The following is a 72,089-nucleotide window of genomic DNA, read 5'->3' as shown; positions in this document are numbered from 1 at the left end:
CTCTTTACAGATGATGACTGACCCGCTGTGAACTTTAACAATTTCCAGCTGCTATTCAAGCTCAGCCCCTCTGTCCTCCAGGCTACATTCTTGACCACCTACCACACAGCAAATGCTGACTGATCTGTTGTGTACTTCGAGCATTTTCAATATTTATTTCAGGTCTCCAGTATTTGCTGTTTCCCCTTTAAGTATGTCCTCTCCACTGTTCCTTCCACCCTTACCTCCAACAAGAATGAGGAAATTGTGGCCTTTGCATGAAGGCTGAGACCATCCCTTCATTTGCCTCTGCTATCCTCCAATACTTGTCTACCAAAACTAATCTTAATCAGGCTCCCTGCTGCCCTAAGCCCGATCCTGAATCTTTCCTTCCTATCTACTCTTATGTCCTCTCCGAGCTAATCTTGTCAAATAGATCCACCTCCTTTTCCCTTGACTCCAAAACTACCAAACTGCTGACCATCCAACTTCCCTCCCTGGACGCCACGCTAGCTGACATTGAAAGTTGTTCTTTTTCTCTTCAGATACTGCCATTGTCCCTTTCAAATCTGCTGTTACATCTCAATGTCCCACCCTTGATCCTCTGATCTTACAAATTACATTCCTATCTCCAAACTTCCTTTTCACTCCAAAGTCCTTAAACATGTCACCTCACAAATCTTTGCTCATCTTTCCAACAATTCCATGTTTGAATTTCTCCCATCAGGTATCCCCCCCCCCATCACAATGCTGAAAAACGCTGAAACAACACTAACGAAAATGGCAAATAACATTCTCTTTGTCTCTGGTGCAGTTTTGCTCCTCTTTCTCAATATCAATGCATTGTTTGACAAGGTCAATTGTAGTAGGAGTCTGGTACATAAAGGGTTAACATGAGACTGAGTACAGTGCTGCCACACAGTGATGTAAGAAGACACCTGACCCAGAGCCAGAGTCAGTCTGGAGATGGACACAGTTAGGTTAAGACTTAGAATCGGGTCAGCTCCCTACCTGTTCCTTCCAATGTAAATATATACATGGTTATGAGTTGTTAATAAAGACTTGCTGTTAACATACTCCAGACTGGAAGCCTACTTCATGGTGCCTGAGGCAGGATTCTTCATGGTGGCAGTCTCGAGATTAAAACTCGCATCCTCACAAGAATGCTGAGAAACTAAGAAAAAGGCCACCTTCAACAGATTCTGCACTGAACCTAACTGCAAATTGAAGCTACAGATGCTGAGAAAATTCACCAGAAAGAAATAGCTCCAGAGACACAAGAGCCTGCAAGCAGACAAGAAAGGTAGAAGTTTTACTCAAGCAGAAGACTCCATTGAATCCTCCTTGGAAGTCCAGCTCCAGCAAGCAGTGCTCGCTGCCTGCAAGAGTGAGATAATTCTTTTTAAATTGCAGGACAGTCAGTGCTGAGAAACCCCTTTTAAGTCATTTGGTTAGAAATATAATTTGAAAGCAACTCATTGCTAAACTCAATTCCAGACTCCAAGTCTCAGTGCATGGCAACAAGTCCAGCAAGAAGAAAAAAGAATCATCACTAATAATTCATTTCATCGCTGCCGTGTAGTTTTGCAAACAGCAAGCCTGCAGTTCTTTACCAAGAGCTCCAACTCGTAATGTGATACTGCCGAATTAATTATGTCGGCAGCCAGCCGACTTCTGCTACCATTGCAGTCCCTTCTTCTTCAGGCAGAAGCAAGCTGCCACCATTTTGAAAAGCCCACCAAAAACCAGCGAGCATGGGTAGATCCTTTGTTTAGCACAAACCAGCGATGCCATCTTGGAAGCCTATAATCTCTCAAATCTGTACCCACACTTTTTTCACTCTTCAAAAATGGATTGCAATTTCACACTTTCAACTCCACTAGGATTCACCTGACCAGTCAAACAATTGGAGTCTTTGGAGGAGGAGATTTTTAAGAAACAGCATTGCTCCAGACTTCAGAAAATACTCTGCCAAGCTGCAAGATAGAGGATGTCTTACCCTAGACATGGCAAAACAGCTACTTAGACTATCCGAACTAAGTGAACAACACAGGATCATCCTAATGGGAGAGAACACTTGGTGGGCAGAAACCAACCCTCAGCCCACCATATTGGTCACAAAAATGCAGGGACCACCCAAGTCAGGGAAAGCAACCTGTGAATTGCCCAGCAGGGCGACCTTGCCAGCGCTGCAGTGCAAAGCGCCCTCACAGAAAAAATCAATATCCTGCGAGTACTGCCAATGTTTCCACTGCAACAGACAGGGACACTTTAGTAAACTGTGCAAGGAAAAACTCCTGCACCACACAGACATCCCAAAGGTAATCCACGAAGTCGACACAGAAAGCCCAGAAGGCACACAGTCATTCTTTTTGGGTGAGATCAAAGAGAGCAGCACTTCCATTTGGAATGCTGATATCCTGATAAATGGTCATACAACAAATTATAAGTTAGATTCAGGTGCCGACTTCACAGTCCTGTCAGACAAGGAACCATGGCTGAAAGACCTCCAACTACAAACGATGGACACTTCACTCCATGTAGCCAGAGGACTCTGCCTTCCAGTAAAGGGCACCCTGCAGGTCACTCTGCAGTTCAAGGGCAAAACGATCCAAGCAACCCTCTTTGTGGTCCAAAATCAGGACTACTCTCTGTTAAGCTGCAACACCTGCATTGAGCTTAATCTCTTGAAATGGATTGTTTCCAAGTTCAGGCGACATTTCCTGAAGCTCTTCAAGGTACTGGACCACCTTAAAAATGCCTACCAGGTCATGCACAGGAATGATGCCAAGCCAGTGTGCCTCATCACTCTGCAAAAGGTCCCCCACCCCCTCATGGAGCTGATACAGCGGCAGCTGGACAGCATGTTAAACATGGGATTCATTTTCCCAGTCAAGCAACCTACCACATATTGCTCGGGGATGGCCCCGATCCAGAAAATGAATAGGTCTCTCCACCTCTGCATGGACCTCACAAATCTTAACAAGGCCGTGGCCAAGGAGTGTTTTGATCCCCAACTGAGGCTAACACTGGACAAGCCTGATCCCAGGGTGGAACCCAGCTTGATAGATCCTAACTTTTATTTTTGTTTGTTTAGATACATGGAGAGGGGTTACTGAACAGCGTCACCGGAGTCAACTAATGAACTTTTAACAAAAGCGTAAAACATTTATTAAACAAGAAAAGATGAACTATATTACAATACTCCTTCACCCATAACTATATCTTTTACAGATATATACAGATTTGTAAGGATAACACAAATTACAAAGCTATCTTATACTGTAATGTTCACAGTAAGTACACAGTCCATGTAAACTAATAAGCACCCTGTGGTCAGACACACCACACTCTGAAACCAAGGGGCAAATGCCACCTCAACCAGATGCTATAGACCTCTCCTCAACTCCCCCCAGATGCTTGTCACACCATGAACCAACGGTCTCACTGCACTCCATCTTTCCAAGAACTCGCCTTCGGATCTTCTCCCAAACTGACGCTTTCTCTCAGATGCCTTCCACAAGGGTTCACCTCCAGGGTTTCAAACTCTCCCTCCAATGTTCCTCTTCCCTGGGTCACCGCATGCATTCAAGCTGTCTTCCACACACTCTCTCTCACCGACTTAGCTGTGAACAGTACACCACTGCTTCACATGCCCATAGCAAAGAGTTACAGACCTTCAGCCACCTCTTTGGACCTTCTTGCCTCTTGCAAGCTGTTCGCACTTTAAATCTGCTTTCTGCAGCTTGGAGCTTTAAGCTTTTCTCTGCCCCTCACTCTTAACTTCACTTAACAGGATCTTTTCCAGGTTCCTGTCCTTCCTTTGACTACAAGGTCTGTTTGGGACTTTCCCCTGTTTCTGTCTCACTCCATTGGCCTTGGGACCTTTTGGCTCTTTTGGGAAACCTGCTCTCATTCTGCAGTTCCCTCTCCAAGTATCCAGTCTCTCTGGAGTCCAGGCTTCAAACTGAACTCAAAACTGGTGTTTCTTTAGTTTTTCTGAGAGTGTCTGTGGGAGGGACCTGCCTACCTGGACACCTGTTGTGAGGCAACAGCCCAGTTTCTTTACTCCTGTTTGTTTAACTTAGCTGCAACAGTCCTAACCCTCTCATTAGAAAAGCAGGCATCTTTTAAAGTGAAACTAAAACTCAATTCGACCTTTCTTAACACACATATACAGAAATATAAATCAAACTTAAACATTAAAGCGAAAACTCATTCCTAACACCTAGAAATATGAATATAACTTACTTAAACTATATCTATTTCCGAATAGGAGGTCCACCCTGTGTCCTCAGGGGATGAGAGTCTGGTCAAGCTTTCAAGCAGCACAGCATTTTCCAAGCTAGACATGAACAGTGGTTTCTGGTAGCTCTTCCTCGATGAGGATTTGTGGCTCCTAACTACATTTATTACCCTCTTTGGCAGATTTTGCTTCAACTGTCTGCCCTTTGGGAATACATCAGTGCCAGAGATATTCCCTGATGTCAGACATCCTACAGGGGGTCATCTGCCACATGGGATAATGCCCTGGTGCATGGGGTCATGCTGGAAGAGCATGATGAAAGGCTCATAGCAGTTCAGAAGCGAACACAAGACACAATGACAAATGTGAGTTCACCAAAACCTCCATCTACTTCCAGGGCCGCTTCATCAGCCACAAAGGTATCACAGCAGACCCACACAAATCCAAGGTGATCACAGATTTCCCTACCCTTTCATCAGTCCAGCGCCTCCTAGGAATGATCAACCAGCTGGCAAAGTTTTTACCTCACTTGGCACAGGTCACAGAACCATTAAGAAACCTGCTCAAAAAAGACCAAGCGTGGTATTGAGACTCCCAGGAGGAGCAGGCATTTGCTTGCATCAAGGACATGTTACTCTCCATCAACATTCTGGCCCACTGTGACCCAGCCCTGCCCACCGCCATAGTGGCCGATGCTTCATCCACAGATCTCGGGGCAGTTCTCTTTCAGGAGCAATTGGATGGCACAAGATGACCCTTCTACTATGCTTCTAGAGGACTATCAGACATGGAAACCAGGTATGCCGTCATCGAGAAGGAAGCTCTGGAAGTCACATGGCCCTGTGAGAAGTTTTCCAACTACAACAAAATTACAATCGAGACAGAGTATAAACCACTGGTCTCCTGGTTACGTGAAAAGGAGCTTGTCAAGATGCCTCCTCAGATTCAGAGGTTTCACCTATGCCTCATTTGATTGACGTAAGAAACCGTCTATGTGTAGGGAAAGAATCAGACGACACGGATGCACTTCCCAGGGCCACGGTGGGACTTCCGACCAAACATGACGTTGCTTCATCGTTGTGCTAGAGGCCTACTCTCAGACCAGTACCAGACACCTACCAGCAAACATGGCTAGCTCCAACAGCTCCTCCAACAGCAGCTCCACGATGAGGAGTCTGCTCACATCTGAACCTAAGAGGTATTTCTGCCAAAATGTGGTTCTAGCAACAGAGCCACTTCACAGTCATTGACAGCCTCTTGGTCTATGATGTCTATGATGAGTCATTCCGGCCTCTCAGTTGTTGGAAGTCCTCCAGGAGATACACCCGGGTCACCTGGGAATCACGAAGTGTAGGGCAGGGGTCTAATCTGCCATTGGTGGCCATGCATCTCCAAAGCAATAAAAGAGATCATCGCAAGTTGCCAGGTTTGCGCGCTGCACTGCCAAGACCAGAGGGATCCACTCATTCCAACGCAGTTCCCCAACAGGCCATAAGAAAGGTTGGCCGTCGGCCTATTTGTCTATAATGACAGATCCTTTCTAATTGTCGTGGACTATTTCTCCAGAAAGGCAGAGATAAAGCAACTTCATACAAACACCATGAAGGTGGCCATTAAAGCACTGAGATGTTTGCAAGCCATGACATTCCGCATGAGCTCATATTGGATAACGGCCCACAGTTCTCTAACGCATACTTCACACCCTTTGCAGCTACAGCTGGCTTCTGCCGCTGTACCAGCTCACCAAGATACCAAAGTAAAATGGCGAGGTGAACAAGTAATCCGTATGGTGATGGCCCTCCTGAATAAAATGAGGATTTCCGTGCTGCACTGCTCACTTACAGGTTCACCTCCTTAGAGTGCAGCCTGCCCCATTGGAGCTCCTGATGGGCAGGAAACTTTGCACACAACTCCCAATCCTGCTAAAGAAACTCCTGCCACAATTGGTAGCCAAAGACTACCAGGCTGTACAAGCCAAACAGCAGTCCCACAGACAGAAGCAAGCTTCTGCCTACAACAGAGAGCACTGCACCAGATATTTGCCGCAGCTACAGCAGGGTGACAAGGTCTGGATCCCAGACCTCAGGACAGTCCTCTGCCAGAACGAGAATCAAACCTGCTCCTACCAGTTTGGTATACCAGAGGGCACAGTCAGATGCAACAGGAGGCGTCTCCACCTTTTCCCTAAACAGGCTCCACCCATTGCATGATGAAGGACTTTTTTTTCGTTCATGGGATGTGGGCGTCGCTGGCTAGGCCTGCATTCATTGCCCATTTCTAATTGCCCTTGAGAAGATTGCCTTTGCTACTGAAGAAGATACCCAAACACCAATGCAACCTCCAAGCTGAGAACAAGTAACACCAGAGCCTAGCGCTCTCCCAACAGAATGGCAAATGAGACGTGGAAGGGTTATAAAGCCTTTAGACCACCTAAACCTCTAACTTCAAGGACTTGGAGGGGGTAATGGGGTAACGAGAAGGTTGGTAATGTTAATAATGTAATGTAATAGCAATAATGTTAGAATAGCATTAAGGTTGTAACAATAAGGTTAATGCACAAGACTTACGGCAATATAAGACTTGGAAGTAAACTAAAGTAACTCTGTATCCATGGGATAAAGACTTTTGGGGGGGGCAGGTGTAGTAGAAGGGCCTGGTACATAAAAGGTTAATGTGGGACTAAGCACAGTACCACCCACACAGTGATGGAAGAAGATACATTACCCAGAGTCAGGATCAGTCTGGAGATGGACACAGTTGGGTTAAGACCTTCTACTATAATAAGTACATAGCTATGAGTTGTTAATAAAGACTTGCTGTTAATATTCTCCAGACTGGAAGCGTACTTCATGGTGTCCAAAACAGGATTTTACAACAAGAAGACCACATTGCTTCAACATATCCCCGTTGTCCATCTTAGTGGGACTCCCCTTATTGATTCCACTCTTATCTAATCATATCCTGAATAGCTGCTCTTTCTGCCCTCACATCACTATCTACAAGGATCTATAATTGTTCCCACCCTCATTTACAGGCTGCCCTCGGCAACATCTTCAGTATGCTGATGATTCCCAGCTCTACCTCATCTCTTTCAACTGTGCTGCCTCTGTGCCATCAAATTGTTGTTCCAATATCCAGTCTTGCTTGTCACGATTTCTTCCAGTTAGACACTGGGAGGATTAAAGCCGTTGTCTTTGACAAATAATGTATTCTTGCCACTACTTCTAACCCCTTCCTCCAGGACCACTCGCTGAAGCTGAACCAGACAGTTTGCATTCTTAGCATCCTATTCAACCCAAAGCTTATTTTATGACTCTGTACCTGCTACATCACAAAGACCACCTGTTTTTTTTTAAACTTGTTCACAGAATGTGGGTGTCACTGGCTGGGCCAGCATTTATTTCCCATCCATATTTTTTTTTTTAAATATACTTTATTCATAAAATATTTGGAAGAACATTCCAAACCATTTCAAAATCACCATCACATAAGTACAAACAGATTTAACTTTTACACATGTATCACAAGGTGCATCAATACAATCAATGAATATTCCAATCATTTCAAAATCGTCAATGCAGACAATCAGAAAATGGTATTGGAGTTATCAACTTACATCATGTTGCACTCTGAGGTGCTTCAAAACAATTATAATACAATTAGTATTCATTGCATACATTCATTTTGAGCTGTACAGCCTGAGGGGCTCTCAACAGTTCCCAGCCCCTCGGTGCACTGTGGCAGAAAGGTCTTAGACAGAGACCTTTCCCCATAAATCACCCTTGAGAAGGTGATGTAAGCTGCCTTCATGAACTGCTGCAGTCCAGGTGGTGTAGGTACACCCACAGTGTCATTCCTTTTGGACGTTGTAGCATTTGATATAACTGAGTGACTTGCTAGATCCTTTCAGAGGGCATTAAAGAGTCAACCACACTGCTGTGGGTCTGGTGTCACATGTAGACCAGATCGAGTCAGGAGGGCAGATTTCTTTCCCTAAAGAACATCAGTGAATGAGATGGGTTTTTACAGCAATTGACAATGGTTTATGGTGACTCTTACTGAGACCAGCTTTTCAATTCAGAATTATTAATTGAATTTAAATTCCATCAGCTGACGTGGTGGGATTTGAACCCATGTCCCCACGGCATTAATCTGGGCCTCGGAATTATTAGTCAGTGACTTAGGCCACCACCTCCTCCACCTCTGTAACAATACTCGCCTGCATGCTTGCTTCAACTCATCTACTGAAACTTTCAATCATGCCTTTGTCATTTCCAGAATGGCTAGCTTCCCATCTTCCACGCTGTTAAATTCAGTTCATGCAAAACGTTTTCTTTATTCTTTCATGGGATGTGATCTTAGCTGGCAAGACCAGCATTTGTGACTCATCCATAATTGTCCTTGAGATGGCGATGGTGAGCTACCTTCTTGAACCGCTGGAGTTCATCTTGTGTAGGTGCACGTACTGTGTTGTTAGGAAGGGAGTTTCAGGATTTTGACCTAATGGCAGTGAAGGAATGGTGATATAGTTCCAAGTCAGGATGGTGTGTGGCTTGGAAGGAACTTGCAAGTGGTGGTGCTCCCTGTGTCTGCTGCCCTGGTCCTTCTGGATGTTAGAGATCACAGGATTGTCAGGTCTGATGAAGGAGCATTGGCGAGCGGCTGCAGTGTGTCTTGTAGATGGTACACACTGCTGCCACTGTGCATCAGTGGTGGAGGGAGTGAATGTTTAAGATGGTGGATGGGATGCTGGTCAAGTGGGCTGCTTTATCCAGAATGGGGTTGAGCTTCTTGAGTGTTGTTGGAGCTGCATTCATCCAGGCAAATGGAGATTATTCCATCACACTCCTAACTCATGCTTTGTAAACGGTGGATAAGCTTTGGGAAGTCAGGTGGTGAGTTGCTCGCTGCAGAATTCTCAGCCTCTGACATGCTTTTGTAGCCACAGTATTTATATGACTAGTCCCATTAAACTTCTGGCCATGGTCCCATGCATCTACTGCTCTTGTCCTTCTAGACGGTAGAGGTCATGGGTTTGGAATGTGCTGTCAAAGCCTTGGCGAGTTGCTGCAGTGCATCTTGTATATGGTACACACTGCTGCCACTTTGTGTCCATGGTGGAGGGCATTAATGTTTAAGGTGGTGGATGGGGTGCCGATCAAGTGGGCTGCCTTGTCCTGGGTGGTGTTGAGCTTCTTCAGTGTTGTTGGAGGCGCACTCATCCAAGAGGAGATTATTCCAATACACTCATGACTCATGCTTTATAGATGATGGACAAATTTTGAGGAAATCAGGAGATGAGTTGGTCACCGCAGGATAACCAGCCTCTAACCCGCTCTTGTAGCCACAGTATTTTATATTATATGGCTTGTCCAGTTAAATTTCTGGTGAATGGTAATCCCCAGGAAGTTGATGGGGGGGTATTTAGTGATGATAAGGCCATTGAATGCAAAGGGGAGATGGTTAGTTTCTCTCTTTTTGGAGATGGTCATTGGTCGGCACTTGTGTGGCAAAAATGGTACTTGCCACTTTATCAGCACCTGCCTGAATATTGTCCAGGTCTTGTTATGTATGGACATGGATTGCTCCATTATCTCTGGATTCCAAATGGTGCTGAACATTGTGCAATCATCAGTGAACATCCCCACTTCTGACCTTATATTGGAGAGAAGGTAATTGATGAAGTAGCTGAAGGTGGTTGAGACTAGAACTGTACTATACGTATAAGAGACATATATTATCCCACATCAAGTCCCACTCCCCAAATCTGAAATAGATTTTGGGTCCCCCAACACCTCCAATTTAAAATTCTCATCCTTACTTTTTAAATCCCTTCATGGGCTTGTCCCTCCATAGCCCTGCAATCCCCCAGAACTCTGTATTATTCCAACTCTGAACTCTTGTGCATTCCCTCTCCCTTTGCTCAACCTTGCATTCCTTCAGCCTTCCAGACTCCAAAACTTGGAATTCCATCCATAAATGTTTCTGCCCCTTGAGCTTCCTTCCTAAGATAAAAACATTATACAAATGTAAATTGACATTATCAGTCTCCCATGGGACATTGAGGCATCACATTCAAGTCTGTAGTATTCAGGATGAGTAGGTTAATAGATACTGGGATAACTGGGGAAGGGATATGGAATTTGGAAAGAGGATGGGAAGGGGTTAGGGAAAGGGGAAAAGAGAAGGGCTGGAGAAGAGGGTGGAGAAGAGTGAGAAGAGGTTCCCAGCACTGGACAAGAATCTGTTCCTTCATAGCGGAGCGGAGCAGAGCGGGGCGGGACAGGGCGGGAGCGTGGAAGGGTTTTGGTGGATGGAAGATTAATAGGGAGATGAAAAGAGCAAAGGAAGAAAACAGGGGAAGTGAGTGTTAAAGAGGAGGTATCACTGGATGGAAACTTTTTGGGTGACACTGGACCAGGGTCAATTTACCTTTCACTAAGAGCAAGAAGCATCACTGGGTCAGGGCCCAATTCCATATGAAGAGATTAAATTCTCCACCAATTGGGAAGCAAATTTTTATCCCAACATTTGCTAATTAAAATATGTATTTTGCAGCCCTTCACACAGAATCAACACAACAAGGGGACAAGTAAAGGCCTGAATTTGTTCTGAGCTGTGGTGGTAACACAAGATTCAGCTGAATGGGTGAGGCAGAGGACCCAAACACTCCTTTCAAGTGAAGCAGCATTTCACTTGCATTTCCCCCAACTTAGTCTACTGCATTCGTTGCTCCCAATGTGGTCTCCTCTACATTGGAGAGACCAAACGTAAACTGGGCGACCGCTTTGCAGAACACCTGTGGTCTGTCCGCAAGAATGACCCAAAGCTCCCTGTCGCTTGCCATTTTAACACTCCACCCTGCTCTCTTGCCCACATGTCTGTCCTTGGCTCGCTGCATTGTTCCAGTGAAGCCCAACGCAAACTAGAGGAACAACACCTCATCTTCCGACTAGGCGCTTTACAGCCTTCTGGACTGAATATTTAATTCAACAACTTTAGGTCTTGAACTCTCTCCTGAATCCCCACCCCCTTTCTGTTTCTTCCCCCTTCCTTTTGTTTTTTCCAATAAATTATATAGATTTTTCTTTTCCCACCTATTTCCATTATTTTTAAATATTTTTAAATCTTTTATGCTCCCCCCACTCCCACTAGAGCTATACCTTGAGTGCCCTACCATCCATTCTTAATTAACACATTCGTTTAGATAATATCACTAACTTCAACACCTATGTGTTCTTTTGTTCTGTTGTCTGTGACATCTTTTGATGATCTGCTTCTATCACTGCTTGTTTGTTCCTACAACCACACCACCCCCCTCCACTTCTTTCCCCCCCCAACCCCCGCCCCACACCTTAAACCAGCTTATATTTCACCCCTTCCTTGGATTCACCTAGTTCTGTTGAAGGGTCATGAGGACTCGAAACGTCAACTCTTTTCTTCTCCGCCGATGCTGCCAGACCAGCTGAGTTTTTCCAGGTAATTCTGTTTTTGTTGAGGCAGAGGACTTGTTTTCAATGGTGTAAGGGGAGGGCCGGGTTTGTGTTCAGTAGTCAGAATAATGTTTTGGATTGGGGAAGAGCAGATTTTAGTAAAATAAGGCAGGATCTGGCCAAGGTAGACTGGGAGCAGCTACTTGTGGGGAAATCTACAGAGGACCAGTCGGGGGGGGGCATTCAAAAGGGAAATGGGAAGGGTACAGGCTCAAAATGTTCCCTCTAGGGTGACAGGAAGGAGTAACAAGCCCAGAGAACCATGGATGACCAGAGATATTCAGGATATGATGAGAAGGAAAAGAGAGGCTTTTAGCAGGTACAAGGGAAGCAAATCAGCGGAGGCATTAGTGGAGTACAGAAAGTGTAGGGTGGAGCTTAAGAAAGCAATTAGGAGAACAAAGAGGGGATATGAGAAAGCTCTGGCTGGTAAAAGTAGGGAAAATCCCAAGATATTCTATAGCTATATCAATGGGAAGAGGATAACCAGGGAAAGAGTAGGGCCCATAAGGGACCAAGGGGGCAATCTACGGGTGGAGCCAGAGGACATCAGTAGAGTTTTGAATGAATACTTCACATCCATCTTCACCTAAGAGAATGAGGATGAAGGTATCGAACTCGGGGAGAGAGACTGCGAGGTTATTAAGCAAATTGATAAAGGGAGTGACAAGGTATTGGAGGTGTTGGCAGGCTTAAAAGTGGACAAATCTCCAGGTCCTAATGATTTGTGTCCCAGACTGCTGAGGGAGACAAGGGAGGAGATCACAGGGGCTCTGATCCAAATTTTTAATTCCTCGCTGGCCATAGGGGAGGTGCCAGAGGACTGAAGAACAGCTAATGTGGTTCTGCTATTTAAGAAGGGTTGTAGAGATAAGCCAGGGAACTACAGGCCAGTGAGTCTCATGTCAGTGGTAGGCAAACTATTAGAGAAAATTCTGAAGGAGAGAATCTATCTCCACTTGGAGAGGCAAGGTTTGATGAGGGATAGTCAGCATAGCTTTGTCAGAGGGAGGTCATGCCTAACAAATTTGATTGAATTTTTTGAGGAGGTGACTAGATGTGTCGATGAGGGTAGTGCAGTTGATGTAGTTTATATGGATTTCAGCAAAGCCTTTGACAAGGTCCCACCTGGGAGACTTATAAAGAAGGCAAATGCACATGGGATACAGGGTAATTGGATTCAAAATTGGCTTAGTTGTAGGAGACAGCGGGTGATGACAGAAGTATGCTTTAGTGACTGGAAGCCAGTGGTGTACCACAAGGATCTGTGCTCGATCCCCTATTATTTGTCATTTACATAAACGACATAGATGACTATGTGGGGGGTAGGATTAGTAAGTTTGCGGATGACACAAAGATTGGCTGGGTGGTTAACAATGAGATTGAGTGTCTTGGGCAACAGGAAGATATAGATGGGATGGTGAAACGGACAGATAAGTAGCAGATGGAATTTAACCCTGAAAACTGTGAGGTGATACACTTTGGAAGGAGTAATTTGACAAGGAAGGATTCAATGAATGGCATGACACTAGGAAGTTCTGAGGAACAAAGGGACCTTGGTGTGTGTGTCTATAGATCTCTGAAGGCGGAAGGGCATGTTACTGGGGTGGTGAAAAAGTCATATGGGACACTTGCCTTTATCAATCGAGGCATAGATTACAAAAGTAGGGAGGTCATGTTGGAGTTGTATAGAACCTTAGTGAGGCCACAGCAGGAGTACTGTGTGCTGTTCTGGTCACCACATTATAGGAAGGATGTGATTGCACTGGAGGGGGTGCAGAGGAGATTCACCAGGATGTTGCCTGGGATGAAACATTTAAGTTATGAAGGAAGGTTGGATAGACTTGGGTTGTTTTCGTTGGAGCAGAGAAGATTGAGGAGCGACCTGATTAAGGTGTACAAGATTATGAGGGGCATGGACAGAGTGGATAGGGAGCAGCTGTTCCCCTTAGTTGAAGGGTCAGTCATGAGGGGACATAAGTTCAAGGTGAGGGGCAGGAGGTTTAGGGGGGATGTGAGGAAAAACTTTTTTACCCAGAGGGTGGTGACGGTCTGGAATGTGCTGCCTGGGAGGGTGGTGGAGGCGGGTTGCCTCACATCCATTAAAATGTACCTGAATGAGCACTTGGTATGTCATAACATTCAAGGCTATGGGCCAAATGCTGATAAATGGGATTAGGTAGGTAGGTCAGGTGTTTCTCATGTGTCGGTTCAGACTCAATGGACCGAAGGGCCTCTTCTGCATTGTGTGATTCTGTGAATAATGCCTATTTTGGTCACAGTGGTGTGAAGAGGATAAAGATGCCCTCAGTGGAGGGAGTAAGGTTGAATTTTTCATTGGTCAGGGGAGGGCTAGGTCACCTGTTCCTCAGTAGGGTGAGATGATCTTTCGCTCTGGGTCAATTATTCCAATGGTCTCCTAGCTGGCTTCCTCTCCATAAACTTCAACTCATCTAAAACTACGCTGCACATAACCTATCCCACATCAAGTCCTGCTCACTAACCCTGTCCTTTCTGATCGATTTTAGCTCCCAGTGTTCAATGCCTCAACTTTAAAATGCTCATCCATACATCTAAATCCCTTCAGGCTTCACCGCTCCCTTTATTTTCCAACCCAACAACTCTCCCTATTCCTCTCGCTCTGGACTTGTGCATCCCCTGTACATCACTGTGCCTTTCCTCTGAAATTGTTTTCCAAATCTCTCTGTCTCTCTTTTAAGACTATACTTAAAAAACCCAACTCTGAGTGATATTTTAGACACTCCTAATTTTTTCTTCGATATTCCATGGAATGTTTTCCTATGTTGGAGATGGTATAGAAATGCATTCTCTCCGTGAGTCACCATCTTAAAGTGGTGGAGAGGCTTGTGCAGGGTGATCCCTTGATCAATGCAGTCAGGAGCTCCCTGTTCCTGGGAGGGCCACCTTTAGTGATCTAAAAAGTCCTCAATGGCAGAACAAGAAAAGGAGGACTATGGCCTAGATTTTCGCTCCCTGGTCGGGTGCGCAGGGATGGGGCAATTCCCATCTCTACAAACCCGATTTCTAAAAATGTCAGCCCGAACTTCAGATTTTCATAGAAACATAGAAAATAGGAGCAGGAGTAGGCCATTTGGCCCTTTGAGTCTGCTCTGCCATTCATCATGATCATGGCTGATCATCCAACTCAATAGCCTGATCCTACTTTCTCCCCATATCCTTTGATCCCTTTCACCCCAAGAGCTATATCTAACTCCTTCTTGAAAACATACAATGTTTTGGCCTCAACTACTTTCTGTGGTAGCGAATTCCACAGGCTCACCACTCAGGGTGAAGAAATTTCTCCTCATCTCAGTCCTAAATGGTTTACCCCATAGCCTCACTCTGTGACCCCTGGTTCTGGACTCCCCCCACCAGTAGGAACATCCTTCCTGCATCTACCCTGTCTAGTGCTTTTGAAATTTTATAGGTTTCTATGAGATCCCCCCCCTCATTCTTCTGAACTCCAGCGAGCATAATTCTAACCGACTCAATCTATCCTCATATGTCAGTCCTGCCATCCCAGGAATCAGTCTGGTAAACCACTCCCTCTGCACTCCCTCTATAGCAAGAACATCCTCCCTCAGACAAGGAGACCAAAACTGCACACAATATTCCAGGTGTGGTCTCACCAAGGCCCTGTATAATTGCAGCAAGACATCCCTGCTCCTGTACTCAAATCCTCTGGCTATGAAGGCCATCATACCATTTGCCTTCTTTACCGCCGGCTGCACCTGCATGCTTAACTTCAACTACTGGTGTACGAGGACACCCAGATCTCATTGCACATTTCCCTCTCTCAATTTAAAGCCATTCAGATAATAATCTGCCTTCCTGTTTTTGCTACCAAAGTGGAAACCTCACATTTATCCACGTTATACTGCATCTGCCACGCCTTTGCCCACTTACTCAGCTTGTCCGAATCATACTGAAGCATCTTTGCATCCTCCTCACAGCTCACTTGCCCACCCAGCTTTGTGTCATCTGCAAATTTGGAGATATTTCATTTAGTTCCCTCATCTAAATCATTAATATATATTGTGAATAGCTGGGGTCCCAGCACCGATCCCTGCGGTACCCTATTAGTCACTCCCTGCCATTCAGAAAAAGACCCGTTTATTCTTTTTGTTTCTCTTTGTTTCCTGTCTGCCAACCAGTTTTCTATCCATCTCAATAAACTACCCCCAATCCCAAGCGCTTTAATTTTACACGCTAATCTCTTATGTGGGACTTTGTCAAAAGCCTTCTGAAAGTCCAAATAAACCACATCCACTGACTCCCCACTCATCAACACGACTAGTTACATCCTAGAAAAATTCCAGTAGATTTGTCAAGCATGATTTTCCTTTCGTAAATCCATGCTGACTCTGTCCGATTCTGCCACTGTTTTCCAAGTGCTCAGCTATTAAATCTTTTATAATGGACTCTAGAATTTTCCCCACTACCAACGTCAGGCTGACTGGTCTATAATTCCCTGTTTTCTCTTTACCTCCCTTTTTAAATTATGGGGTTACATTAGCTACCCTCCAATCTGTAGGAACTGTTCCAGAGTCTATCAAATCTTAGAAGATGACCACCTATGCAACCACTATTTCTAGGGCCATTTCCTTAAGTACTCTGGGGATGTAGATTATCAGGCCCTGGGGATTTATCGGCCTTCAGTCCCATCAATTTCCCAACACCATTTCTCTACTAATACTGATGTCTTTCAGTTCCTCCCTTAAGTTCCCAAAATTTCTGGTATGTTATTTGTCTCTTCCTTTGTGAAGACAGAACCAAAGTATGTATTTAGTTGGTCAGCCATTTCTTTGTTCCCCATTATAAATTCCCCTGTTTCTGACCGTAAGGGACCTATATTTATCTTCACATACCTATAGAAACTTTTACAGTCAGTTTTTATGTTCCCTGCAAGCTTACTCTCGTACTCTATTTTCCCCTTCTAAATCAATCCCTTGGTCCTCCTTTGCTGAATTCTAAACTGCTCCCAATCCTTAGGTCTGTTGTTTTTTCTGGCCAATTTGTATGCCTCTTCCTTGGATCTAATACTATCCCTAATTTCCCTTGTAAGCCATGGTTTGGCCATCTTTCCTGTTTTACTTTTGCACCAGACAGGAATAAACAATTGTTGCAGTTCACCCATGCGCTCTTTGAACGTTTGCCATTGCCTATCCACCGTCATCCCTTTAAGTAACATTTCCTAATCCATCATAGCCAACTCGCGCCTCATATCATCGTAGTTTCCTTTATTAAGATTCAGGACCCTAGTCTTAGAATCAACTACGTCACTCTCCATCTTGATGAAGAATTCTATCATATTATGATCGCTCATCCCCAAGGGAACTCGCACAACTAAACTGCCAATTATTCCTTTCTCATTACACAATACCTTGTCCAGGATGGCCTGTTCTCTAGTTGTCCTCAACGTATTGGTCCAGAAAACCATCCTGTATACACTCCAGGAATTCCTCCTCTATGGTATTGTTACTAATTTAATTTGCCCAATCTATATGCAGATTACAGTCACCCACAATTACAGATGTTCCTTTATTACATGCATCTCTAATTTCCTGTTTAATGCCATTCCCAACATCACCACTGCAGTTTGGGGGTTTATATACAATTCCCACTAACATTTTTTGCACTTTAGTGTTTCTCAGCTCTATCTATACAGATTCCATATTGTCAGAGCTAATATCTTTCCTCACTATTGCATTAATTTCCTCCTTAACCAGCAAAGCAACTCCACTGCCTTTTCCTTTCTGTCTGTCCTTCCTAAATACTGAATACCCCTGGATATTTGGTTCCCATCCCTGGTCACCCTGCAGCCATGTCTCCGTAATCCCGACTATATCATACCTGTGTATGTCTATTTGCGCAATTAATTCATCCACTTTATTGCGAATGCTCTTCGCATTAAGGCACAAAGCCTTAAGGCTTGTCTTTTTAACATTACTTGTCCCGTTCCCACTATTTTGGTTCAGAGGCATGGGCTAGAAGAGGAGTTGGAGTGGGTTACCCTGGAAGTAGTGAGGAGCCGGAGGTAAGTCTGGCACAGATCTTAGATCCCAGTAAACTGTAAAATATGAGTAAGAGCCTTGCATTTCTTTGAGCACACTTGTTTGTTTTGAGATGCTTTATTTTAGCAAAAACTATGTCCATATGTTCACTTTGACGTTTAGCATCAACTGCACAATGTATTATTATTAACTCAGCATCGTCTTCTGTCATGAAGACTGATAGTTTGTTATTCCCTGCATCTGTTTTATCACCCTTTCTGGAGATGGGTAACATGTTGTCCTATTTCCAATGCTAGTTTTCCGCTTTTGAGATCCAGTCTGTCTATTATACTGGTGTGTGATGATTCGGTTACTGAGTCTTGTTTACTCATCTTTGAAAGTTAATTTCTGGTGCACAATGTTCCACAACAAACACACCTCCCTCTTAATTATAATTCTTTATGCTGCACCTCTTTTAAATTTACTTCTCTCAGTTGTTCCCATTTCAATTATTCCTCTCCTCTGTTTACCTGGTCTCTGCTACCACGAGGAGAGTTCTGCAGGCTGCGTCTCTCCCTTGGCGAAGTGCTGCATCGTTTTTCATACTTTATTAAACTTTATCTTCAAGCACATACAGCCTCTGATGCAGTCTTTTGCCCACTTTTAATCTGTTTTGACTTTTGACTCTTTAGTGTTAGTGCACATCGATGCTGCTAGATTGCCTTGGAAGATCTGAAAAATTCCCTCAAGAATCAAACACGTCAGCCGCCATAAGTCAATCTTATATTTTACCATGTTACATGTGACCTGGGAGTCTTCGATTGAATTGCTTGAAATGGGGAAGTGTTCAATTTCACAGTGCTGGCATGTTTCATTCTGATATACACAAAAGATCTATTGAAAAAATTAGTGTAAGTGAGTACGTCTCAACACTTCTTTTATCCATTATGGACATCAGAGGACTAAGGACCAACTGAGCCAAACTGAAACTGATACTTTAAGATATGACTGAGACTACAGGCTATGATTTGTTGTAGCCTGTGCCATTCTTTACTGAAATGAAACCAGAAATTCCAGAAACACACAGTGGCCTGGAATCTCTGCATTGGACAATCTGAGTGCAAATTATACCCAAAGTTGCACGAGTTTTGAGAAGCGTTTTTTAATTTCTCAAGTTTCTGCTCAAACTCATTTTTATTTTGAGGGTGGCAATTTGTGGTAACTTGATGCAGTTTGATTGGCACAGCTGAAACAAGCTGATATCAAAAAATATAAGTATTTTAATCACAGTGTCTAGTCCATCCCCCGTAAGTGACCTGGCTTTAAATAGTGTAATTGAAAATTACTATAAAAACACAGAACCACTTGATATTTTGTGTTGGTTTCACTGATTCCCAACAATTTGGGCACCGAGAAAACCAGCTTGACCAAGCAGAATCTCTAGGCAAGGAAGTATATTGGAAGGGATTGATGTAGACAGTTCGATTGATGTGCCTATGGATTTTCCAAAGGCATTTGACGAAGTACTATATAGCAGGCTTGAAATCAAAATGACAGCCCATGGGATTAAAGGGACAATGGCAGTGTGTATACGAAATTTGCTCAGGGATAGAAATTACAGAGGATGCTCCCCAGGGTAGGGATTGGAATCACTGCTCTTTTTGGTATATATTAATGACCTGGGACTTGGGTATAGAGGGCATAAGTTTTCAGATGACACAAAACTCAGAAATGTAATAAACAATAAGGAGGTGGATAACAGATGTCAGAGGGCATAGACTGGTGACATGTGCTGACACATGGTGGATGCAACGGAACACATAAGTGCAAAAAGCGAGTTTTATTTTAATATGAAGAATGAGGAGAGTCAATGTAAACAAAATATTACAAATTTAAAAGGGATACAGGAACACAAAGACCTGGGGTATATGTACACAAATCTTTGATGGTGGCAAGACAAGTTGAGAAGGTTGTTAAAAAAAACTTAGGGGATTCGTGGCTTTATTAATAGAAAAATAGAGTACAAAAACAAGAAAGTTATGATCAAACCTTTATAAAACACTGGTTAAACCTCAGCTGGAGTTTCATGTTCAATTCTGGGCTCCACACTTTAAGGAGGATGAAAAAGCCTTACTGTGTTGGTGTATACAGTTCACTCAGTTGTCGAATTGCTGTGGCAACATGCATGTTGCAGTGTGGAGCTATAGATAATGATGGTAGAAGCTCCAACATTCATTCCATCACATGGCTGGCCAGGAATTTCTCCCACTCTTACCACCTGCCATTGGATGTGTTGGAAGGATTTGCAGACTGATACTCAACCTGTTTGGCTTGGCTATCAAATCCTGGGGCGGGGCTCGATTCAAAGCTTCTGGCTCAGAGACAGGGAAACTACACATTGTGCCACAAGATCGCCAAGGCCTTAGAGAGGGTGCAAAAAGGGATTTACTAGAATGGTACCAGGGATGAGGGATTTTAGGTATGTGAATAGATTAGAGAAGCTAATGTTCTTCTTCGAAGTTTAACAGCAGATTTGACAGAAGTGTTTAAAATCATAAATGGCATTGTCCAGTGGTAGAAGTGTTGGTAATCAGGGAATACAGATTTAAGGTAACGCACAAAAGAACCAGTGGTAACAATCGGATTTTTTTTTTACACCGCCAGATGCTGTGATCTGGAATACCTTGCCCGAAAGGATGTTTGAAGCAGATTCAATAGTGACTTTCCAAAAGGTGCTGGTAAATATTTGAAGGTAAAACAGTTAGGGGGCTATGGGGACAGAGGCAGCGAGTGGGGCTTATTGAATAGAACTCTCAAAGAGTTGACAGAGGAACAATGTGCTAAATGGCCTCCTTCTCTGCAATATCATTCTGTGATTGTTAGTCAGTCAGTATCCATTACATGAACCAGCAGCTTGGTTGCAGATTTCTACAAAGGATGTTAACCGCAGGGGAGAGAGGGCAAATTGGTCACAGGTGGCAATATTTAATTTAATTTGATAAATTTCCTTCATTTCTTCACATTAAAAATTTAGTTTCCTACCTCAATTAGTTGTGTCCCTCTATAAAGGTTTTATATTTGATGACATTGGGGCAGCCATTTACAGTAATTGAAGCAAAGGCATCCATATAGAGAAAAGGGAAGTTGACATTTCAGGCATAACCATTCATTCGAATAGAGGTCGAATTATTAAACCCTGCCTAAATCTATTGGCTTTACATCTTAAACATTTTCTTTGTCTTTTCCATTCAAAGATAATGACTGACCAGTTTTTTTTCAGATTTCCAGGATTTTGGTTTGTTTTTGTTTAAAGATTTGCTCTTTCAACCATTTGTTTATATTTTAATTATTTGTAGTTTCTTTTTTTTATTTTACTCAGCCACTGATTAGAGGTGGAATTGGTAAAGATTCCCAACACTATAAGCAGTAACACTGACCTTTACTGTCTCTTTGCAAGTTGGAGCTGAGCTTGTTGTCCCGACAACGGCGTCGGTGCATCAGTGAAATGGTTCTCTTCCGGATCGGACGGGCAGTGGGTTTCCGGTCTCGACCCGAGGAGGGGGAGAGGGACTTTTGATGGTATGACACCTGGAGCTCAACGGGGCTTCCGGCAAAGATGAAGAAATTCCTAGGCGGTTTGAAGCGGGATATAAAGTTTAAAAGCGTGGGGCCGGGTCATGTCTTGACCGAGGAGGGCAGGTGAGAGGGATATTGTGGAAAGTTCGAGGGAGGGAGGGAGGGAAGGAAGGAGGGAGAGAGAGCGCGCGCACGAACGAACGAACGAACGAACAAACAAACAAACAAGCAAGCAAGGCCAGTAGGAAGCCGGAATCTACAACCTCACTCAGCTTGGAGCTTTGATTTCAGAATTGAACTCGCTTCTCTCTCGGAAATATTCATAGCTCTGCGTGTAGGAGTTAGTCTTTTGCACATTGATTAATCTCACTTCTCCCACGAGTCTGTTAACAACTCCGGCCTCTCAGTCTGCATTGCTCACCCACCACAACGCGGATATGATGTGAGCTTTGCCTTCGGCCCTTCTCGTAAATCTAAAGGAGCAACATATAGAAAAGATATTTAAATTAAATTTCCCCGCCCCCTACCTCTTTCTTTGTCAGGCTGTGGTTACTGTTTAAAAGCAAAATCCTGCGGATGCCGGAAATCTGAAACAAAAACAGAAAATGCTGGAAAAACTCAGCAGGTCCAGCAGCGTCTGTGGAGAGAGCAACAGTTAACGTTTCGATTCTGTATGACCCTTCTTCAGACTCAAAACGTTAACTCTGTTTCTCTCTCTCCACAGATGCTGCTGAACCTGCTGAGTTTTTCCAGTATTTTGTCTTTATTATTATTGTAAAGGCAATTTGCTTATAGTGCTTTCTCACAGACAAAGCCCTGTTTGTTTTGTTCTGGGTTGCCATCATGACTTCTCCTGCACTGAAGATTCTATAGAATTTTTAGGGGAAAGCATGGAGGAAAAATGTTAATATCTTTGGTGATCTAATGAGAAGAAAATTGACCAAATGCAGAGGAATGGCAAATAACAGTACCAAGATTGAATATCAAAATACATACTATGAAAGGAACACAAGAAGTAGGAGCAGGAGGAGACAACATGACCCGTCAAGCTTGCTGCACCATTTAATACAGCCATGGCTGATCTTTGGCTTCAATCCACTTTCCTGCTCATTTCCCATATCCCTTGATTCCCCGAGAGACCAAAAATCTCTATCTCAGCCTTAAATGTATTCAACGATGGAGCATCTACAATCCTCTGGAGTAGAGAATTCCAATGATTCACAATGTTTTGAGTGAAGTAATTTCTCCTAGTCTCAGTCCTAAATGATCAGCCACTTATTCTGAGACTGCCCCCCCCCCCCCCCCAGTGTTTTCGATTCCCCGACCAGCGGAAATAATCTTTCAGCATCCACCCCATCAAACCCCTTCAGAATCTTGACTGTTTCAATGAGATCACCTCTCATTCTCCTAACTCCAGAGAATATAAACCCAATTTATTTATCCTCTCACTATGAGGCAATCCCCCGCACTCCAGGGACCAATTTAGGGAACCTTCGCTGTATCGCTTCCAATGCAAGTATATCCTTTCTTAAATGTGGAGACCAAAACTGCACATAGTACTCCAAATGTGGTCTCACCAAGACCCTGTACAATTGTAGCATAACTTCTTTACTCTTGTACTCCAATCCCCTTACAATAAAGGGCAGCATGCCATTTGCCTTCCTAATTGTGTACTGTACTTGCATGCTAACTTTCTGCATTCCTTGTACAGACCAACCAAGTCTGTTTTAACATCAACATTTACAAGTTTCTCACCTTTTTAAAAAAAAAATCAGCTTTTTTATTCTTATGACCAAAGTAAATAATTTCACACTTCCCTACTTTATACTCCGTCTTCCAGCTTGTTGCCCACTCATTTAACCTGTTTATATCTCTTTGCAGCCTTTTTTTGTCCTCTCCATAGCTTGCCTTTCCACTTGGCAAATTTAGATACATTACTCTCTGTTTCTTCATCTAAGTCATTAATGTAGATTGTAAATGGCTGAGGCCCCATTGCATATCCTTGCAGTACTCCACTGCCTGCCAACTTGAAAATGTTCTGTTTGTGCCCACCCTCTGCTTCCTGTCTGTTAACCAATCCTCTATCCATGCTACTATATTACCCCCAACTCCATGGGCCGTTATCTTGCCTATTAACCTTTTGTGTTGCACCTTATCAAATGTCTTTTGGAAATCCAAGTACTACATCTACAGGATCCCCTTTTTCTACTCTACTAATTATATTATCAAATAACTCCAGTAAATTTGTCAAATAGGATTTCCCTTTAGCAACACCATGTTAACTTGTCCTAATCATACAATGCCTTTCTAAGTGCATTGTTAAGACCCCCTTAATGATAGATTCCAGCATTTTCCCAATGACTGATGCTAACTGGCATGTAGTTCACTATTTTCTCTCTCCCTCCTGTCTTGAAAATTGGTGTTACATTTGTCAACTTCCAATCAAATGGGACCGTTCTTGAATCTAAGGAATTTTGGAAAATCATAGCTAAAGTATCCACTATCTCTGCAGCTATCTCTTTAGACACCTAGGGTGTAAGCCATCAAATTCTGGGGATTTGTCGGCTTTTAGTCCCCTGAGTTTCTCCAATACTTTTTCTCTGCTGATATTAATTTCCTCAACTTCCTCAGTTTCCTCATTCTTTTGCCCCCCAAGTTACTGTCAGTTTCTGGTGTGAAACTTGTCTTCTACAGTTTAAAGCAGACAAAAAATATTTGTTGAATGCCTCTGCCATTTCCTCATATCCCATGATAATTTCTCCCGTTTCTGCTTCTAAGGAACCAACATCTACTTTAGCTACTCTTTTCCTTTTTATTTGCTTATAAAAGCTCTTACAATCTGTTTTTATATTTCTGGCTAGTTTACTCTCATATTCTCTTTTCCCTTTTTTATCAACTTTTTGGTGGCCTGATGCTGGTTTCTAAAACACTCCCAATCCTAGGACTTGTTCCTATTTTTTTGCAAGAAGTTACCTTTTAGAATAATGACATGTGAAGGTTTCCCTCTCTTTTTGGCCAGGTTTGTTTTGCAGACAATGTTTACACAATTGGATACAGTGTAGAGGAAAAAAATGCTTTTTATAAAGAAATACTTGATGTATTTGGGCGGAAAAGGATGAAGTGATAGATTGAGACGTGGAAGCAACCCCTTCATGTTTAAGACGACCTTGTTACTGGAGTAATTTGTTTGCACAGTGGCTTTTACCAGTATGTGAAGGGTATTGCAAGTATTTGCGGTGTTCAGATGTTGTGAAATACTGTAATTTATTTGCTTGCACGTTCAGCATATTGCAGTAGTTGAAAGGTTTTTTTGTTTATATGACACAGAGCTAGGTCATCAATTATTGTCTGCTAAGAGTACCTTACATTCAGTTCACTAACCCATGTCAGGCTAGTGTAAAGCATTTTTTGTGAGGTACTACTGTTTTAATGAAGGTCCATCAATTTTTGAGTCATTTGTGAAAAGCTTTGATTTTCTGGCAAAAACTGCTTATCTCTGTGAGTTAAGCATTTTTTATAATGTACGACTGTTTTTATGAAGGTCGAACAATTATTGAGTCAGTTGTGAAAGGTTTTGATTTTCTGGCAGAAAGAGTTGATCTCGAGTTATATAAAAAAAAACATGAAATGAAATGCTTGCTATTTATTGTTCCAATATGGAATTTAATTAGTGAGATACAGATTTGTGCTTGATTGCTTAAATGTTCTTTACCGTTGCCCATTAAATGAGAATGGAATGTATAGTATGAACAGTTACAATTTGTATCTAAACGCATGAAGTATGTAACTTCTGGAAATTATTCTTCTGTCACATGACTGTTAATTGTATTTTTAGCTAGAATATGTCATTGTATTCCCTATTTGAATGCATTCCAAGTAACCATGCAATATGTTCTTGTCAAGGTAGTGCTATAATGCTGAAGAAAGTGAAACATAAAATATATAACACATAAGTTAGCAGGGACAGTTTGTTTGGGCAATAAAAAAATCTGGAATTCTTTTTCCTAAACTTCTCGTTTTAAGATCCAACTTAAAAATGACTTATTTAATCAAACTTTTAGTCTCCCTTCCTAATATCTCCTTTGGCTCAGTGTAAATTTTTGTTTGAAAATACTCTGTGAAACACTTGATGTTTTCCTACATTAAAAGCACTACATAAATGCAAGTTGCTATTTAAATTGTATCCATACATATTCCTGGGAATAGGTTGGGAAAGATAACCTTATCAGTGGTTGAGCAAGCAAGTGGGAGCACTGCTATGATTTAAATGCTCATTACTGCACACTTTTATTATTAGTAGTTATTTTGCTTATTTTAATTTTTTTAAATGGCTGTTGGTTGTTCGGACCACAATATTTGGATAAACAAACATAATTCAAGTCATTATGTTGGTTGTCAGCCAGTTAAATTAAACAGCCTTGCAAAGTGGTTTTGCCATCACATTTTTGCAATGTAGTGCAATTTGGGTGGGAAGTCTTGAATTAAGACCATCTTCAAGATCTACTCTGACAGTGCTATAAATTGTCCCTGCTTGTTATGACCAACGCAGTTGGTAAAGCAGAGTTATTTAAAAATCCCAGAGGGAAACTTTAAACAACTGTCATAACCTTTAATTTTAAGTGTTATGCTTGAGATGCGACTCTAAATTCAGGAAGAATCAGACCACCAGTTCTCGAGGCTTTACATTAAACTAAATGAAATATTTTATTAATTTACACGTTAAAATATATGTACACATAGTTTCAAATTACTACTATCGTAACTTTTAACAAATTCCCAAACCAATCTCCATTAAGGCAACAGCAACCCATAGATTTAACCAAACACCAGGCAAAGCATTTTCACCTTATGAATTCAAAATGAGGGTCTTTTCATTTTGATTCCTATGGAGCCAGTTGCAGGCTTGCAGCTGCCTTTTGATCTCACATTGCCTCTGCTCTACACACCCAAAGCGGTTGTCTTGTTTTACCTACCACTGCCCATTGAATGTTAATTCTCATTGTATCAACAACCTCTGAACTAAACCTCTCTACCAATAAAACCCCTTTCATAGTACCAATTTTATTAATAATATAAACATATTGCATGATAGCTGCTAGATAGGTGTCAAGTTTTCAAGTGACCGCTTTGCAGAACACCTGCGGTCTGTCCGCAAGAAAGACCCAAACCTCCCCGTCGCTTGCCATTTTAACACTCCACCCTGCTCTCTTGCCCACGTGTCTGTCCTTGGCTTGCTGCATTGTTCCAGTGAAGCCCAACACAAACTGGAGGAACAGCACCTCATCTTCCGGACTGAATATTGAATTCAACAACTTTAGATCTTGAACCCCCTCCTCCATCCCCATCCCCTTTCCATTTCTTCCCCCTTCCTTTTGTTTTTTCCAATAATTTATATAGATTTTTCTTTTCCCATCTATTTCCATTATTTTTAAATCTTGTATGCCTGGCTAGTCTTTCCACCCCACCCCCACTAGGGCTGTACCTTGATTGCCCTGCCATCCATTCTTAATCAGCACATTCGTTTAGATAATATCACCACCTTCAACACTTCTTTGTTCCATTGTCTGTGACATCTTTTGATTATCTGCTCCTATCACTGCTTGTTTGTCCCTACAACGACACCACCCACCACCCCCCCACCCCAGCTTAAACCAGCTTATATTTCACCCCTCTTCTAACATTCAATCAGTTCTGTTGAAGGGTCATGAGGACTCGAAACGTCAACTCTTTTCTCCTTTGCCGATGCTGCCAGACGTGCTGAGTTTTTCCAGGTAATTCTGTTTTTGTCAAGTTTTCATCCCACTTCTTGAATGCTCTATTCAAAAAATGCAAATGCACGCTATCTCTCTTACATATCAAAACTAATACACATCAAAGCACCCAGACTAACTGGTTTTAATCCAATTAAGCCACACCCACAGACTAAACCTCTATTTTAAAAGAAAAATATTTTCCAAAATATTATATACATTAATAGCTTCATGACATCCCCCTCCTTATCGCAAATGAACCATCATAATTCTAAAAGCTTCATTTTAATAACCTGTCTCTCACTATCTTCTATACTTATTAAACTATTATATTACCAGATGTGTGCATTGACAAAACATATATACACAAGTCTTTGGTATCAACAGAAGTCATTGCAGTTCAGTGTCCAGGATTTTTTTTAAATGTGCCATTTCCCTTTAAACTTTAACCTCTTGATGATGCATCTGCAAACAGATTTTCTCATCCAGCAATATGTATAATACGTAGATTAAATGGTTGTAATAATAGACTCCATCTGAAAAGCCTCGAAATTTGTCCAAAAACATCAAAGGATTATGGTCTGTATAAACGATTGTTTCTGATGAATTGTTTGCAACGTAAATTTCAAAATGCCACCAAACTTAAAGTCTTTTTTTTTGATCGTTGAATATCTTCTCTGTTGTACATTCAGCTTCTGTGAAAAATACCCTACTGGTTTTTCAATTCCAGTGTCATCCTCTTGAAGCAGTACAGCCCCAATGTCTATATCGCTTGCATCAACAGCAACTTGAATTGCTTGGCATAATTGCCAACACTGGTGTCATAGTTAACAAAGTTTTTGAACTATCAAATGACTTCTGACACGCCGTTCCATTCAAACTTCTTGATCTTTTTTAATAGTTCAGTCAGTGGAGCAACCACTTGGCTAAAATTTGGTACAAATTTCCGGTAAAACACACTCATGCCCAGAAATCTTAAAAGTTTGTTTTGTTGTAGACATTGCGAAATCCGCGATAGCCTTGACTTTCGCATCTCTCGGAGCCACCTTACCATGTCCAATGTACGTAACTTGGGCTTTTGCAAATTCACTTTAAGCCAAGTTCATCATTAAATTGGCTTCTTGTAGTCAAGTAAATAATTCTTCCAGATGCTTTAAATGCTCCTCCACGTCTGACTGAAAACAATTAGATCATCAATATAAACCACACAATTGCTTGGACCCTCAATTACTTTGTTTGTCAGCCTTTGAAATGTCATAGGTGCATCCTTCATACCAAATGGCATGACTTTAAACTGATATAGTCCACTTGGCATTACGAAAGCTGTTATCTCCTTAGCTCTCTCCGACAATGGTACCTGCCAATATCCTTTTAGCAAGTCAATCTTTGTAATAAATTTTGATTGTCCCACTTCCACAATGCAATTTTCCGTGGTATGGGATATGAATCTGCTTTTGTCACCGCCTTCACCTTTCTCTCGTCCACACACACTCTTTGTGTTTCATTGGGTTCTGGTACCAGTACAATAGGCAAATTCGAGTTACTGCAACTAGAATCAGTGATTTAATTTTGAAGTATGAAATCAATTTCTTTTTGTACTTGTGATAACTTTGCCGGATTTAATCTATAAGGTGTTGCCTTATTGAAAATGATATTTCTATACATACATCATGTAAAGCTGAATGTGTCTTTCTGAACTTATTTCCACAAATAGGTTTGTGTGACTGCAATAGCTTTTCCAAATCACTTTGACACTTGCTTGGAGGGTAACTCAATATTTCATTTAAATTTCAAGCAACCCCTCATTATCCAATTTGTCTAGAGGAAAATCAGTTTCAGAGTGCTGCACTTCTACCTCTTTCTCACCATCCACCATTACTAACACCTCTTTTTGTTCCTCTTCCCTGTCAAAGTACTTTTTAAGCATAATTACACACCCTCTGCTTCTTTCTAACTGGAATATTTATTAAATAATTTACTTCACTCAATTTCTTTTCAACCCTTTAAGGCCCGCTAAATCCTTGCATTTAATGAATCACCTAGGACTGGTAACAAAACTACTACTTTCTCTCCAGAAACAAAACTCTGAATTTTAGCCACCTTTTCTGCTTACACTTTCGTCACTTTAAATGTTCCCTAGCCAGCTCACGTGCTGTGTTCAATCTTTTCCTGAAATTTGATACGTAATCCAGGACAGTAGTTTCTGAATTTTGACCCACCAATTTCTCATGCATCAATTTCAGTGGTCCCCTTAGCTCATGATCATAAACTAGTTCAAAAGGGCTAAAACCAGTCAGTGTATTAGGACCGTCTCTAATAGCAAATAACAAAATTGGAATTCCTGTATCCCAATCCTATGCATAATTCTGACAGTATGCTCTTATAGTTTTTAAAGTTTTGTGCCATCTTCCCAAAGCTCCTTGTGACTCTGGATGATAAGCTATTGACTTAAACTGTTTATCCCCAAACTGTTCATTACTTCCTTAAACAGCTGTGACATGAAATTTGACCCCTAATCTGATTTCATTTCTTTAAGTAAGCCATATCTTGTAAAAAATTTAATTAACTCTTCCACAATCTTCTTAGTTGTAATATTTCTTAAAGGTATCACTTCAGGAAACCTGGTAGACACATCCATTATTGTCAATAAATACTGATTTCCACTTTTAGTCTTAGGGAGGGTTCCTACACAGTCAATCATGAGATAAAAACAAAAAAACTGCGGATGCTGGAAATCCAAAACAAAAACAGAATCACCTGGAAAAACTCAGCAGGTCTGGCAGCATCGGCGGAGAAGAAAAGAGTTGACGTTTCGAGTCCTCATGACCCTTCGACAGAACTTGCGTTCGAGTCCAAGAAAGAGTTGAAATATAAGCTGGTTTAAGGTGTGTGTGTGGGGGGCGGAGAGATAGAGGGACAAAGAGGTGGAGGGGTGGGGTGTGGTTGTAGGGACAAACAAGCAGTGATAGAAGCAGATCATCAAAAGATGTCAATGACAATAGTACAATAGAACACATAGGTGTTAAAATTAAATATCACCAACTTTAATTTTAACACCTATGTGTTCTATTGTACTATTATCGTTGACATCTTTTGATGATCTGCTTCTATCACAGCTTGTTTGTCCCTACAACCACACCCCCCCCTCCACCTCTTTGTCTCTCTATCTCTCCGCCCCCCACACACAAACCTTAAACCAGCTTATATTTCAACTCTTTCTTGGACTCGAACGCAAGTTCTGTCGAAGGGTCATGAGGACTCGAAACGTCAACTCTTTTCTTCTCCGCCGATGCTGCCAGACCTGCTGAGTTTTTCCAGGTGATTCTGTTTTTGTTACAGTCAATCATGACCCTGTTAAAAGGCTCTTCAAATGCTGGTATTGGGATTAAAGGTGCCGACTTAATCACTGCTTGTGGTTTTCCTCTAACTTGACATATATGAAAGGTTCTACAGAATTTGACTACATCCTTATGCAATCCTGGCCAAAAAAAACCTCTGTATCTTTTCCTATGTTTTCCTAATTCCTAAATGACCCCCCCCATTGGAATTTTGTGAGCAATCCTCAGAATCTCATTTCTATACCCTGATGGGATAACAATCTGATGCACCTTTTCCAGCTTTCATTTGCTGAGACATAATCCGACCTCCATTTTCTCATCAGACTACCTTCCCGAAGATAATAACATACCGGAATACATTTTACTTAGATTTGTGAATAAGCTTTCTGATATAACTGTTTTAATTGTAAATCTTTTTTTGTAACTCCACTAATCTCTTTGAGTTAAACGCTTCAATTGAACTGTCCTGCACTCCTTCCTCCTGAACAATGTTATCAAATACAGCGCCAGCTAATTGGATTTCGACACCTTCTTCTTGCTTTTGAACTGCCTGCTCATCTTGTTTATCGTGTTCTTCCCAATGGGCCTTTGATCTTGTTACAACACAATCGGGGAAACAATCCAGGATGTCCTTCTGTAGCACTTATGTTGAAAACACTTCTACAGGCTGCTTATCTACCATAGGCATCACTGACATTTGGGATCCAGCTGTATCATTACCCAGAATAAATTGAACCTCTGCTATGGGCAATTTTTCCACCACTCCAACTATAACTTCACCTGTCCTCCATTTGCTCTTTAACTTTACCTTCCACAATGGAATAGATTTAGCATCTCCATGAACCCCATTTATTATTATCTTCTCCTGTAACACCCCCTCTGAACAACAAATATCACTATCACACAACATTAAGGATTGACTAGCCCCCGTGTGTCTTAAAATTTTAACATCTTTACCTACTCCACCCTGTACACATGGAAAGGCATTCCCTTCACATACAAATTCTTTAAACATTTCAGCAACCTGTTCCTCCAAATCCTCTTGAGTAAACTGTAAATACAACCCCACTTCTTTACCTTTCACTAATTCTCCCTGTTTCACCGATACTCAAACTACTGGTTTCTCCTATGTATGAACCTCAGAACCCACAGTAATTTTACTTCCAGAGCTTTTCTGTACCCCTACAATTCCTATAGATTTTTCCTGCAATCTCCAAGACACTGACTTCATGTGTCCCACTTTATTACAATGAAAACACCTCAATTTTAGAATGTCACTTCTACCTTCAGCACCTTTCTTTTTATTCTGAGAAAAAAACTTCCTGGGAACTCTGAGCTACTCCTCTTTCCTGACTACCTACTTCCTTTCACCTTCCCACCTTTTATCCTTTTCCAGCTTGAAAGGGTGAAGGGAAAAAAAGGTTTAGCCCTATGAGCTAACTCATAATCATCAGCTGTTGCTTGTCTTACAAAATCAACCCTCTGTTCCTCCACATGAGTTCTCATTATTAAAGGGATTGAATCTTTAAATTCTTCCAAAGAATGACTTCCCTAAGAGCTGCATAGGTTGTCTCTATTTTTAACGGCCGTATCCACTGATCAAAATTACTTTGTTTTACTCTTTTCAAACACAATAATAAGTTTGCCCAGGCTGTTTTCTCATATTAAATTTCTGCCTGTAAGCTTCAGGAACCAACTCATATGTGCTCAAAATAGCTTTTTTCACCACATCATAATTTACCGACATTTCTTCTGAAAGCGAAATATATACCTCAAGTGCCCTACCTAACAACTTAGACTGTAATAATAATGTCCAGTTTTCCTGTGGCCATTTCATCTGTTTAGCTAGCTTCTCAAATGAAATAAAGAATGCTTCAATATCTTTGTCCTCAAACTTTGGAAGAACTTGTACAAATTTAAACATATCCCCTCTGGGTTCTACTTTAGAGATAAATCCTTCCTCACCTACTGACATCTCTGTTCCAACTGCCAACATTTTCAGATGAAGTTTTCTTTCTCCCTCTCTTTCTCTTTCCTCCTCCGTTTTCACAATTTCTAATTCCCTTGCTTCAATTTCAAGCTTATTCAGTTACTTTGCTTGTTCAAATTCAAGCTTCTTCATTTGCAATTGAAGTGTCACTATTTCCAGCTGTGACTCACTAGTGTCAGGTTTCACTTCCAACTGTAGATGCTGTGCTATACTTTTAACTATATCTGATTTCCTAGCCCCTGCAGGTAACCCCAATTTTAACTTATCTGCCAACTCTGTTAACTTACTTTTGATTATTTTCTCCAACCCATTCAGAGTTATCTCTTCTACTCCCAGACATGTCTTAGCAATTGCCAAAGCCATCTTACAGTCTCACCACTTCTAAAAAACCTCACCAATTCCTGAATTCAAAATATTCAAATTTGTACTCATTAGCTTAAGATTCACCGATTCCTAACCAATCGAGGAATTATAAATATAATTTATCCTGACGCAGCCCTCAATTGTGACTGATGCAGTTGGTAAAATGGAGTTATTTAAAAATCCCAGAGGGAAACTTTAAACAACTGTCATAACCTTTAATTTTAAGTGTTATGCTTGAAATGCAACAAATTCAGGAATCAGACCAGTTTGAGAGGCTTTACATTAAACTAAATGAAACATTTTATTAATTTACACAAGTTAAAATATATGTACACATAGCTTCAAATTACTACTATTGTAACTTTTAACAAATTCCCAAATTAATCTCCATTAAGGCAACAGCAACCCATAGACTTAACGAAACACCAGGCAAAGCTTTTTCACCTTATGAATACAAAATGATCTTTTTACTGATTTTTGTGGAGCCAAATGAAGGCTTGCAGCTGCCTTTTGATCTCACATTACCTCTGCTCTGCACACCCAGAACGGTTGTCTTGTTATACCTATCACTGCCCATTGAATGTTAATTTTCATTGTATCAACAACCCCTGAACTAAACCTCTCTAACAATAAAACCCCTTTCATTGTACCAATTTTATTAGTATTATAAACATATTGCTTGGTAGCTACGTGATAGGTGTAAAATTTTCACCCTGCTTCTTGAATGCTCTATTCAAAAAATGCAAATGCACGCTAACTCTCTTACATATTAAAACTAGTACACATCAAAGCACCTAGACCTAGCTGGCTTTAATCCAATTAAGCCACAAACTAAACCTCTATTTTAAAAGAAAAATATTTTCCAAAATATTATATGCATTAGTAGCTCCATGACACTGCTGTAATTAGGAAAGAACTTGTTTTTTATTGCACCTTTCACAGCATCAAGATGTCTGAGTGTCTCAGTCATTGCATTATTTCTGAAGTTTCACTATTGTTATGTTGGCAAAAACCGCTACTGGGGCAGAGCAAAGTTTTGACCACCTAGGATCTTAAAAATTATTTTGAAACTTTGTTTGATGTTGGTGAAGAGCTAAAGGAGTGATTGGCTCCCTGAAAGTTTAATCTTCATTCAGATTCCAGTCAGCTGAGCAAAAGAGATAAATGTAGCTTCACTTTCATTGGGTGGAGACTGAGATACATGAGTATAACTTAGACCTACTGATGTCAGCAGATGCCTGTAATTCAGTTGGCCTTGGATTTCAGCCTTTTTTGTCAGGTCTTTAAGAACTGTGATTGTGATGTGAATATCTGAAGTGATTTGTTTCCTTGTTTATGGAAGTGTACATCCCATAGATTTTCCTTCTATTTGATTGTAAGTGAATCCTGTGTTACATTTCAGTCATAACCTCAATGGGAATTTAATATCCTCTTGTAAATGTTGCAACAGGAAGTCACTGGAGCGGCCCCAATGAGATGCTAAAGTTTTAATTTGTATTGGAGGAAATAAGGAGTGCATTGAGCTCCAAAGTTACAGATTTTAATGTTAGTTTTTTTTCCTGTAGTCTCCTTGCTAAAATACGATTTCATGCACTTTTTTATGTCTGCAAGGCCTCATCTGACTGACCATTAATCATGCCAACCTTCCGGTGAGTTTCACCAGGCTAGTTAACTACAAGAGACATCACAGTCAAACTTTGTTCTGACCTTGCATGTACACACGCAACAGGGATTGCTGAATAGTGATACCTGATCTCTGACTGACTCGTGTTCTTCCAAACCCCAATGCAGGGGGCACTAGTGCCAATTGTATTGCCATACTGTCGCTGTAATCAAGATCAACCTGCTTGGCCCAGATCAAGAATGGAGGCTGGGACTTTTCTTTTCTGACTAGATCAGTTTACACTACTGTTAATTTGTTGAGCTGGCAGCAGTGTGACTTGTGAAAACAGTCTCTCTGAATGGATGTCATGATATACTTTCATAGATCCGGTATGATTGACCTGTGATCCTTGAGCCCTATTAATCCAATTTTTGAAGCGCTGGCAACTCTTATTTCATATTCACTGGTCTGTGCAATTTTGAGGGACTTGAGGTTTAAAAGAGGCTGCTTCAGGATAAATCCTACATCAGCAATGTAATATATGTGCACCTTACTGGAAGGATAGATCCAAACGTTATGTATTCCCGTGCCTCCTATGCTCCATAGTATGTAACTGCATGGCCTATGGACACCTATGGGTTAGATTGTAGTCTTGTCAGTATCGGGGAGCTATTATACTTGTTACGATCACAGCAGGTGTTATTGCTGAGCAAGCATGACCCCAGAGTGAAGTCTGTCTCGCTAATCATAAACCTTATTTTCATTGTGAAAAGGAGGAGGAAAAGCTACTGACCTCAAAAGCATGGAACTCCAATAGCACCATTTTAGAATTTTAAACATTAAAAGATTTATTAAAAAGAAAAAATACTTAAAGCACACAAGGTTAAAGTTACACAGTTAAAACAGTCTAACAGAACAACCCCCAAAAAAACCTCCTTTTTCAAAAGTACACAATTAAACTACCTTATTGGCAACAACCTACATGGGCCCCAGCTATGCCTGTCTCTTTATGGGGATGTGGAACATTCCTTGTTCCAGTCCTACTCTGGCCCCCTCCCACAACTTTCTCCAGTACTTCGATGATTACTTCGATGCTGCTTCATGTTCTCATCTGGACCTGGAAAAATTTATTAATTTTGTTTCCAATTTCCACCCCTCCATCATTTTCACATGGTCCATCTCTGACACTACCTTCCCTTTCTTGACCTCTCTGTCTTAATTTCTGGTGATAGACTGTCCACCAATATCCATTACAAACCTACCGACTCCCACAGCTACCTTGACTACAGCTCATCACATCCCGCTTCCTGTAAGGACTCCATCCCATTCTCTCAGTTCCTTTGCCTCCATCGCATCTGTTCTGATGATGCCACTTTCAAAAACAGTTCCTCTGACATATCTTCCTTCTTCCTTAACCGAGGTTTTCCACCCACAGTGGTTAACAGGGCCCTCAACTGTGTCTGGCCCATCTCCCGCGCATCTGCTCTCATACCTTCCTCTCCCTCCCAGAAACATGATAGCTAGGGTTCCCCTTGTCCTCACTTATCACCCCAGCAGCTTCCACATTCAAAGGATCATTGTCCGCCATTTCTGCCAATTCTAGCATGATGCCACCACCAAACACATCTTCCCTTCACACACACACACACACACACACACACACACACACACACACACACACACACACACACCCCCCCCCCCCCCCCCCTCCCCAGTTGGCAGCATTCCGCAGGGATCGTACCCTCCAGGACATCCTGGTCCGCTCCTCTGTCACCCCCTACACCTCAACCCCCTCCCACGGCACCTTCCTATGCAATCACAGAAGGTGCCACACCTGCCCCTTTACTTCCTCTCTCCTCACTGTCCAAGGGCCCAAACACTTCTTTCAAGTGAAGCAGCATTTCACTTGCATGTCCCTCAATTTAGTTTCCTCTACATTGGAGAGACCAAACGCAGACTGGGTGACCGCTTTGCAGAAAAACTTCGGTCTGTCTGCAAGCAGTACCCAGACCTCCCTGTCGCTTGCCATTTCAACGCTCCACCCTGCTCTGATGCCCACATGTCCATCCTTGGTCTGCTTCACTGTTCCAGTGAAGCTCAATGCAAACTGGAGGAACAGCACCTCATCTTCTGACTAGGCACTTTACAGCCTTCTGGACTGAATATTGATTTCAACAATTTTAGATCATGAACTCTCTCCTCCATCCCCACCCCCTTTCCGATTTCCCCCCCCCCCCCTTTTTTTTCCAATAATTTATACAGATTTTTCTTTTCCCACCTTTTTCCATTATTTTTAAATGTATTTCCATCCATTGTTTAATCTCTACCCTTTAGCCTTTTTCGATTCCTTCACCCCACCCCACCCCCACTAGGGCTATCTGTACCTTGCTTGTCCTGCTTTCTACCCTTAATTTGCACATTCCTTAGATGATATCACCACCTTCAACACCTCTTTGTCCTTTTGTCTGTGACATTTTTTGGTTATCTCCACCTATCTGGCTCTCTATCCAGCTCTACTTGTCCCACTCCCCCTTAAACCAGCTTATATTTCACCTCTCTTCTATTTTTACTTAGTTCTGTTGAAGGGTCATTCGGATTCAAAACGTTAACTGTGTTCCTCTCCGCAGATGCTGCCAGACCTGCTGAGTTTTTCCAGGTATTTTTATTTTTGTTTTGGATTTCCAGCATCCGCAGTTTTTTGCTTTTATCAAGAACAAATAAATTGCTTCAACCTTAAACCAGCCTTGTGGCTGACACACGCTCACCATGTTGAGAAACTTTAAAGTGTCAAACACCTACAAGCGCCATGTAATCAGCATTTAGGACCTCTATCCCTATTCCATTTTGTTTACTTTGCTCCTTTTACTTTTAAATAACTAACTTTTTCCTCAAGTTTTTTTGGGTTGAATTATTGTGCTTAAAGTGGTTCAGTTGAAAGTGTGTTGCTCGGTATGCAATTAAACAAAATAGCTCAGCAACGTCCTCTGTTCAATCCCAGTCTCATCTGAGTTCCTCTGGATGGCGATAGGGGTGCATTGGTGTCTGCTAGGATACAGTAGGAAGGAAAATTATTTGGGATTCCCATTCCTGAATTTTTTTCCACCCTCTTGCCTGTACTTCACTTCTATTTATGCTTGCACTGAAGAATGACCAGTTGGTAAATCCAGAGTATAGCCCATGAGAACCCAGACTCCAGCACAAGACTTGGAATCTTCCTGGTCCATGTACCTTTTTATCTGGCATTGCATAGCTTCTGCCTTATAGTAATACTGATGACACTGCCACTGATAGATCATTTTCTTCTTTGATACATGTGGCATAAAGATGTGATATCGTGATTGGTGTGATGGTCTCAGTTAATAGGAATAGAGGCTGATAGCAAAACATAATGTGCATCATGTTCATAGAGAAATGATGTTTAGCTGGGAGCAAGGGAGTGATCTCAGCAAAGCAGGGCTCAGATGTCATAAACACTACAGTATTGAAACCTCTTGTATGTATCCAGTGTTTTTTTTATACAGGACATGGTGTAAGGTTCATGGAGAGGTCTGTTTTTTTCCAAATGTTATTCTCATCAAGGTGAAGGGTGTTGGTGTTTCAAATTGAGCTCTTCCCATATCAGGCACCCAATGAAATAATTAAGCACTCCCAGCCCAAGTATAGAACAGCCCGATGCAGCTGCCCCAACAATGTGTCTCAAATCTGAGAGGAGTGCCATATACTGTAGCAATGTGCCATCTTTCAATTTTCCATGCCAGCCATCCTGTTGCTTTAAGAGTTGGATTATGACTGCTGAAAATAATTTCCTTGAAGCCCTCTCATCCAGTGGACAGGAGGCTTTCGCCCTGTAAGTCTGTACCGGATTTGAACCCACGCCGTGGAGGTAGAAGTCCAGTAGGTAACATACTGTACAATCCAGTTGTACACACTCGTTTTTTTTTCCCTGGAAAAAATCTTGTTGCTTAAGAGTTACAAATTTAATTTCCTGTAATTCTGCTGCACAAGTTGATAAACCATATGTAAGTTGGACAGCATAAGAGTGAGGAAGCAAAAGAACAAATGTGTCATTAATTGAACAGGATTACAGGGTGCTAATACAGTGGGAAAATCTATGAATGGTCAGTGAAGAGCTTAATCACACTTTTTAAAAATAAAGTACTGATATGTGTTGGCAGATGGATACAATATAAATCAAAAGAGTTTATTTTGTTGCTATGGAGCATTGGTCTAACCCAATTTGGGATTCAGGGTGCAGGTGTATCCATGTGAAGGATGATACCATACTTGATGGCATAGAGGTGTACAACAAAATTGACTCTGGGTATGAGCATTTTAACTTATGATGAAAAGTTAAAGTTGTAACTTCCTTTTGAAGAGAGACTCTGAGGTGACCTACTAGACAAAATTAATGCAGAAAAGTTGTTCACGGTGTTGTAGGATTAAATAACCGGCACGAGTTTAAAAAATAGCAAAATAAGAGTAAGAAGAAAAAACGAGCACTTGGAAAGTCATAAACACTGGGCAATAAATAAACAGAGGGGTACTGTGCTGACAGCCCCAAAAGGAAACGAGATTCTCTCAAAGGTGGATGGATGCCAATACCACAGTGTTATGGGACCATTCATGGGTACTACTTTCCCAGGTGGTTAGTCTGCCTGAGAAGTTATCAGAGAAGGCAAATGAAACAGACAGATTCAAGAGGCACGTTGAAGTACATGGATAGGTGAGAGTAACCTTGAAGAAGGGGTAGGGTTATTGACTTTAATGTCCTTTTTCTGTTCCTAAAATTTTTTTTTATTTTTCCCATGGGATCTGGACATTGCTGACAAGGCCAGCATTTATTGCCCATCCCTAATTGCCCTTGAAAAAGTGGATGTGAGCTGCCTTCTTGATTTGCTGCAGTCCATCAGGTGCAGGTACAGCCACAGTGATGTTAGGAAGTGTTTTCCAGGTTTTGAATCAGCGACAGTGAAGGACTGGAAATTATAGTTCTAAGTCAGGATGGCACATGGCTTGTGTGGGAACTTTCAGGTAGTTGTGTTCATTATGCCTAGTTTAGTAAATTAAACTCTTTTGTCATATATGAAGACTTCTGTAGTATTATAGAGTTGCGTTCCGCTAGAATTGATGTCAAACTCTGATTATATGCAGCGTTCACTAAAAAGATGGATGCTTGTTGGCATAAAAATGCAGGCACAGGTTTCAAATTATTTGAGACTCCACACTGACAAACAAATTCTGTTTCTGTGATCTCTAGAAAACCCTTAGAAACCAAACCCAAGGGGCCAGAGAAACCTCGTAAACCACCGGCTGAAGAAGCTCAAATGGCGGCAGCTGCAGCGCTATCAAGGCTGGAAGTTAAGCAACATAGGGGGCGAAACACATCTGGATCGAGCAGCTTACGGAGTGAGGGTAAGTGGACAAGGAAGAGGAGCAATATGGGCTGAACCAGTTGACTTTTGCCCTTACAGTTAGTGCATGGTTATCACTACGATTTAACAAAGCATATAATTGGGCTGGTGACGTTCCCACACAGCTGTGTTGCAGGCATTTTAAAACCCAGCAGTAAGATTATAGATTCTTGCACTTATAAACTTGAGGGTTGTGATTGGTGAACACATATCCCAATGAAGTTCAGATCTATAAAACACTGATGGTGGGAGCAGTGAAGGCAATATGAGGTGACGAATTAAGAATAAGTATAGTGTTCTGAATTTTTCTCTCTTCCTCTTCTCCCTGTGTCACCCCCCCACCCTCGTCCCACACAGCTCCACTGCTGCCCGTAGTGCATTGCCACCAATATGCTGAGCAGACTTGGTAACCATTTGGTGGAGTTAAATCTGTATGAAAGTTCAGCACTGCTGTTGGTAAGAGAACTGCTGTATCAGTTACTGTTGGTATGCCCAACACAATCCATCTGGGGTCTAGGATATGGTGTTAGAACCAGACTGAGGGATGGGAAATGAAAAAAAATGTATTTTAAAATGTTGGATTAAAATAGACACAAGGAGTCAGGCTGTGACAGTGATCCTTGAGCAGGTCACTTGCTTGACATTCTGGCTCCCAGAAGGTACCCTGAGCAAGAAAACGATAAATCTGATAATAGATCACAAGCAGCTTGATTAGTGCATGGTGAGGTAGTAATAAATAAACTAAGTAGGATGTTGGTTGTATTTCCAAAAAGTTGTGTGCAGGTTCCCATGCTGAAGCTATAGACTGCTCTAGTCAGGGTGTATCTAGAGTAAGGCATTGAGTTCTGGTCATTCCAATGTGAGGGAGCCATCTTGGTCCTAGAGGCAGTGGTAAGAAATATACATCTTTTATTCTGATAAGCTAATAACTCTGAATGACCTCCCTTACCCGTAACTATTTTGTGTTATGCTCTTGCCTTCCTCATTGTCAGATGTGGCTCTCAAATTCTTTTGCTTGACAGAGCCTTTTTCAAATGAATCATCCCCACCTCAATCTAAATTATAACAATGTATAAGGTTCCATTGTATGAAAATGCTTTAAGAAAACAGATAATACGGATATCAAAGAAATGGATGTGCCTTCTTCCCACTGCAGACTGTCTATCCTGCTCAGTGAACTCTTTCACATTATTTCACACATCCCCTAGAAAGTCTCTGCAGACCCGCATTTGAGAAGTGGGTTTAGATTTGGTAATGATTGAAACTTTACACCTGTGTGACTTCCTGGGTTACTTCAGAGGGCATTAAGAACCAACTCTGCCACCATGTGGTCAGACTGTGAACAGTGGATTTCAGAATCAGATAGCAGTGGAACTTGGTAAAGGCAGAGGGAGCCCTTACAATTTAATATGCTATGAGAGAAAGTTCAGTGAATAGGCTTAGAAGCATGTGATCAATTTGTCTACAAGAAAGCTGCCATATCAACACTGTGCACAATACCTCTGGTATAAGTGTTGCCTTGATTCAAATTGGACACTGGGTTATGTTTTAAAATTTGAAATTATGTGAATGATTATCTAAACATTCTTAATTTATTTTAAATATAGCTAAGAAGGAACTGATGGCAGAGGCTGCATTCCCTCAAGCACAAACTCTAAACAGTCAGGTAAATATTGCACATACATTTTACATTATAAATGGAGTCTTTCTTGACTGACTTAAAATTGTACCTGGTTACCTTTGACGTAGTTTGTAATCTGTGTTTTTTCCATATCTACGAGAGTTTTTCTTAAACCCTAAACTTCAAACTCATCCATTGGCTCAATTGAGAATAGTATCTGAGCAATACTGACCAAAATTTACATCTTTAGCAGTATCAAACTGTCTTATTTGTGTGCCGCAGCGCTGGGACATCACACCTCCCTGATTGTACTGAGGTCAGTAATTCTGTACTGGACAGAGACAATATTGTACAATATGGAGCAATACACTATTACACCAGCATAAGAAATGCATTACCATCAATTACAGGCCTCCAAAGCACAATCATTGTCAGCTTTAAATTGGAACTACTTGAGTTTGAATTGTCACAATTTTTTTTAGAAAATAATGATGTTATTTATGTGACTTAATGCAAATTATTTGCTCTTTCAAGTGCAAAAAGTGACTTTGGGCATAAATCCAGGTCAGACTAATATAATGAAATTCTGCTTTGTCCGTAATGGCCTGAGTGAACAAAGTACAAACTTCCCAACAAAAAAACGCAGGAAGTCTCAACATTCATTCTAGTCATGGTCCCATGCTTTTTCAGTATCCGAATAGAGAAAAGAACAAATGCTCTTGATGTTAATATGCTACAACAGCTTGTATTTATATAGCACCTTTAATATAGTGAAACATCCCAAGGTGCTTCACAGGAACGTTATCAAACTAAATTTGATACCACGCCACATAAAATATTAGGCCAGATAACCAAAAGCTTGGCCAAAGAGTGAGGTTTTAAGGAGCATCATTAAAGAGGATAGAGAAGCAAAGAGGTTTTAGGAAGGGAGTTTCAGAGCTTAGGGCTTTGGATGCTGAAGGAACAGCTGCCAGTGCTGGCGTGATTAAAATCGGGGATGCTCAAGAGGCCATAATTGGAGGAGCACAGATATTTTAGACAGTTGAATGGCTTGAGGAGATAACAGTTGGGGAGGGTGAGGCCAAGGAGGAATTTGAAAACAGAATGAGAATTTTAAAACCCAGTTGTTGCTTAACTGGGAGCCATTGTAGGTCAATGAGCACAGGGGTGATGGGCAAATAAAGAGTGAGGCAGGAGAGCTTTGAATGACCTCAAGTTTACAGATGGTGCAACATGGGAGGCAGGCCAGAAGTGTGTTGGAATAGTTAAATCTAGAGTAATAAAGGCATGACAGAAGAGTGTTTCAGTAGCACATGAGCTGAGGCAAGAGCAGAGTCAGGTGATATTATGAAGGTAGAAATAGATGTTATTGCAGATGCATGGTCAGAAACTCATCTCATGGTCAAATATGACACCAACATTGTGAACAGTCTGGATCAACTTCAGATTTGCCAAGGAGAGGGATGGAGTTAGTGCCTGAGGAATGGAGTTTATAGTGGGCACAGAAGACAATAGCTTTAGGCTTCCCAATATTTAGCTGGAGGAAATTTCTGCTTGTCCATTACAGGATGGCTCATGAACAGTCTCACAATTTAGACAGTAGAGGGGTCAAGAGAAGTGGTGATGAGCTATAATTATAGAGTTCTTCATTGTGATCCTAGGGTCCAAGCAATGCTGTGAAGGAAGATCGCACCAACTTCTCTGTTACTGGCGTATACTTTATCTGCCCTTTAACAAATGCTTCGATCTCCAAAAGTGCAAGAGATTCACACATTAAGGAGGCCATTCTTATGGTAGGTTTTGATGCAATTCTGAAGCTAAGTGGTATTTCGTAATAATCAAAAGGACCTTTGGTCAGTTTTCCATTGACCTTTGTAAAGAGATGGGGTTCAGTTTTTAAAACAAATCTGTCACAGCACCCTTATGCCGTGACCTCAGTATACTCTAAGATTCACTCACTGCGTAAATTCTCAGTTGGAATGGTTTGATATTTTAATTTTTGATGTTTCCTAGTGTGCACTTCATTGTTCAACACAAGATGTATTTTGCAGGGAAATGTCTGAGCTCTTTGTCATAGGCACTCAGCAGAACAGGTTTCTCTTTTGTGACTCGCTGGTTATAGCAGGCAACGTAGGCCAGAAAAGTCATTGTTCAATCCCAGTCTATACTGCTCGCTGGGTCTGAGTAGGGCACTCATGAGGATTCTGCAATTAGCTTCTGTGTTCTTGAAGAGTGAAATCTACCAGAATTCCTATTTTGGGCCATTACCCAGAGACCTCTTCCAAACTGAGCTTGTGTCATTGCCATGTGAGAATAGGATAGTGTTCAACTGCAGTTCCCCCCTGATAAAATAGCTTGCTGGCACCCTGAGCACTTGTACGGAAAAATAATCCTTGGCTGATGTACCAGTGCATGCATAGTGCCTGTGAAATGATAGCCCAGCCAGATTCAACGTAGGTGCATTGATTGTGCTGGAATAGCAACTCAGAATAATGAGTTCAGCTTAACTTCAGTAAATCAGAAAGATGACTATAAACCGGATGGGCTGTGGTAAATTCCCAGCTGGTTCATAAATGTCCTTCCTGGGTTGGCCTAGAGGTAATTTAACCCAATATGCATGATTGATTCCTGTGCCCTCTGAAGTGTCCCAGAGAACCATTCAGGTGCGGTAAAAAAACAAAACTGCTATGAATCATATTAACAAGAAAAATAGCAGCGCGAATGTCTCAGAAACTGGTTCAAAAAAGTCTAGCAAGGCAACTAACATAAATGTGGTCCACATTCTGAGAACAAATGTAAAGAAAACTTCAATTTTTAATGGCAGAGAAGGGGAGAAAAACCGAAAATCAGTATTGCGCAGGGCTTTACCTTGATATTGTTATTCACATCAAATCTGTCCGAGAATCATAGAAGGATACAGCACTAAAGGAAACCATTGAGCCTGTGCCAACTCTTTCAAAGAGTTTTCTAAAATTGAAACTGAAATTGATTAGAGATCAGCTTTGTGTGTTTAAGGGACTCCTTGTGTGACTTGTTTGCTGACCTCATAATAGCTGATCACATCCACTGATGCTGTTTGAACCAGTAGTTTAATTGGTGCCTAGCCTATAGCAGAATAGGAGACTGAAATTCTTCCCTGTCAAGTGGTGTGAGGGCTGATTTGAGTGGGTGTTGTTTAAACAGCAAGAACCCTGAAAGAGGAGGAGGAATATTCAGTGTTTCTAAGGCTGTAGAAACTATGGCTGGCTTGGTAAATATTAAATAAAAGTTTTCAGAACTTTGAACCATGAACCTGCTAAGTATTTAAATACATTTGACTGTAATTTTGATTTTAAAAAGAAAACATTTTTTTTCCACAAATGACCTTTATTGTTAGTCTGGGTTCACTTTAACACATCTTACTTGACTGGAATTCTGGCTAAAACTGAATTGTGATCCCCTGACACCCTGAACCTTGCTGGCTTCAGCTCCCAAACCTTTGAATTCAAAGTCTTTATGTTTCCAAATCCTTCTAGGTCTTGCTCTTCCCAACCTTTGCAACCTCCTCCAGCCCTATATGCCAGCCTGTTACCTTTGACCTCCGACTTTAGTCTTCTGTACAAATTCTTTATTTCTCATAGTCACGATTTAGGCTCTTGGGGCAATTTTTTCAAAGAGGATTTTTTAAAAAATCGTTTTTAAATGAGTAACACTAAATGCTAGAGGAGAATTTCTTGGTTTTGCACCCAGATACGCTGGGAATTGGGTGGGCCAGGAAACTTGCTGACATAGCAGTAGGGGTTATGCAGCAGGCCTCAGCACCCCTGGGCTGGGAAAGGACAAATCAACCTGAGATTCCACTTGTGACTTCGACACAATGATTCCTGCTGGAAGTGCAAAGGTAGGTATATGTCCATTATCTTTATGTATTTCAATACATTTATTAGGTGAGAGTAGAATCTAGCTTGCCTTTAATGCCCTTGACAATTGGATATTGTCCCTGCATTTGCTATCGAGGTGCGTCCATGAATATAATGAGTCATTCACGTGATGCACCGGAGGGTGATTGGCACCTGGAAGGATCAGTTTTAGAAGGCGAAAATTGGTGGTCCGGGTTGGGAATATTGAATTTTTAATCAGTTATCTTTATCTATTGTTGTATTAAGTGTAAGGAGCATGCCACTAGTTCTGCATGTATTGTATGGTGAGCTGCATGTCTACACCATCTTTTCAATCAAGCCTTCAGCCACCTCTCGTAACCCTCTTGCCTCATGTCCGTAATTGCTCTTTCTCAGTGAAACGTTTTGAATATTAAAAATACAGGTTGTTGTAGTTGCACATCTTTTCTAAATGGATCTAATGTTTCCAATCCAGAAATTTGCTGAGGATCCTGTGCGAGCCTCTATAATGATGATTCACACATTTAATAAAGATAAAGAGAGAATAAAGATCGCTTGTGAAACTCTTGGCAAGTAAGTAAAGAACAAATGTTGCTTCCATTTGATTCATTTCCAACTATGAGAATGCCTAAATGTAATTGTGTTTGTCATCTGCATTTCTGTATAGGCCTCGGATTCTGAAATCAAGCCTTGTGGAAGCTCAAACATGTATTATTTGCCAGATAGTCTGTCTGTTTCAATATTTTATTGACTGTTAAACTATACTTTGACATATGGTTTAGGTGGCTAGTGAAATAAATTGTTAAATATAAATAAACCAGTTTAACAGTTGCACTTCATTACAAAGTATTTATAGAATAGAAACAGGCCATTTGGCCTAAGAGGTCCATGCTGGTGGTTATGCTCCATTCCAGCCGCTTCCCACCTAACCCCACCTCAGCCGACATATCCTTGTATCTTTTCTCCCTCATGCTTTTGTAGCATCCTCTTGAATGTATATTCTGTTTGTCTCAGCTATTCCTTGTGGCAGGGTGTTCCACATTCTAACCACTCTGGCTAAAGAAGTTCTTCCTGACTTTCCTGTTGGATTTATTAGTGATATCTTGTATTTAAAGAACCTCGTTCTGGTCTCCCCCCCACAGATGGAAACTTCATCTCTATGTCTACTTAATTGAACCCATTCATAATCTTAAAGATCTCTGTCAGGTCACCACTCAATCTTCTATTTTCTGGAATATGCTCAATCTTTCCTGATGGGATAATCTCTTAATTCGCTATCATTACAGTAAATCTTTTTTGCATCTTCTCCCTTGTGTCTGTGCCCTTTTTGTAATATGAAGACTAGTATTGTTCACGTTAAATTTCTTTAGTAATTTTCACCTCTGAGCCAAGCTTTATCCCCCTGCTGTTTGACTGGAGCTCTGTGAGCAGTTCTGTGCATCTCTGGATTCCTTGCTTTTTCCTGTCGTGATGTGAGGTAACCATACCCTTTGCTTCTTCTCAGTAGCACTGTCAACTTTCGCTCATTTTGGCTTAAACTTGTAGCTTCTGCTGTGACTTTCTCTGAAAAATAAGCACAGCCACATTTGTTTAAAAGGGCTTGTGATGGTGTCCATTTTTGATCACACATTCCACTATGGAAATTTTCCTAGTGTTGACAATTCAAGAACAGTTGAGATCAGAAGCTTGATGTGGTAGAAGTGGCTAGTGCAATATCATGCCACAAGATATCATATCTAAGTATAACATGCTGCCAAGAAGATGCTATTATTAACTCTGTATCCACACCTATAATTCCTTCAATTTTATGATTTTTAAACTTCATGGGAATTTGGAATTTTCATGGGAAAGAGGAAGAAGCTGCTAGTGGTAAAGCAGTTAGAAGTATTCTTCTCAGCAATGCCTAGAAAAATTCAGTTCCATAAATAAAATAATTTGTACACTTGATTTCTCGGACTAGTTTCATGCCTGTTACTTGGATTTTGATTTGTAATTTCTCTCTTTTAAACATTGCTTTTCAATTACTCGCAATTCCTTTGGTTATCTATTTGAATGACTTTCCTACTCTCTCCCTGCCTCCACCTCTCTCCCTCCCTCCCTCTCTGCCTGCCTCCGCCTCTCTCCCTCCCTCCCTCTCTGCCTGCCTCCGCCTCTCTCCCTCCCTCCCTCTCTGCCTGCCTCCGCCTCTCTCCCTCCTTCCCTCTCTGCCTGCCTCTGCCTCTCTCCCTCCCTCTCTGCCTGCCTCCATCTCTCTCCCTCCCTCTCTGCCTGCCTCCGCCTCTCTCCCTCCCTCCCTCTCTGCTTGCCTCCGCCTCTCTCCCTCCCTCCCTCTCTGCCTGCCTCCGCCTCTCTCCCTCCCTCTCTGCCTGCCTGCCTCTGCCTCTCTCCCTCCCTCCCTCTCTGCGCGTCCTCTTGGACCTTGCCCTTATCCCCACTGCTGCAAATAAGAAACGCATCTTTGTTTGTCTACGTATTGACCGTCCTCATTGCATTTCTAGTGTTTCAGCTTTATATTTTATTTTTTCCTATCGCTTATATAAAAAAAACCGCAAAAATAAACAGTTTCTCTGCATTCCTTTAAACTATGTAAAATTTATTTTAAATGACAGATACATTGATAACATATGCAATAATCCAAGTGAAGAGAAATACAGAAAAATCAAGTTGCAAAATAAAATCTTCCAGGTAAAAACTTTAATCAGTTTTCTTCTTTCTGTTGTAAAACCATTTGGTTTGGAGCGCTAGCTTGAGCTGCTTGTGTGTCATGTCGGTTGCCTGATAATTTTCATAGTGGAATGGATGGAATTAAACAAAATCTCACAGAACACTGGTAAAAGTGCAGAACTTCATTTACTAAAAATCGGAATTTAATGGACTCAGTCATAGTAAATCAGTAATCCTAATCGAGACCCATTTCAAAAGGTATGCAGTGCCAAAGTTAACAGAAACTTTTATCCTTGCGAAAGAAAAGGTAATTTTTTTAATTTTTGGAAAGATGTTTTGAAGGTTATGGACGTTAGGGTACTTAGTTCAGCAAACACTTTCACATCAGGTACAGCATTGTTAGATGCTGTGTAAAGCTTCCTCTACTCCATGATCCAGACTCTAGGCCTTCTCTCTTCTCAATGTAACAGTGTGACATTTTCCCAGTTTTGAACCACTCTGGACTTCCTGATTGAGATCCTCAATTTAAATGGAACCAGAAGCCAAGCTGTAGTCCTGTGTGAATTAGGAACTGTACTACGACTGCTCAAAAATCATCCCATCAAAGATCCTTGTGGACATGCAACACCTGAAATGTGAAGGGTCTGGTATCAGTGGGGCAAGTTGCCAAAAATACGAAAGCAGCTTTCCTGGCAAATCTTCAGCCAGAAGTGCCAGATGGATGGTGCATCTCTGCCTCCTCCTGAGATCCCCAGCATCACAGATGCCGGTCTTCGGTCAATTCGATTCACTGCACATGATATCAAGAAATAGTTGAAGGCAGTGGATACCATAGGGGCTATGAGCCTCAACAACGTTCCGGTACTAGGACTGGAAGTCTTCAGTCTTGAAGTCTTAACTCCAAAACTAGCCATGCCTATAACCAAGCTACTCCTGTACAGCTACAACACTGACATCTCTACAATAATATGGAGAATTGTTCAGGTATGTCCTGTCCATGAAAAGCTGCACAAATCCAGTCCGGCCGTTTATTGTCCGATCTGTCTACTCTTGATCATCACAGTGACACAAGGTTTTGTCAGCAGTGCTATCAAGGGACATTTAGTCAACAATAACCTGCTCACTGATGCTCCACTTGGATTCAGCCAGGGCCGCCCAGCTCCTAGCCTTGGTCCAAACATGGACAAAAGAACTAAACTTGAGTGGAGGTGAGAGTGACTGCCCTTGACATCAAGGCATCATTTAACTGACTGTGGCGTTAAGGAACCCTGGCAAAACTGAAGTCAATATATATCGTTGGGGGGGAAACACACTCTATTGGCTGGAGTCACACCTAGCACAAAGGAAAGTGGTTATGATTTTGGCAACCAATCATCTCAGTCTCAGGACATCACTGCAGGAGTTTCTCAAGGTAGTGTCCTCGGCCAAGCCATCTTCAGCTGCTTCATCAATGACCTTCCTTCTGTCATAAAGTCAGAAGTGGGGATGTTCACTGATGATTGCACAATGTTCAGCGCCATTTGCAACCCCTCAGCGATTGAAGCAATCCATGTCCATATGCAGCAAGACCTGGGCAACATTTGGCCTTGTACTGATAAGTGACAAGTAACATTTGCACCATCCATGTGCCAGGCAATGGCCATCTCCCCATGATGTTTAATGGCATCACCATCGCTGAATCCCCCATCACCAATATCCTGGGGATTAGCATTGACCAGAAACTTAATGGGACCACCTATATAAACACTGGCTAAAAGAGCACGACAGAAGCTGAGAATTCTGCAGCGTGTAACTCACCAACTGACTTCCCAAAGCCTGTCCACCATCTACAAGGCACGAGTCAGGATTATGATGGAACAACCTCCACTTGCCTGGATGAGTGCAGCTCAAACAACACTCAAACTCGACACCATTCTGGACAAAGCGGCCCACTTGACCAGCATCCCATCCACCATCTCAAACATTCACTTCCTCCACCACTGATGCACAGTGGCAGCAGTGTGTACCATCTACGAGATACACTGCAGCAACTCACCAAGGCTCCTTCAACAGCGCCTTACAGATCTGTGACCTCCATCATCCAGAAGGATCAGGGCAGCAGACACAGGGAACACCACCACTTGCAAGTTCCTTTCAAGCCACACACCATCCTGACTTGGAATAAAAACGTGAGTAACAAATATTTATCCAACGGTTGCCTTAATACCAGCCTCCAGCTGTCACAAGCGAATGCACAGATGAGAGCCAATTAAATCCATTCATTGCATCACCTCCAAGAAGGCTACAGAATCACTGTTACAGCATCCAACTACTTCACGAGTGATTCCAGGGGTGTTCCATTTCCCTACTGGAAAGACCATTCTACACCCTTTGAATGACGTGCATCCTGACATTTGTCTTTTAAGCATTGTACTTGCATCTCCCTTTTGTCCTACAATTATTTAACTTGGACTTGAGCTCTGAATTAATTTTTCTATTTCAATTTCTATCTGTAAGTTTTCCTCTTTTTCTCCCCCCTCCCATTTTTCAAATAATGGTTTAACCTCATAACTCAGTCATCTGGCACTAGAGATCCCTGGATCATCTGTAGGGTTTGGCATCTTGATGACTAGAACTGAAACAAGCACCCTAGAGGAGAGGAGGGAGAGAGCATGGCAGCCTCTCACTAATTTAGCAAAATGGCTCAGCATTATATTAGTTTGGTTAATTGTTGCTCCATAATGATTAGATGTATTGAAAGTGGAGCGACTGTCACTGTCACCTGTTTTCTTGCTTAGCTAGTTACCATCTTTCATTATTTATGCGTCTGTCCTGTTATGGTTCTTCCAGAATTACCAAATTGTGATTGATTTATTAACTTAATCTTGTCAATGAGAGTAATCAAAGCTTGGATAAATTAGCAGTCAAAATTTTGAGTCCCCTTCTCTCTCTTCTCTCTCTTTTCTCTCTCTTCAATCTCTCTCTCTTCTCTCTGCCCTCTCTCTCTCCTCTCTCTTCTCTCTCCCCCTCTCTCTCTTCTCTCTCCCCTCGCTCGCCCCCGTCGCTCGCTCGCCCCCGTCGCTCGCCCTCCCCCCTCGCTCGCCCTCCTCCCTCGCTCGCCCTCCCCCCTCGCTCGCCCTCCCCCCTCGCTCGCCCTCCCCCCTCGTTCGCCCTCCCCCCTCGTTCTCCCTCCCCCCTCGTTCTCCCTCCCCCCTCGTTCTCCCTCCCCCCTCGCTCTCCCTCCCCCCTCGCTCTCCCTCCCCCCTCGCTCTCCCTCCCCCCTCGCTCTCCCGCCCCCCTCGCTCTCCCGCCCCCCTCGCTCTCCCTCCCCCCTCGCTCTCTCTCCCTCGCTCTCTCCCCTCTCTCCCTCCCCCACCCCTCGCTCATGTCTTGCACACTCACATCACACCTCCCTTTCTCTCTTGCCCTCTCTCAAGGAAAGGATCTCTGAACTGGAAGGAACACATGAATTTTTACAGTCGATTGGGTTTGAAAGAAAAACGTTGCAAGTAGCAGGACAAGGTAACAGTGAATTATTTGTAACTTGCAAATAGACTGTTCAGTGCTGCCCCTAATCCGTACGGATTGGGCCCAACTTTCTTCTGGTCAACCACTGTATAGGTGTGTGCGTGTGTGCCTGTGTGCATACATACGTACATACGTGTGTGTGTACGTGTACGAACACTAGTGCAAAAGTGGATTAATGCTGGCCTTGAACTTTCTCAACCTTGCTTGAATCACTAGGCTGAACTTTCCTCCGACCAGCCAGAAAAAAGTTTAAATTTTGAAGGTCACTTTGCCTATTATCATCTAGTGGCCTGAAATGACGTTGAATTAAGACACCTTGACGCAAAAGTTCTTCCGTCACACACCCCACACCCTGCTTTTCACAGAATCACATAGTGCAGAAGAAGCCCTTTGGCAGTGCTCATCCAGGTACTTTTTAAAGGATGTGAAGCAACCCACCTCCACCATCCTCCCAGGCAGTGCATTCCAGACCGTCACCACCCACTGGGTAAAAAAGTTTTTCCTCACATCCCCCCTAAACCCCCTGCCCCTCACCTTGAACTTATGCTCCATTGTGACTGACCCTTCAACTAAGGGGAAAAACTGCTCCCTATCTACCCTGTCCATGCCCCTCATAATCTTGTACACCTCAATCAGGTCGCCCCTCAGTCTTCTCTGCTCCAATGAAAACAACCTGTCTATCCGACCTCTCTTCATAACTTAAATGTTTCATCCCAGGCAACATCCTGGTGAATATCGTCTACACCCCCTTCAGTGTAATCACATCCTTCCTATAATGTGGCAACTAGAACTGCACACAGCACTCCAGCTGTGGCCTCACCAAGGTTCCATACAACTCCAACATGACCTCCCTACTTTTGTAATCTATGCCTCGATTGATAAAGGCAAGTGTCCCATATGCCTTTTTCACCACCCCACTAACATGTTCCTCCGCCTTCAGAGATCTATGGACAAACACGCCAAGGTCCCTTTGTTTCTCAGAGCTTCCTAGTGTCATGAGGTTCATTGAATACTTTCTTGTCAAAGTGTATCATCTCACACTTTTCAGGGTTAAATTCCTTCTGCCACTTATCTGCCCATTTCACCATCCCGTCTATATCTTCCTATTGTCCAAAACACTCAACCTCACTGTTCACCACCCAGCCAATCCTTGTGTCATCCATAAACTTACTATTCCTACCCCCAACATAGCCATCTATTTTGTTTATATAAATGATGAATAATAGGGGACCCTGCACAGATCCCTGTGGCACACCACTGGACACTCGCTTCCAGTCACTAAAGCATCCTTCTGTCATCAACCTCTGCCTCCTATGGCTTTGCTGAAATCCATATAAACTACATCAACTGCACTACTCTCATCGACACAGCTAGTCAACTCCTCAAAAAGTTCAATCAAATTTGTTAGGCATGACCTCCCTCTGACAAAGCCATGCTGACTATCCCTAATCAAGCCTTGCCTCTCCAATTGGCGAGAGATTCTTTCCTTCAGAATTTTTTCCAATAGTTTCCCTACCACTGATGTGAGACTCACTGGTCTGCAGTTCCCTGGCTTATCTCTACAACCCTTCTTAAAAAGCAGAAACACATTAGCTGTTCTGCAGTCCACTGGCACCTCCCCCATAGCCAGAGAGGAATTAAAAATTTTTTTCAGAGCCCCTGTGATCTCCCATGCCTCCCTCAACAGTCTGGGACACAAATCATCAGGACCTGGAGATTTGTCCACTTTTAAGCCTGCCAACACCTCCAATACCTTGTCACTCCCTATATTAATTTGCTCAAGAGCCTTGCAGTCTCTCTCCCCGAGTTTGATACCTTCATCCTCATTCTCTTGGGTGAAGATGGATGTGAAGTATTCGTTCAACACTCTACCTCTGGCTCCACCCATAGATTGCCCCCTTGGTCCCTAATGGGCCCTACTCTTTCCCTGGTTACCCTCTTCCCATTGATATACTTATAGAATATCTTGGGATTTTCCCTACTTTTACCAGCCAGAGCTTTCTCATATCCCCTCTCTGCTCTCCTAATTACTTTCTTAAGCTTCACCCTGCACTTTCTGTGCTCCTTGAATGCCTCTGCTGATTTGACCCCTTGTACCTACTAGAAGCCTCTCTTTTCCTTTTCATCGTATCCTGAATATCTCTGGTCATCCATGGTTCTCTGGGCTTGTTATTCCTTCCTATCACCCTTGAGGGAACATGTTGAGCCTGTACACTCCCAATTTCCTTTTTGAACGCCCCCACTGCTCTTCTGCAGATTTCCCCACAAGTAGCTGTTCTCAGCCAGACTCTGCCTTATTTTACTAAAATCTGCTCTCCCCCAATCCAAAACATTTTTTTGCAACTTGTCTATTTCTTTGTCATTAACAAACTTAAATTGTACCATGTTGTGGTTGTTATCACTAAAATGCTGCCCACCACCACTTCAGCCACTTGTCCAGCTTCATTCCCCAGAATTATGTCCAGCACTGCGCCTTGTTGGACCGTCTACCTATTGACCTAAAAAATTCTCCTGTACATATTTCAAGAAATCCATTCCATCCAAGCCCTTAACATTAATTGGGATAGACATAGTGTTGGGAAAGTTGAAATCACCTAATATAATTGTCCTATTGTTATTGTTTTTACACACCTCTGCGAATTGTGCACATATTTGCCACATAATTTCCCGCTATCAAGGGGGTCTATGATAAACACCTAACAATATGGCTGCCCCTTTTTTATTCCTAAGCTCTACTCACAAAGCTTTATTCGATGCCCCCTCCAAGATATCATCTCCCCTTACTGCAGTAACTGACTCCTTAACGAATAATGCAATGCCTCCTCCTCTTTTACCCCCTCCCCTGTCTCACCTGAAGATTCTATATTCCAGAATGTTGAGCTGCCAATCCTGTCCCTCCTTCAACCACGTCTCTGTGATGGTTACTATATCACAATTCCACGTGTCAATCTTCACCCTTAACTCGTCCGTTTTACCTGTAATATTCCTGGCATTAAAGTAGAGGCCATCCAGCCTTGCCTTACTCCCTTGAAACTTAATGCAGCTGTACTCCCTCTGACTTGATTGTTTTACTGTAATATGATATGTCCCTGTTCTGCTAACATTCTGTGTCCCTTCCCCCTGCTGAATTAGTTTAAATTCATCCCAACAGCACTAGCAAACCCGCCTACAAGGATGTTAGTCCCGCCTGGTTCAGATGTGGACCGTCCCGCTTGTACAGGTCCCACCTTCCCCAGAAACGGTCCCAGTGATCCAGAAATCTAAAATCTTCCCTCCTGCCCCACCTCTTAAGCCATGTATTCATCTGCGCTATTCTTCTATTTCTGTGCTCGCTAGCATGTGGCACTGGGAGTAATCCAGAGATTACAACCCGAGAGGTCCTGCTTTTCAGTCTACTGCCTAACTCCCTGAATTCTTGATGCAGGACCTCATCCCTCTTTCTACCTACTTCATTGGTACCAAAATGTACCATGATTTCTGCCTTATCACCCTCCCCTTTCACGATGCCCTGCAGCCATTCAGTGACATCCCGGACACTGGAATCAGGGAGGCAACACACCATCCTGGAGTCACGTTGACGACCACAGTAGCGCCTATCTGTTCCCCTGAATATAATAAATTTCATCAGCACCTATCCCAATTTCCTGGGTTAGTGTCTTCAGTTTGACTCTGGGGCTAGTCCAAAGTTCTGGCTCCACTGGTAATGAATGGAGTTGCTCTGGCATAGTCACTTTCTGTTAGTGGGAGCTCTGCAGTGAAGGAGAAACCATCAAAGTGAGATTTCAGTGCGGTAAAGAAATTGACCTTTTATATATTTTTGTGCAGAAAATGAAGAAGATTTTTATGTGCTAAATGAGGAATTTCTCACCACATTTGAAGAGCTTAGACAGTACAAGGATGAACTTTTAAGTGCTGAGCCTGTTAGAGCACAATTAGATCGGCGGATCCAGGTTTTTCGACCTTCACCCCAGGCAGCAAGATTTGAGTTGCCCAGTGACTTCTATAACCTGACTGCTGATGAAATTAAACGGGAGCAGCTGATGAGGTAAGGCTTGATTCACATATAGGTGCCAATGGGTTGCAATCTGTGGTTTGATTATTGAAAATACAGTTGTGTTTTAAAAAATTGGATATGAATGCATGAAGAAGGCCTGATCTCATGCTGCCAGCGTATCAATTCTAGCTGTCTCTTTACTGCAGCTTTCTACATTCATTGAACTGATGAACTCTGCACTTTCTTGGTACTGAAGTGTCAAACTAGATTACGTGTTCAAATTTTTGTGTGGGACTTGAACCCAGCACCTTCTGACTCGGAAATGAGCCAAGCTGACACTGATTACTTCAATGCTTAAAAGAAAATCATTTAAAGCTTTAGGAATGATTTTCTTTTTTTATTTGTTGTATGTGTTCCAGTTGCTGAGTACAGTGGAAAGTCTGCTATCACTATTTCCACTGTTCTGCATTGTAGAGCAGTGAAACAGGTTTCCATTCTTCGATCTTCACACAGTGAGTTATAGATTTCTGCCTTATGTCCGACAAGGCTCAGCTGCTCCAATGTACAAAATTTCTGCCACAAAAATCTCTCTGCTGTAATCCCAATCGAGCTGCTTTTGTACTGTATTAGTATTGCCAGCTCCCGACTCATGAGTCTTGTGCATAGCCTTAGCAAATCTGGCAAGTTTATCTTTATATAAACTGCTTCTATGCATGTGTCTGTGTCTGCATTCCTGGCACTTGCACAGCAGTGTAACAGAAGGAATGAATACAAAAAGCAGGACAAATCCCACCCGACCAATTACTGCCCCACCAGTCTACTCGATCATTAGTAAAGTAATGGAAGGGGTCATCAACAGTGCTATCAAGCGGCGTTGGCTTAGCAATAACCTGCTCATTGATGCCAGTTTGGGTCCTGGCAGGACCACTTAGCTCCTGACCTCGTTAACAAAAGAGCTGAACCCCTGAGGTGAGGTGAGGGTGACTGCCCTTGACATCAAGGCAGCATTTGACCGCATGTGGCATCAAGGAACCCTAGCAAAACTGCAATCAGTGGAAATTGGGCGGAAAGCTCTCTGCTGGTTGGAGTCATACCTAGCACAAAGGAAGATGGTTGTGTTGTTGGAGGTCAGTTATCTTAGCTCCAGGATATCATTGCAGGAGTTCCTCAGGGTAGTGCCCTTGTCCCAACCATTTTCAGCTGCTTCATCAATGACCTTCCTTCCATCATAAGGTCCGAAGTGGGGATGTTCGCTGATGATTGTTCACTGATGATTGCATAATGTTCACTGATGATTGCATAATGTTCACCATTCGCGACTCCTCAGATACTGAAGGAGTCCATGTCCAAATGCAGCAAGACCTGGACAATATCCAGGTTTGGGCTGACAAGTGGCTAGTAACATTTGTGCCACACAAATGTCAGGCAATGACCATCTCCAACAAGAGAGAATCCAACCAGCGCCCCTTGATGTTCAATGGCATTACCATCACTGAATCCCGCACTATCAACATCCTGGGGGTTACCATTGACCAGAAACTGAACTGGACTAGCCATATAAATACTGTGGCTGCAAGGGCAGGTCAGAGGCTAGGAATACTGCGATGAGTAACTCGCCTCCTGTCTCCCCAAAGCCTGTCCACCATCTAGTCAGGAATGTGATGGAATATTCCCCACTAGCCTGGAGGAGTGCAGCTCCTACATAACTGAAGAAGCTTGACACCATCCAGGACAAAGCAGCCCACTTGATTGGCAGCACATCCACAAACACTCATTCCCCTCCACCACCAATGTACAGTAGCAGCAGTGTGCACCATCTACAAGGTGCACTGCAGGAATCCACCAAGGCTTCTTAGACAGCACCTTCGAAACCCATGACCACTACCATCTAGAAGGACAGGGGCAGCAGATAGATGGGAACACCACCACCTGGAAGTTCCCCTCCAAGTCACTCACCATCCTGACTTGGAAATATATCGCCATTCCTTCACTGTCGCTGGATCAAAATCCTGGAACTCCCTTCCTAACAGCACTGTGGGTGTACCTACACCACATGGACTGCAGTGGTTCAAGAAGGCAGCTCACCACCACCTTCTCAAAGGCAACTAGGGATGGGCAATAAATGCTGGCCCAGCCAGCGAAGCCAACATCCCTAGAATGAATTTTTTAAAAAAAGAAACTTTAAGATTTTGTGTATGCAAGGATGACTATGGAAGGTGAAAGGGGATTTAATTTTTTTAATTGCCTTTTTCTCTGGCAATGGTGCCAGATGCTGCTCCCTGAGGGACATGGATTTGAACAACTTCACAGCAGCAACAATTGGCACAAACAAGGATTTTATATACGGACTTGAAACGTCAACTCTCAAATATCCCTCTCCGCAGATGCTGTCAGACCTGAGTTTTTCCAGGTATTTTTGTTTTTGTTCTAGATTTCCAGCATCCGCAGTATTTTGCTTTTATCTAAGGATTTTATACAGGTTATTGGCTGATTTTATTTCTTTTAAAAAACTGAATAGCATTACCAAATTCTGGTTGTGACATTCTTTTCCCAAATTACAAATCAAATTGCCAGTATTTCTTTGTGGTTGCGAAGGGATACATGAGAGCAGACAGTGTTGCCAAAGTATGGTGATTTTCAAAAGCAGTCCCAGGCCAAGTTAGTGGGAGGATCAGGTTTGCACTGAAGCAAAGCTAAAGACTTCTCTTTCAGTTCCACTTTATTGTTATGTTAAGACACATTTTCAGAATGGTGAGTGTCGTCAAGGTTGAGCAATTCAACAGGTCCTATTAACCTCTGTGTATGTTGCATTATTGACTTTTTTTTTACTATTTTCTGAACCTAAACTCTGCATACAGATGACCCTGATCAAGTTTGGGAACTATATGTGAGATTCGTAGATGCTAGTCTGTATGTTCCCATACTGGCACAGTTGTACCTCAATAGAACCATGCTAATTTAGCTATAAATAGTGCAAATTACTGTTATTTCTCGGGCTCTTTATGTCTTCTTTTTTGTATAACTTTCCAAAGAAATAGTTTCTCCCCTTTGCTAACTGAGTTGTGTGATTTGTACAGCAGTGGCACTGAGTTCTGTATGGAGTTTCTCCTTGTCTTTAGTGCCTGCTCCCGAAGATGTCCCCTGAGATACAGCACTATGATTGCTGGCGGTCCTCCAGTACTTGCACATAGCATTCTTCCCACCATCAAAATCACGTTAACTTATTGTTGTTTGGACTTTTCTGTATGCAAATTCACTTGCATGTTTGCTTACAAAGCAGCGACAGCGCTTCAATAAGTGACTCATTGGTTGAAAAGTACTTTGTGCAACATAAATACAAAATTATTCTTTCCATTTAATATTATCTTAATTGAATCAAATCCTGTCCTTTTCTTATTCCAAAGTTATTTTTAATGTCTAGCTTGAGTTGTTGGCTAGTGATGGGATGGGTGAATCCTAGATGACTGCCACACTTAAAGTACTGTGATCTGTCCTGGTCTCTATGGTATGTAAAAGATACAGAGACATTGCTGAAGGTGCAAATGCAAAAATGGCTTACAAGGCTGATATCGAAGCTGAGAGGTTATAACTATCAGGAAAAACTAAACAGGTTGGGATTTTTTCTCTTTAATAGAGAAGGCTGCGAAGTGATCTAATAGAGATTTCTAAAATTAAGAGGTTAGCTGTAAGAAAGATGTTTATATCTGCATAGGAGTCTACAAACGGCCATAAGTATAACCTAGTCACTAATAAACCCAATTAGGAATTCAGGAGAAAACTCTTCACTCTAAGAGTGGTTAGAATGTGGAACTTGCTACCAGACTGCTTTGTCATGTTCAAGCATATTATGAACTTTCAGTCAAAACTTTTGAACGCCCTCAATTAAAATGGCCATTGCAAATCATGTGACCTTTCAACATCTGCGCTTCAGATAGTCCTGAGTTTCAAGCAAATAACTAATTAAGTATAGACATTCACAGACATCCGGAGGATTCACATATCCCACTATTTAAAGATGGACCGTCAACAAAAGAGCTATTGTCTTCCAGCTGGTTCATCTTTCAGTATGTGTAATCATCACACCTTTTGGAAAAAAGGACTTTGAACTTGTACAAGTCACATGGTGAAGAAGCTATTTTGTGATCTACTTTAAGAATTCAGCAAGAAGCTGCTCAGAGACAGAGATCATCAAACAACCATCAAACCTACTGCAAGTCGACTAAGTAGTCAAGGTGATAAACAATCATACTTTGAAACTTGGAGGACTCTCTCCAACCTGTTCCAACTTCGAGTTCGCCTGAGAACCAACCTCTTGGAAATTTGACTACAAGAGGCTCCGCAGCTTACTGAAAAAATCATCTGCTTTATAAGACCTTCACTAATCATCTGCTTTATAAGACATTCACTTCAACTAAATCAACTTATCTAAGAAACTACAGGCTGTCCCTTCATCTGTATCTAATCTTTGTATGAGTGATAATGTGTGAGAATTGAGTGAGTGCACATTTTTAAGCTTCCAGGGCAAGTGTGTGATAATAAATAACCTTACTTATTTTTAAATTCACAAAATGATTGCTGCTGGAATTATTTAAATTGGGACAATCACTCTGAGGATAAGAAAGCACACACTGCTCACATACAAAATACACTGACCACGGGCAGTAAGAAAACACACAAATTCTGTCTATGACAGAGTAATGAAGGCTAAAAGCATAGATGCATTTAAGGGGAAGTTAGACAAGAACATGAGGGAGAAAAGAATAGAAAGATATGTTGATGGGTAAGATGAAGTAAGGTGAGAAGTGGCTCATGTGGAGCATAAATGCCTGCATAGTCAAGTTGGGCTGAATAACCTAGGCTTCTGGACTGTATAAAGTTGTTTGTTTGAACGTAATACAAATAATTGGAACAAGAATGTCAGTGTTTGCTCTGCCGACGAGTGGTATTCACCACCAGTAAGATGCTGCCGTCAATCCAAAAACACGTTCTGCCAATCTCACAAATGAGTAATGTGGTATATGAATTTCAATGTCAGTATGATGCTAGGTATGTAGGCTTTAGGTCCCAAAGACTGGCGGATCATATCAAACAGCATGTCCCTGCTGCTGTTCATAATGGACACGTTACAGACCGTCCCCAACCAGTCCGTGCTTGCAAAACTCAAAACAGTGTCCAACATTAGATATGATTCTGCGATTGGACAATATTTGCTAAATAATCTTCAGTGTGCTAAGAATTATGCTGACAACCAATTTAAGATAGTCAGTTGGGCACGCAATGTGGCGCGTTTGCGTGTAGTGGAAGCTAGATATATTAATACACAGGGCCCTGTTCTTTGCAGACAGAACATGCACATACACTGCCTTTTTCAGCTAAACAAAATAAGTGACAGCCATTTGCTGACTCATCCTTCAGGGTAATGCCTTGACCAATCAGGGTCAAGCTGCCTGGTTTAAATATCAAACAATGATTGGCAGTTAACCGTCAATCACCATTATTGGTGCATTCTCCATGGCAACGCCTCTACCAGTCAGAGTCCACTTGCCAATCAATCAGCACTTTCTTCACATACAGTATAAATTGTTGTCTTCCCCCTATATGTTGAAATTCTTGCGAAGCGTTCTGAAGAATGCAAGATGAAATGCTTTGATATGTCTTTTTTTCAACAATACTCAAGCTTTGATCTTTGTTGTGTTCCAGCAGTCTAATGTGCATTGGTAAATGCAAGTCTTTTATGTACAAGCAATTTATTGTGCTAGAGACTCTGTAATTTCTTTCCCCTCCCAAAGACTATTGGCACCATCACTACTTTTAGTTGGCTTAGACCCAGAAATGAACCTGGTCTTTATGCCAGTGCCACAGTGGGTGCTGCATTGTTTGTGCAGATCTCTGTTCTATAAATTAATGTGGCAATTGGGTGTTTGATGGCAGATCAGAAGCTGTGGATAGGATGACCAAACTGAGAACTAAAGCCATGCGGGAGAGGGACGAGCAGAGGGAATTGAAGAAATATAACTACACACTCTTGCGTGTAAGGTTTCCAGATGGATACATTTTACAAGGTAATTCCGCTTTTTAGAAAACCTGCAGTCAGTCTGGCCATGCTCTTTAAAATCCCCAAAAAGATGTCAGTTCACTAGTTTCTTGATTTAATCTAAATTCCCTCTAATTCTTTTAAATCTTGGTGGAATCCTGTATTAGATTAAGTAATTTAATTTTACAATAGAGAATGTCTAACTAAGAATTTTCACTGTAAATAGGTATGCATAATGTGGTTCCTGGAATGGTTAGAAAAAGTATAAAAATCACGATTTTTACATCTTTTTTTTGTTATGTTTGATACACAGATCTTTTCTGTCCTGTGATCTTTTCTGACTGCAAGACCTAGTGTTCCATACTTTTTGTAAAGATTTCAAGTGGGTCAACTCTCGAAGATGCTAACAAAAGGAATTAAAAATAATATTAGATCAAACGAAGAGGCTTATATTGTCATCAATACCGAGTAATAAGATTGGATGGACTTTAGAATTCAGCAAATAAATTGATAAGGAAAGAGAAAAGAGAATATGAGAGTAGAACTAACAAGAGATATGGAAACAGATTATAACAATCCTATAGGTATGGAAAAAAGAAGAGATTAATGAAAGAAAATCTGGGCCCATGAGAGGCAGATTCCATGAAATAATAATAGGAATAATGAAATGACAGTGACATTGAGCAAATATTTTGTCTCTGTCTTCATGGTGGAAGACACAAAAAACACTTCATAAATAATGGGGAATCAAGGGTCTAGTGAGAATGAGGAACTTAAAGAAGTCAGTATAAGTAAAGAAATAGTACTGGAAAAATTAATTGAACTAAGTGGCGGCAAATTTCCTGGACCTGACAGCCAAGGGTTTTAAAATAAGTAGCCTGCAGAGACAGTGGATGTATGGATTTGGTCTTCTCGTGTTTTTTTAGATTCAAGAACAGATCTTAAGGACTGGAAAGTAGCAAACATAAACTTGCTATTTAAGGAAAGAGAGAAAATACAGAACTATAGGCCAGTTAGCCTAATATCAGTAGTAGGCAGAATGCTAAGAATCTATTATTATGGAATTAGTGACAGGGCACTTAGAAAATCGCCATATGATTGAACAGAATCAACATGGATTTATGAAATGGCAAATAGTGTTTGACAAATTTTGAGGATGTAACTTGGAGGATGGATGAGGGGAACAGTGGTTGCAGTGTATTTGGATTTTCAGAAAATCTATAAAGTGTCACATGAGGTTTTAACAGAAAATTATGATTTATAGGGTTAGAGGTCATGTTTGTGTGGATTGAGGATTGGTCAAACTGAGAATATGAATAAATGGGACATTATTGCTTGGTAGGCTGTAATTAGTGGGATATGCAAGGGACAATACCTGGGCCTCAGCTGTTAACAGTCTATGTTATTGACTTAGATGAGGGGACTGAGTGTAATGTTTCCAAGTTTACTAATGATACAAAGTTAGGTGGGAAAGTAAGCAGTGAGGATAGGATGCAAGGAAGCTGCAAAGGGATAGAGACAGGTTGGTGAGTGGGCTAGAACATTGCAGCAGGGAGATAAGCTTGGGAGAGAAATCATGGGCCCTGTTGCTTCTTCTGTTTCCAGGTTCCCTATTCCCACTCCTCCCCCCCACCCTTTAATTATTGAGAGCAAGTGAAGGGGAGAGGGAGAAATGGTACGAGTCCAGGGAGAGTAATGTTGTTTATTACACCAGGAAATGTTCTTCAAACGGGGGCCATGGCATCTTTAATCTTCAACTGAAGCAGCAGGAGAGGGAAATGGCTCCTTGGTTTAGCAGCACCTCTTGCCATGCAGTGCTGAAGGTGGGTGGCCTTTATCCTGGAGAGAGAGGGGCTTTGAAGCCAGAGGCATAGCACTGGTGGCCTCTCCCACCTTTAACACCAGCCAGAGCCTTTGCAGGATAGAAACCCCCACCAGCCCAGCCCAGCCCAGTCCCAGCACCGGCTGAACCTGGAACACAGATACATGGCTCGGCAATTAATGTTTAAGTTGGCTGATATCACCCAGTCTGATTTCTACCTGCTCTTCCGCTGCCCCCTCTGTCACTCTTCACTGGCCTACAACCGCCTCCCTTCCCCTCAAACCCCAGTGGCTCCTGGGGCCTTCATCCTGCCCGACATGTGACCACTGCCAAATGTCAACCGCTGCCCACGAGGTGCTCTACACATGACCCTGCCAATCACTGACCACATTCCTGCAACACATGACCCCATTGCCACGCCCCCCCCCGCCCCCAACCATTGCCTAACACGTGATCCCAACACTATCGACCACCCACCACAGTCCTGCAACACGTGGACCCCCCATCCCCCCAGCTCAACACCTGGTCAACTGGCACTCAGCTGCCAAGCATGTACCCATCACTGCCAATAACTGCTCATTTGCTGATCCATTCCCTTTTTATGAGAAAACAGTTTAATTTGGTGTATTTATTGGCTTGAGTTTCTATATTTTTTATTCTCCAAAGATTAAATGTAATTTAAGTGCAATTTGCCAGCAATAAAAATGTGACCCTCTCCGGATGAGATTTTCCTGTTTGACCATCCTTGGTATAGTGAGTCTGGGCCTCCTCTAGAGGACAGACCCTGGTGTTTTCCACCTTGTGCACACCCCCCACCTCTCCCAAGCTTTGCATGGAAGGTGGAATATAACATGCTAAAGTGTGATATTATCCACTTTTGTCGGGATATAAAAATGTCTTGTGAGAGACTGGGAAATGTTTGTATTCAGAGTGTCCATGTAAATGAATCTCAAAGTTAATGTGCAGATACTGCAAGCAATTAAGAAAGCAAATGCAATGTTAAATTTTGTTACAAAGGCAGTAGAGTCCTGCATATGAGTATAGAAGTCTTACTACAATTGAACAGAGATAAGCAATTCCACAACCAACGGATTAGATCTAAGCTGTGCAGTCCTTCCACATCCAGCCGTGAATGGTGGTGGACAATTAAACAACTCACTGGAGGAGGAGGCTCCACAAATATCCCCATCCTCAATGATGGTGTAGCCTAGCACATCAGTGCAAAAGATCAGGCTGAAGCACTTGCTACAGTCTTCAGCCAGAAATGCCGAGTGGATGATCCATCTCAGCCTCCGGAGATCCCCAGTATCATAGATGCCAGGCTTCAGCTAATTCAATTTACTTCATATGATACCAAGAAACAGCTGAAGGCACTAGATACTGCAAAGGCTATGGGCCCTGACAATATTCCGGCAATAGTACTGAAGACTTGTGCTCCAGAATTTGCCGTGCCCCTAGCCAAGCTGTTCCAGTACAGCTACAACACTGGCATCTAGCCAGCAATATGGAAAATTGCCCAGGTATGTCCTGTAGGCAATTATCACCCCGTCAGTCTTCTCTCGAACATCAGTAAAGTGATGGAAGAGGTCATTAACTGTGCTATCAAGTGGCACTTGCTTAGCAATAACCTGCTCACTGACGCTCGGTTTGGGTACAGTTGGAGCCACTCAGCTCCTGACCTCATACAGCCTTGGTTCAAGCATGGACAAAAGAGCTGAACTCCAGAGATGAGGTGACAGTGACTGCCCTTGCCATCAAGGCAGCATTTGACCGAGTGTGGCATCAAGGAGCCCTAACAAAACTGGAGTTAATGGGAATAAGGGGAAAGCTCTCTGCTGGTTAGAGCCATACCTAGCAGAAAGGAGGATGGTTGTGTCTATTGTATGTCAATCATCTCAGCTCCTGGGCATCACTGTAAGAGTTCCTCAGGGTAGTGTCCTAGGCCCAACCATCTTCAGCTGCTTCATCAATGACTTTCTTTCCATCATAAGGTCAGAAGTGGGGATGTTCGCTGATGATTACACAATGTTCAGCACCATTCATGACTCAGATACTGAAGCAGGCCATGTTCAAATGTAGCAAGACCTGGACAATGTCCAGGCTTGGGCAGACAAGTGGCTGGTAACAATCATGCCATACAAGTGCCAGGCAATAACCATCTCCAACAAGAGAGAATCTAACCATCGTCCCTTGACATTCAATGGCATTATCATCGCTGAATCACCAACTATCAACATCCTAGTAGTTACCATTGATCAGAAATTGAACTGGACTAGCCATATCAATACTGTGGCTACAGGTCAGAGACTAGGAATTCTGCAGCAGTAACTCACCTCCTGACTCCCTAAAGCCTGTCCACAATCTGCAAGGCACGTCAGGAATGTGATGGAATACTCTCAACTTGCCTGGATGAGTGCAGCTCCAACAACCCTCAAGCTTGACACCAGTCAGGACAAAGTAGCCTGCTTGATTGGTACCCCATCCATAAACATTCATTCCCTCCAGCACTGATGCACAATGGCAGCAGTGTGTACCATCCACAAGATGCACTGCAGAAACTCACCAATGCTCCTTAGACAGCATCTTCCAAACCCACGACCTCTACCATCAAGAAGGACAAGGGCAGCAGACACATGGGAACACACCACCTGGAAGTTCCCCTCCAAGTCAGTCACCACCCTGACTTGGAAATATATCGCCATTCCTTCACCGTTGCTGGGTCAAAATTCCGGAACTCCCTCCCTAACAGCACTGTGCATGTACCTACACCACAGGGACTGCAGCGGTTCAAGAAGAAAGCTCACCACTACCTTCTTGAAGGCAATTAGGGATGGGTAATAAATACTGGCCTAGCCTGCGAAGCCCACATCCCTTAAATGAATAAATAAAAGAACAGGGCATTGGTAGGGTCCTAAGGAAGAACACTCCTAGAGGGAGTGCAATGAAGGTTCACTGGGCCGGTTCCTGAGATGAGGGGATTGTCCTATAAGGAGAAACTGAGTAGACCAGGCTTATATTTTTGAGCTTAGAAAGATGAGAAGTGACCTATTTGAAGCATATAAATTTCTTAATGGGCTTGACAGGGTAGATGATGAGAAAATATTTGTCCTGCGCTGGGGAACCTAGAACATGGGGTCACAGCTTTAGAATAATAGGTTGGAGATTTAGTGCTGAGCTGAGAAATTTCGTCAACTCCTCAAAATTTTTGGAATTCTAAACTGAATGCCCAGTTGTTGAGTATATTCAAGGTGGAGATAGATTTTCATGTACTAAGGGAATCTGGGGGTATGAGAATAGTGCAGGACGATGCATCTGAGGTCAGCCATGATCTTACGGAATGGTGGAGCAGGCTCCAAGGGCCAAATATGTTCTCCACCTCCTATTTCTTCTGCTCCCATGTTCTCTTCTCTCCTCTATTAATGAATAGTTATTTCCAAGAACTTAAATGCCATTTGACAGGCTTATTTCTCATCCCTGTGTTCTCTATATGGATAAATAAAAAGGTACAAACTGTTCTTAAGACTCCCATATCAGGATTTCGGATTTGTTTGGGCAAGGGAATTGAATATTGTATTTTAATATGTGGACATGAACCTGATAGAATGTTTTTTTTAATAAAACGATGCTTATCACCCCAACAGTTTGAGGAAATGTGTGTGGGATTCCAGTGAGGTCATCAATGTTTGATAACTAAAGCTGAAGTATCAGCCTTTTTACTGTATGTAAAACAAAGTAAATGTAAATCTCTCACTCTTTTGTGCTGGTAAATTTATTGAGTATTCCTTCCTTCCTTCCAGGGACTTTCTATGCCCGAGAGAGGGTTTTAGCGCTTCGTGAATTTGTCCACGAAGTTTTGGAAAAAGACTGGATTCCTTTTGAACTGGTGGCTCCTGGAGGACAGAAACTGAAAGATGAATCTGCAATGTTTATTGAAGTGGGATTGGTAAACTGATTTACAATTTCCCTATTCAACTTGTGCTTTTCCCTTAATTTAGGGGTGAGAATGTCTCCCTGTCCTTGACTCCGCTGATGCCTGTTGAAAACAATTAGCCAGGAGGTACTCCTAGATGATCTGTTCCTCCCTCACCTCTTACACTGAAGAAGCATCTGTTCTTTTGGTATAACAATGTTCAAATGTTCTGCCTTCTGCAAAAGGGAGAGGATTGGTGTTACTCATTTGTTTCCATTTTTTCCCTATTTTCATTTGTAGAAAATAAGAAATTGCAGGAATGCCAATATCTACAGGGTTGGTGCATGCACTCTGTTTCCTAGGGCATAAGGCAGATAGTAAGCAAAACAAAGAATTGACTGGTAAAATGATAAATACTGTAAATACTAGTTAATGTTTCAAGTAATTACCTTTTATGCTATTTTCCAATTTCTACTCCTAATCCTATCTTTTCTCTGTATAGATGCAGATATGAATTTCCAGTATCTTTGTTTTTTTTCATGGTCATCTGATGTGTGTACAAGCTGAAAGTTATGTATAGGAAGGAGGGAGACTAATATTATCCAGTCAATATAGGTAATCAAAAGGAGTACTGTGTCTTCAAGACCAGTGTCCCACTGACATTTTGCCCCTTTGTTTTCAGGTTCCTGCTGCTTTGCTGACCTTGACGTGGGATGCAGAGGTCCTATCCGATCTCGAGGCTACAGGACAAAGTCATACCAACATGCTCAAACAAGAACTGCTGTCTAATGTCCAAACACTTGTATAAGTAAAAATGCTTCCAATGCTCAGCTGAATATTGTATGTAAATTTATTTTGTATAAAATAAATGGTATCATATTAATACTGTATCCAATAGGGGAAGGGAAGAATCAAGAATTTTTCTGGAGCCATTTGAAGTAACACGATTAAAGGCAGGTGTACATTGCGATATTAATACGTAGCCATTAGGTGTAGTTTCTTGGATACTAGGTTCCCACTTTTGGTCTGGCCCTTTAAGGAGGCACTTCCCAAAGGGAAGAAAAAACTGATTGGGTCTGAACCCAAGGCTTTGTGGGTGTAACCACAATAAGTAGTGAGGATGATGTTGAAATGGATCAATTATTACTTTGGAAGTTATGCATGTGGAGTTTGAACTCACGAGTGGAAGAGCATTTCTTCCAAAAATACAAGTACTTGTTGGAGAGAAGGCAGAATGAAAAGATTTGAGAGCATTGATTAAACTGCTGCTATTGAACTTAGTTTTGAGCAGGATTTGGTCTTGGTGTTAGTTTAACTATATGTTATTCACCAGTAATGTGCTGAGCTTAGTATTACAGTGCCAGGTACTGCTGTTGAGTATGCTGAATGTTATCCACTGCCTCTTTATCTACAGGCCTCCATGCCTGGGATCAAATGATTATTTGTGATACTGTCCAGATTCCATGATGAAATTGTAGCTGATACTTGCTGAGGTTTCCTATATTCTGTGGTGTTTGCAGCATAATAAGTCTGCTGTGAACTGCCAAGAGTTATCGTTTTGTAGTTTGTCATATAGTTTCAGAAAAGAACCAGATTTTGCAAGAGAAAACCTGAGATTCAATTTACCATGAACACATCAAATTAAATGATCATTGGCAGTGGTGACGTCACTCAGGTGGGATCATTGTAGGAAAAAGTGGGTTAGTAGAAGCAAATTTGGTTTTCCCTTTTTCATATTCAGATCTGCGAGCCTTCAGTGGAAATTGGAGCTGTTTAATAACAACATATTGCGCATATTGGTCAGGTGAAAGCATTTGTGAGTATTGAGTGGAGTCAGTGGAAAGCTACATTTAAACAAAAAACTCTTAACATTGATACAAAATGTTTCTCTTTGGAATCAGGTTGGACTCTACCCATTCACCTGCTGGCTGATCTGCTTCGTATTCCTAGCATTTCCTGTTCTCATTTGGCTTATGGAATTCAAACCATCCTTGGCTATTATTCTAATGGTGAAATATGATGCTGTAATTTAATAACATACCTAATGTCTAGATTTTCCCTGTAAATCATTCCACTCCCCTTATGTTTCTTTCGCACTGTTTGAAGTAAACCTGTCTTGATACAGTATTAATTTGTACCCAGTAGCACACCTTCCTCTACAATATTGCTTAATTAGCAACAAATTCAATATTGTTTGGCTAGGAATGCATTGTGTGTGACACTTAACATTTGTTATTTATTATGTAAATGAGATTTCTAAAAAGGGTTTCAAGCTGTAATTTTATTAAATGACACTAATGTATAGTTGATCAGTTAAAGGTGTGTTTTAACACAAAGGTGACAGTATCCTCTAGGTGCAATTGAATACTGGACTTACTCCTGGCTTAGTTAATAAATTACATTAAAATATTTGCACTTATATGACACCTAATCATCTGGAGACATTTCAAGCATTTGCAAGTTGAATTGCTTTTTAAAGTATGATGCCTATTACATGTGTAACCTGCTGTGGAGCTAAGCCATACAAACCAGTAAAGACATGGGCGCCATCACGTCTTTCCTGAGTTTACTGAATTTTCAGGGGTGAAAGTGGTACAGATGCTGCCATTGGTCTCTAGCCTTATCTGAGGCTGGTGCAAGGGAGAGAAAAATGTAGGTCCAAGTTCCTACTCCTGATTATGTAATGCGAGTTAGGTGAGGTCATGATTGGATTTGCTCTTAACCTCCCCGTTGAACTGTTTGTCAAAACTCAATTGTAGGTCATGTGTAGATTGACATGTGGCTAGCCTAGTGCTTGGTACTTAATGAATTGGGAATGGGAACACTATTACCTTTGTGCCAAATGGTTGTAGGTTCAAGCACCACACCACAACATAATCTAGGTTGCTGCATCAGTACAGCAGAGTAAGGGTTATTGTGTTGGTGCGGTTTTTTAGATAAGGCGTTGAACTGAGGCCCTGTTGTTGCTCAAGTACATATAAAAACTTTTGTAGCATTATTCAGAGGTGTCTTGGTCAACATTTATCTTTCACCAAAAGCAGATGAGTTGATCATCACCTAGTTCCTGCATTTACCTACGAAAGTGACTACGCTACGAAAGTAATCAATTACTGAGAAATGCTGAGGATATGAAAGGTGAAATATAGATGAAAGTGCTTTCTTTATAACACTTGATGGTGTATCAGGAAATGGAGCATTCATTACATTTAAAAAGGGATTCCATATTTTAAACAAAAAATCTTGTAAGTGTGCTCCATCTGAATGGTTTAATATACAAATTATAAATTCCATTCTGGATCATCTCACCATATCCAGTTGGAGAACCAAATTCTGAAAGTGATTTCAACAGTGGCTTTTACATTAACTTGTATTCAAATACTGTATGTTTGATTATACAGATGGCCTGCCTACACTGTTTACCAAACATCTTGTGCAGTTTGAGTTTCTTTGGTCACCTGGTTATGCTCGAGTGTTTTAATTGCTTCAGCTGCCTACCATACTGTTAAAATGGAACTGTTAAATGGGTTAGGGACCAGCCTCCATCTATGCAATGAATGCAGGTTGAGCTGTTATACTTTGACACAGGAGATAGGAAACAAATACTGACCAATTGAACCTTTAGATTTAATTTAACAGCACTTAAGGCAGGCAGTTACATCATATTAATGTTGTATACTTGTTCAGAATGATCTTATCTTCAAAACTAAACCAAACAGATTTGATTAAAGCATTACAAGCCCACCTTAAATTTTTTGAAGGGAATAACCCATTTGTCAAAAAAGCTTTAATTCCAGTCATGAAGCTTCCTTACATTTTACACTTGTAAAGCAATTTGGTCACTTCCTATAGAAAGGGATGTATACTAGCAAAAGCTTTGTAGTATTTTGTTTCAAGCTTAAGGCCAAATGCAGCGCCATTCATTAGTTCAGCATTTAGTTTCTCCTCTGTTCCCTGCCCTAATTCTTCCTGGGGTACAGTTCAACAGATACTAGCAGTTCTCCAGTGTTAGCAACTGTGGTGTAACACATTTGAGCTCATATTTAGCCACTGTTCATATCAGTGTTTTCTCTTGGGACTGATTTTATTTCCTTTCTTAGCATGGGCACAGAAGCTAATTATTTGTAATCTTGCAGCCAACTCCTGTGTTTAAATTTGTACTAATAACTATTACTGACCCACCTAGTAACCATTTCTTTGAAAGTTGAAAATTGTATTATCAAATTTCTGAGCACTTAGATATTTTGTTCCACACCAAAAACCGGATCATCTTTACTCCCAGTAACAGGAGTCGTTTGTCAGTTTATGATCTTGTTCATGATGTAGAAATAGAAATCACTGCCTACCTTTCAATGCCTCGCCCCTTGAATTATTGTGGCACTCCTGTGAAACCGTGCTGTAGAAAGGAGTACTTTGCAGGAGATAGTTAATCATTTTTGTAACCGACCTCCTTAACTAGTAACTTGCTTGATGTATTTTAACTGATTCAAATATCAACTATTATACAGCTGCTGATGATTAGAGGCTGGGAATATTAAGTAATGTATGAAAACATTCTATGTAATATTGCTTTAGTTTTCATAATTCACCTATTATATAAACTAATTATTCAACAAATTGATTGTGTTTAATATACTTCCACATTATTAAGCTAACTACATCTTACGTCTTTCCATTTGCATGCCAAAGTTTGATGCACAATCTTTGTCCTTGAAAGTTTATCCCAATTGCTCTTTGTCCCTTAGCAGCAAAGGTAATGAGAGAATATTGTGGAGTCTGAAGTTTGCATCCTAATGTGTTCCAAGTTGAGCTCCATGGGTACTGATTTTCTCATGGAAGACTGTTGGTATTGAATAATTTACTAAAACTTTGTACGTTGCTCTAGAGTGATACTATACA

The 72,089-nt window shown here is 41.8% G+C and overlaps 1 protein-coding gene across 1 annotated transcript; it reads left to right on the top strand.

The window, feature by feature from the left end:
• Positions 1 to 21,280: 21,280 nt before the first annotated feature.
• Positions 21,281 to 71,807, top strand: ubxn6 (UBX domain protein 6). Its single transcript, XM_041203895.1, has 11 exons — positions 21,281 to 21,431; positions 39,610 to 39,764; positions 41,371 to 41,429; positions 43,046 to 43,177; positions 45,738 to 45,835; positions 47,872 to 47,947; positions 51,343 to 51,427; positions 55,259 to 55,478; positions 61,359 to 61,489; positions 67,081 to 67,226; positions 67,876 to 71,807. The coding sequence occupies exons 1-11, from the start codon at positions 21,349 to 21,351 to the stop codon at positions 67,999 to 68,001; spliced, it is 1,311 nt and encodes a 436-aa protein (XP_041059829.1). The 5' UTR covers positions 21,281 to 21,348; the 3' UTR covers positions 68,002 to 71,807.
• Positions 71,808 to 72,089: the final 282 nt, after the last annotated feature.

This window comes from Carcharodon carcharias, chromosome 14 (genome assembly GCF_017639515.1).
Source record: "Carcharodon carcharias isolate sCarCar2 chromosome 14, sCarCar2.pri, whole genome shotgun sequence".
NCBI lineage: Eukaryota > Metazoa > Chordata > Chondrichthyes > Lamniformes > Lamnidae > Carcharodon > Carcharodon carcharias.
The sequence above is the reverse complement of the archived record's forward strand: the minus strand, read 5'-3'. Positions and strand labels throughout refer to the sequence as shown.

Excerpts from the sequence above, each read along its gene's own strand:
- ubxn6 (XM_041203895.1), top strand. The coding sequence starts at position 21,349 with ATGAAGAAATTCCTAGGCGGTTTGAAGCGGGATATAAAGTTTAAAAGC. Across the intron at positions 47,948-51,342 it reads TGCAAAATAAAATCTTCCAG|GAAAGGATCTCTGAACTGGA; the intron begins GTAAAAACTTTA and ends CCCTCTCTCAAG. Across the intron at positions 51,428-55,258 it reads GTTGCAAGTAGCAGGACAAG|AAAATGAAGAAGATTTTTAT; the intron begins GTAACAGTGAAT and ends ATTTTTGTGCAG.